This window comes from Medicago sativa, chromosome 7, assembly GCF_051527215.1.
Source record: "Medicago sativa cultivar Bolivia chromosome 7, Bolivia_mono, whole genome shotgun sequence".
Taxonomy (NCBI): domain Eukaryota; kingdom Viridiplantae; phylum Streptophyta; class Magnoliopsida; order Fabales; family Fabaceae; genus Medicago; species Medicago sativa.
The window spans coordinates 84,241,925-84,302,862 of record NC_140755.1 but is presented as its reverse complement, the minus strand read 5'-3'; the positions used below and the strand labels follow the sequence as shown (position 1 = coordinate 84,302,862).

The 60,938-nt window shown below is 33.4% G+C and overlaps 3 protein-coding genes and 3 long non-coding RNA genes across 12 annotated transcripts; 1 reads left to right on the top strand and 5 right to left on the bottom strand.

The window, feature by feature from the left end:
• Positions 1 to 1,553: 1,553 nt before the first annotated feature.
• Positions 1,554 to 6,272, bottom strand: LOC146909449 (uncharacterized). Of its 4 annotated transcripts, none has more exons than XR_015019119.1 (11): positions 5,927 to 6,254; positions 5,484 to 5,764; positions 5,044 to 5,230; positions 4,706 to 4,801; positions 4,592 to 4,625; positions 4,358 to 4,440; positions 3,008 to 3,144; positions 2,896 to 2,908; positions 2,709 to 2,764; positions 2,518 to 2,592; positions 1,554 to 1,827 (listed from the first exon to the last, which is right to left on the bottom strand). It is a non-coding gene; the product is annotated as an uncharacterized LOC146909449 (long non-coding RNA). The 4 variants fall into 4 exon arrangements; XR_015019118.1 differs by having other exon boundaries at positions 5,137 to 5,230; XR_015019117.1 differs by having other exon boundaries at positions 4,592 to 4,801; positions 5,137 to 5,230.
• Positions 6,273 to 6,391: 119 nt separating this feature from the next.
• On the top strand, positions 6,392 to 10,048 carry LOC146909448 (uncharacterized). 2 transcript variants are annotated; one of them, XR_015019116.1, is made up of 4 exons: positions 6,392 to 6,495; positions 8,079 to 8,285; positions 8,513 to 8,687; positions 9,787 to 10,048. It is a non-coding gene; the product is annotated as an uncharacterized LOC146909448 (long non-coding RNA). The 2 variants fall into 2 exon arrangements; XR_015019115.1 differs by having other exon boundaries at positions 6,400 to 8,285.
• Positions 10,049 to 20,555: 10,507 nt separating this feature from the next.
• On the bottom strand, positions 20,556 to 25,748 carry LOC146909447 (zinc finger protein VAR3, chloroplastic-like). The gene is made up of 5 exons (XM_085731206.1): positions 25,230 to 25,748; positions 25,025 to 25,142; positions 22,598 to 22,881; positions 22,324 to 22,422; positions 20,556 to 22,242 (listed from the first exon to the last, which is right to left on the bottom strand). Exons 1-5 carry the CDS (start codon positions 25,613 to 25,615, stop codon positions 20,727 to 20,729), a joined length of 2,403 nt encoding a protein of 800 aa, XP_085587332.1. The 5' UTR covers positions 25,616 to 25,748; the 3' UTR covers positions 20,556 to 20,726.
• Positions 25,749 to 34,714: 8,966 nt separating this feature from the next.
• Positions 34,715 to 35,660, bottom strand: LOC146909446 (uncharacterized). 2 transcript variants are annotated; one of them, XR_015018460.1, is made up of 2 exons: positions 35,114 to 35,660; positions 34,715 to 34,832 (listed from the first exon to the last, which is right to left on the bottom strand). It is a non-coding gene; the product is annotated as an uncharacterized LOC146909446 (long non-coding RNA). The 2 variants fall into 2 exon arrangements; XR_015018459.1 differs by lacking the exon at positions 34,715 to 34,832 and adding an exon at positions 34,871 to 35,027.
• Positions 35,661 to 40,287: 4,627 nt separating this feature from the next.
• On the bottom strand, positions 40,288 to 43,790 carry LOC146909445 (uncharacterized). The gene is made up of 4 exons (XM_085727334.1): positions 43,727 to 43,790; positions 42,071 to 43,329; positions 41,804 to 41,953; positions 40,288 to 40,734 (listed from the first exon to the last, which is right to left on the bottom strand). Exons 2-4 carry the CDS (start codon positions 43,322 to 43,324, stop codon positions 40,399 to 40,401), a joined length of 1,740 nt encoding a protein of 579 aa, XP_085583460.1. The 5' UTR covers positions 43,325 to 43,329; positions 43,727 to 43,790; the 3' UTR covers positions 40,288 to 40,398.
• Positions 43,791 to 45,521: 1,731 nt separating this feature from the next.
• FH (frataxin-like protein) lies at positions 45,522 to 50,030 on the bottom strand. Of its 2 annotated transcripts, none has more exons than XM_085727335.1 (6): positions 49,865 to 50,030; positions 49,297 to 49,533; positions 48,919 to 48,991; positions 48,676 to 48,723; positions 48,260 to 48,354; positions 45,522 to 45,959 (listed from the first exon to the last, which is right to left on the bottom strand). In XM_085727335.1, the coding sequence occupies exons 2-6, from the start codon at positions 49,515 to 49,517 to the stop codon at positions 45,830 to 45,832; spliced, it is 567 nt and encodes a 188-aa protein (XP_085583461.1). In that variant the 5' UTR covers positions 49,518 to 49,533; positions 49,865 to 50,030; the 3' UTR covers positions 45,522 to 45,829. The 2 variants fall into 2 exon arrangements, with proteins under 2 accessions (XP_085583461.1, XP_085583462.1); XM_085727336.1 differs by having other exon boundaries at positions 49,785 to 50,015.
• Positions 50,031 to 60,938: the final 10,908 nt, after the last annotated feature.

Here is a 60,938-nt window from a genome sequence, read left to right as displayed (position 1 = left end):
TCAACTTACTTACTCTTCAAAAACTCACAAATCAAAAAAGTAAATTTCTTTAAAAATATCACAAAAACACTCATAAATTTTCTCTTTTTCAATTAATTTTACATCCTAAATATCATCAAGCATTATCAATCTTTTCATATTTAAGATTTTAAAACTGATATCAACCTCATATTTTATCACCATTCAAATCCACACATCTGTAGAATCATACTCAGTAGAACAGATTTTAATTGAAAGTCTATTTTTTAACTTGATTTTAATTTTTGAACTTAATTGTTAACAACAAATTTAATTTAATCTTTTAAAAACAACAAGAAAATAGAGCAATTATAATTAGTTTAAGGGCTAAAGTACAATTAAATTGAAGGTACAAGGTAAATATCATGCAACCGTCAGTATGACATGGCATCGTTTAAAAACGTGACGCATTATTATTGGTTGTAGGGTTTCTTAACCCAAAAAGTCAATTGAATGAATATTAGTAGAAATACCTTAAGAAAGGATTTTTATCTTTTCTAGTTCCATATCAGCAATCAGGGACGGATCTATTTAGAGACGATGTGTGGCTAAAGTCACACATCCAACTTTCCTATTTTTTTATCATGAATAAGGGTAATAGTTATTTTGTCCCTGAATATGTAACGAGTAGTCACAATAGTCTCTCAATGTATTAAAATTCTAAAATAGTCTCTGATTTTGCACTTTGTTAGTCAAAATAGTCCTTGAAGTATATTGAAGTACTAATATAACAATATTAACGAAGTATTTTAATGTTATGGACTATTTTGATTAACGAAGTGCACAATCACATACTATTTTAAAATTTTGATACTATTCACTACTAAAAAAACAGCGTTTTCGGACGGAATTTTCGGACGGATACAATTTTGTCTGAATTTTTCGGACGGATTTGAGACGGTTTTAACGGAGCGAAATTTCCGTCCCAAATCCATCCCAAAATCGTGTGAAAATTCCATGACATGTTCAAACAGGGTTTTTTCCCACGAATTTCGGACGGATTTCTTTAAAAAAACAATTTCGTCCCAAAACCGTGTGAAATATTGAGACGGATTTCGGACGGCTAATATTTTTGAGGGTTTTAATTGGGAAAGTTTCATCTCCCGCTTATCTCAAAATTTCCCTCGCGTGTTCTGTTATCATTACCCTAAAATTTCATCTCCCTCTCTCATAACCCTAAAACCAATTTTAAACCAACTAGACTTTCTACCCGTGCTACCGCACGGGTCATATACAATGCAAATGTAGTAAGGAGAAGCAAAAATTCATTGTATAGTTCGAACTTAATATTCAAATGTTATTTAAAATCAATAGTAATTGAAGTTTTTCGAGTTTACACATTTTGGAAAATATATTTAAACACTACATTTGAAGTATCAATGCAAACACCATCTTCATGAAGTAGGTGAAGAAAAGTATCCCACAGTGAAGAAATTAAATTCATGAAGTCCACCCTATTTCCTTTCAAACTCAGCAAATTCAAAGTATCCCACAGTGAGACTTTTTATCATAAATTGGCAAGATACATAATGACATTCATAATACAATAGAACATGAGATGTTGCATTTTTAATCTATATTCTTGATAACTGTCGTTTTTACATAAAATATGGATTAGGACATGAAAAGAATATATGGATTTTAACATCTACAGAATATATGGATTGGAACATCTGCAGCAGAACACAAACTCTAGCTGCCTCACACCAAAGCGGGCTTCGAAATTATCTTCCGAGACCAGAAAAATGTGAGTTGAATCGGCAATAGAACAACACCGGAAGCAGAAAAAATGGCCCAAAAACTCTACAACTGCAAGTCAGCAAAACATGACATAGCATTAGTAGCAGACCTCTCAAATGGAAAAAGTGCAGATATACTACAGGAAAATTCTCCAATTCCTAAAAAAGAGTAGGACTCTCTTAATGTGCACTTTTGAGTATTCATAACAAAGAGAATAAAAATATCCAAAGTACTAAAAAGAAATTAGTAATGTTGCAATATTGTACAATTTTAAGTGATCATCTTTCAAATGTTTTAGATGGACTTTTTCTTTTCAAAATTGGTTTCTGAGCGAATTTGAAGTGACAGATTTTGAATTTCAACACGTTCACGCTGAAGCTCCAATTTGTAGCTTCGTTCCTACCGTGTGGTGAGAGCATTCCCACCGCGGTTCCAAACACTCTTTGAATTGTTTTAAATAGAACATAACCATGTTTCAGCCAGTATGTTTTCAAACATCAGAAAACAACGTTTTGAGCTTTGAAATTGTGGTTTGAGTGCAACAAACATTATTCCAAAAAAGCTATTAATATGATGATACTACTGAAACACATATATTTGTGCACTTCATGGGTACATTCCAACCTTAACGTAATAAGTTTCAATTCTTTATAGTGGTTTGAATTAAAAAGGAATTAGACAACGAATTATTCAATATTGGATTCTGTCTAACACTCTGAAAATTTCATTATTCGTGTGATCAATGTAAAAACAACTTACCCTCCAGAGAGCAAGCACCATTTAGGATCATCTGTATGGTTGTGCGAGGCTGATGAATCAGTAGGTGTCTTGTTCCTGTGATTTTACATAATTTATAAGTACGATATCAGGACAGGAACGGCTAGAGAAAATTTGACATTGAAAGTAAACAGTTTTACAGTATAACTAATAACTTTGTATAAATCAAGTACCTTTTCTTTTTTGTTAATGGAGTCAATGATGAGTGCTTTTGCATCTCCTTAGAAGCCTGCAATTTGTAAATTTGACTCATTTTAGTATTTTTGACAGCAATTGCAACTTGGAAGATCAGTCCAAAACTGAAGTTCCACAATAAGTATCACAGTCAAGCTATGCATTCCTCACTAAACACAATCATACCAAAAAGGAAAACCTGCAAAAGTGAAGAAAAAATGGGGAGAAAAAAAAATCAGAAACAGAATTTGATGAGACCGATACATCCAATCCAACCAATGAATATTATGAAGAATACCTATCTACATCATCAACAATCATGACAATCACCTTCCGGTGAATTTTGTAAAATCCCTCACCAAATGCTTTTATTGGTTGAATAATCACCCTCCGCCACTATCTTCGAACCATTGCTCTCGATCTCCTTAGCCTCAGCTTCGTCAGAAAGAGATGCGATCGCAGGATAAGAGTTATTAAAGAATAATAAAAGAGAAAGTGGCAATTTCGTTTTCTTCTTGTGTGCACTATCCGATTTCTCAATATCTGTTCTTTCTTTTACTATTTACTTTTCGGATTTTTCTTAATTAGTCTGAACCGAGTTTTGTCTTGACTGTAACATGTTGATGCATTTATCTGTATTGGTGTGGGGAAAACATTCTCAATGATTTCCTTATTTCTGTTACTCACTGACATCATTGAACTAAGGTTCTGTTTTAGCTTCCACGATATTGAGAAATCATTGTTCTATTTGTCTAGAGTGTTCATTATTCATTACTTTCATATTTACTATTTAATAAATCAAATTAAAGTAGCTATCTGAATTTTGGATGAATTGTTGGACTAAGTATAAATGATGAAATATAACCATGTTTCTTTCAGGCTTCCTAGCTGCTATTTAGTGCACTGAAGCGTAAAAATATATAATTTATAATGAAACATAAATAAATATACCAACCTTATAAACATGTAGCATTTTTTTAATGAGAATAAACATAGAAAAGAGGAAAAATAAAAGGACTACGAAGGTCCTTATGAATTAGTGCAAAACAAATCTTGAAGTCAGATTGCAAAACACCAAGTAAAACTAAAATCTGGAATGATAGATTATATTTCAAATTAAGATAGCATCAACTATTACAAATGTGCAAAACAGTATAGATGCTATATACTTAGCTGTTCTAGTTTTGTTTATGCATGCAGATTAAACAAATTCCAAATCCCCTAGTTTCGTTCAGCTATTTTATAGTATATAGCATATTTTAAATGTGTTTTTATCTGCTGGAACTTATATTTTGCATGATTTTTAATGATATGTTAAATGTTTCATGTACTTGACTCGTAGGAAACAAAAGGAGACAACACAATGAAGAAAAGCAGGAAAAGGAAGAAGTCGCGGAGAGGACAAAAATCAACAGAAACAGACAGATAGTTCACGTTTAAATTTGGAGCACAATTAGTCACTTATTTTTTATACTAAAATTGAGTTTCTTGTTAAAATAGGTGTGTGTGCTTCTATTCTAATCTAAATAGAAAAGCATAGAAACCAAGTGTGTTCATTGTAATCATAAATTCAAAGCATGCATACTCTGCTATATACTTATGTATAACAAACAAAAGAATGAAGGCCACACAAAGTTCATGGATATACCTTCAAAATGTACTTTTTATTGAATTCTTATTTAAACTTCAAGCATTGGAGCATATAAGTTGTGCAGACTCTGTTCAGATTATCTATGCAAAAAAAATGTGCTTAGATTATTACGACTTTGAACCAAACATACATTCAGTTGTAAAAAAGAACAAACGCTATCATATTACCTATATAGCAAAAAAATATTGAAGATATGAAAGAAATGATATCAAGTGTATCATTGTAAACTACCTTTTTCATGAGCATGAAGTTTGGGAAAAGCCAGCTATTACCAACCTCAGTCAAATAGATGTGGTGTAAATTGCGACCAGAAAGGCATGTCAAAAATCAACATCATGATATTACCTATAATGTCAACATGGTTCCGTTATTCTCGGCATTTATTTGCCTATTTTCATTTTATTTGTCTCCTCTACTTTGCTTTCTCATGATTTCTTCTTCCTATTCAAACCAAAGCAAAAAATCAGAAATCAAAATCATACATATTTAGAAAGAGCCAGACTTGTTCTTCACAGAATTCGAATAATATTTTATCCAAAAATGAAAAATACAAAAATTGAAGGAGTTTAACGTTAATTCAAATGAAACAAAAACAAACCAAACCCATGATTTCAATTTCGAAACTTATAAAAAAAAAAAAAAAAGATAGCATACGATTGCAAATAAAACATATTAAACATAACCTTCTCATAGAATGTTTATGCGGTTGAACAAACAAATTTTCTCCTTCTATTGATGATATTAGCAGATGAGTGGTGCATAAAAACTCAATTCACCTGATGCCAAAAGGAGAGGACGTTGGTTTAACCATAAACAATGGTGAAATATGAGATCAAAACATAACTTCGCAAATCAATTCAAGTTAATCTCCTGCAAAAACAACTTACCCAAATGAGTACCAATCTGATTTTGTCCATAAAAATATTCCCAAATCTTTGAAAATAGCATAAAAGGAAATATGAAATGTGAATCAAAAATGAAAAATCAAAACAAAATTCTTAAACAGCGACAAAAGTTTGTTTACCATATTAACAAATCAAAGATGATAGTTTGAAACAAAAGAAAACATACAAAAAAAACTGAAAAACAAAACACATCAAAATCCCTAATATACTATAAATACCTTGATTGGTTGAAGATGCCATCCTTGAATGCAAAACAGAACCCAATCATAGTCAAAATCCTCCATGTGCGCTCAATCCCAACTCACATATCACAACACACAGATCACAAAAGGAAAGCAAGAAGCTTAGTAGAATTGTGATAATATGATGATGATGAGAACAAATTTGAAGAAAAAGCCGTATATAATCATGCTTGTTAGCCATAAATTAAAATGAATCTTACATTCATATTTCTTCTCAAATTCTCCAGTAAGATGCCTCTTCACAAATGTTGTCTCTCCTGCAAAAAAAACGATCATTATTCATTACACCAAAGTTCACTTCCAAATCAATATGCCAGATTGTAACGAATCACTGATTCTATGTTACATATTTCACGCAAATTAACTAAAAATAAGAGAATAAAGAAACGATGAAGGAAAAGGAAAAAAGCAATTGGTACCTGTGCCACCATCGCCGACGATGAGAAGCTTGAAGCTTGGGTAATCAACGGTTTGCTGATTGGGCAATGCCTGCAGAAGAAAAACGGTGGCGATGTTGATAAGAGGAAGAAAAAGAAACTATTTTGTTTGATTTGCGGCTTTATTTGTTATAGGAGCAGATAGTTTAGGCTGGAAACAAAATAGGAAACAACTTTGAGCTATCCTTTCTGATTTGCGGCCTATTTTGTTGTTTGCGTTTTTTTTTTGTGATGTTTATCCGTTCAATTGTTAGTATGTTTATCCGTCCAATTTGTTTCCGTGATTTCCTTTTATTACGTTTTTATGTTTATCCTGTGAGGCTCCTTTTCTTTTTGTTTTCATAATTAACGATTTAATTAGGGTAAAACAGGAATTTTAGTCATTAGGTTTAGGAAAAATTAGGGCTTCAAAATTGGCATGGGTTAACTTTTATATATATAGATAATTTCTCTGTGTGCTGCTATTCAATCAACTTCTTGTGTCCTGCTCTTCAATCAATTTCTTCCAAAATCTTCTCAAGCTCGTCAATCAATTTCTCAAGCTCACCAAGGTTAGCTTCTCTTCTCTTCTCTTCAGATCTGAGGATTCTCTGTAGTTTTTTTTTAATTTCTCAGTGTTTTCTTCAACAAATCAAGCATGTTACCATAAACTTGTAATTTTAGGATTTATTTTGTTTTACTTATTAGGGTTTTTAATGTGCTTAACTACCTAATAGAAATGAAAGGTGCTGGCATTTTTGGACCTGCTACAGAGGCTTGAGTGGCTCGGTTTTATGCTACTGGTTTTTTATTGTTTAGGCCACAGATTATGTATTTGTTTTGTGTGTTCTTTTTGGCATTTATACCTTTCCCTGTACCTTTTTTGGGCTGTGCTTGTTTTGTATTTCTTCTGGTTTCTGTCGAACAATAGGCTTTCTGCTGTTGTTGCTGTAGCTTTTTGCACTTCTGGTGCGTGTGGTGTTATAATATATATGTTGTTTCAAAAAAAAAAAAAACTACCTAGACTTTGATTCATGTTTGGTGTTGAAAATAATTGTGAGCTTTGTGCTTAATTGTGGGTTTTGTGTTGAAAATAATTGTGGGTTTATTTCTTTGTTCACTTTTTGCTGTTGAAAGACTTTGATTCACTTTTAAGTTCTAAATTGTGGTTATAGACTTACAGTTACGGTTTCAATTACTTTTTGATCATTGATAATGCTAATAAATGCAGCCAATTTTTTAAGATGGTAGTAAGAAATAAACTGTTTGTGGTTGCGATCACAGAGCAATTATTGATATCACGGTTAAATGTCATTGCAATGCAATTTTTATTAGTTGTGTTTTAAGTATAGAGAATTGAGAGAAATCTCATATTGCATAGACTGCTGAAAAAATACAAGTGTTTGAGCTATATACGCGGCTCACAAATCACAATAGCTAGCTAACTAACTACTAACTAATAACAGTTACATCTACTGCTAACAGATGGAAAACTGTCCTAATTGACTTTAGATGAAGTTAGTTGAATCTGACTCGCTTCTACATCCTTAACAGTACCAGGGTACTCCTAAACCTTTACTTCCTTAATAGTTTTAAAGTACACCTAAACCTTTAAATTTTTATCGCCATTGTAATCACTTTCAAAAATTTTTTGTTCAATTTCATTAAATAGAGTAAAAAGTTTTAGTGCTTTACGGCTGAGTTGTTTAATTTCTTATATGTGTAGTTAAACAACTTGAAACCATACATTAAATAGAGTAAAAGTTGAAACCACCTGGTCTATATGTGTAGTTTCTTTGTTTAACAACTTTGGATCATAAACCACATGCTTAATCAGTTTTTCTGTTTTGTTAAAGATTCAATTATATGTGTGTCTATCTCATTTTATATAATTCTAGTATTTTGTAGACAGAAGCTTATGCTTTAATTAATACTGGAGCTTTAAATTTAAGATATAATTTTAGTATTTTTTTAGATAGAAGCTTAGTATTTTGTAAACAAAAGCTTAAGCTTTAATTCAAATAGGTTATGACATATAATCTCATATGATAAATGCTTATTGAATAAGTGCTTACTAGGTAGTGGTTTTGTTTAGATAAACAACTTAATTGAGTGCTTATTGTATTGGTGCTTATTGTATTGGTCTTGTTTTGAGGATTGTTGGAGCGCTGCTGTTTTGCTTGGCCTGCTTCTGCTGCAAATCTGAGTTGCTGTTGGCGTGTTGGGTGTTTTTCAGCTGGGAGTGTCGTGCTGTTTTCTGTTGTTCAGCAGGGGTGCGGCTGTTTTGCTGGGTTTTTTTGGGGTGTGAGGGAGGGATAGGCTTGTTTTGACACAAGTACATATCAGCCACTTTGCTTACTAGGTATTGTTGATAATTTTTTCTGTTAAATAAAAACTATAGAACTTTTGCTCATAAAGTGAACATTTATGTTTCATGTTTCTCCTTTTTTGATTCTGTTAAGTTATTACAATTTTTATTCCAGAGTTTGGTTTAGATTTAGATTAATTAGTGGTGATTGATTGACAAGTATGTAATTATATACTCTATTGAGTTTTGGTCATTTCCACTACTATTGTTTTTGTAACCAGCACTTAAGAGGTGGAAGGACTTTATCCTCCCGAGGTCGACACTTAACTGGTAGAGGGAGAATTGTTGTAGATGTTACACCTACTATACCATCTCCACATGTATCTCCAAATCAATCATTATCAGATGTACAACCTGCACCATCACTTCTCCAGCTCTCCTCTTTCGTGAAACCTTGTAAGCCCCTAACTCATCTTCTATTTTATTTCTTTTCCAATTCTAGTTGATAATTCTCTATGTTAATGTTCTCTCTGTTAATCTTTCGTTCATACTTGAATCATACCATAATATTATTGATTTTTGTTATGTCATCAAATTGGAACTTGAGCATATTCATAAATTTGGGGAATTTAATGTTTTGATTCAGACATACTTATGGATATTTGCACAGCTATCCCCCTTTTGGGATTGACTCTCTTCCTTTATTTGTTCATTCAGTTTTGCTGAAAATTGTTAATGAATTTGGTTTCACCTTCACCTTCAATTTTCACATAACCTTAATCAAACCCTTCTGAAATCACTAAACCATGTTTCACATCACTCTGAATTCATTAACTATTTTATAAATATGTATATATCATAAGTGATATTGAGGGTGTGAAGGTTTCTCTCCATAATTTAACAGTCTCTCTTTTGGATCCACTATTTAATTGAATGAAGGCTTGCCTATCTGTCTATCATCTATGCGTTTTGGTTCACTTGTATATATATAGGAAGGATTCATATATTTTCTCTTCTTGTATTTTGTTCATCAGAGCATTGAATTTCATTTTTTGAAATTGTTTAGCACAATGAAGAGTCTTTGGACATAATTAGCATATTGAGAAGTATCTTAATTACTTCTTACTGATGAAAATTGCTTTACCTAATAAAAATTCATCATCATCATTGTCTCTATTTGTAATTATTTTCTAAATTACTTCTTCATTCAGATATTGACCTGTCACTATATAGTATCTTCTAGTTCTACCTACTGTGTCTTTGTATTCAATCATCAATTTGTACCTCAGTCCTTGTAACAATGTTGGTTCTCTGATTTTATTTGAATTTGTTGTTACAAGATACAACATACTATAATTATGAGTATCATTTTATTTGAATTTGTTGTTACAGATTTTATTTATCTATAATTTATCTATAATTTTAATTTACCTATAATTTAAGTTATGATAATAGAGCTAAAAAAGGATAAGTTTTAATTTATATATGATTTTACTGACATTGCAGCTTTATAATTGGTTGTTATTTAAATGACTAATAAAATTCAAAATTGTAGGGAAATTTTAAGAAGAGAAAAGCAGAGCTTTTGGAAATATCTATGTCTCAAAATCAAGAGGAAGAAGGATTGTTTTCTGAAAGTCATCATAATATGCTAGATGACTTGACTATTTGGTCATGTTATTGTTTTCTCAAAATCTAGTGCAATTGATTGTTACTTTTATTGTTGAGCACTGACTAATGAACAATTTAGCCATGTTATTGTGTTAGAACATTGAGCACTTATATGATTCTAGTTTATATAATTTTGTTTCAGGCAATGGGCTTTTGTTTACTCTTGAGTTACTATTTATTTTTATTTGATTTAGTATGTATTATTGATTATAAATTATGGCAATCCTGTAAAATAAAAAAAAATTATAACCACGTCCGAAAAGCATGGAAATTTTTTAAAGCAAATTAAATCCGTCCGAAATTCGTTGGAAAATTTAAATTAAATCCGTCCGAAATTCGTAGGAAATTTAATTAAATTCCGTCCCAAATCCGTTTGAAGTATAGTCCAACGTGTTGGTGTGAAAACCGTCTGAAATCCGTCTGAAATATATTTCGGACGGAATTTGGGACGAAAATACGATTTGCGACGCGGTTGTTTCGGACAGCGCCCTATCCGTCCGAAAACGGATTTTCGTCCGAAATCCGTGGGAAATGTCCGTAAATTCCGTCCCAAAACCGTCTGAAATTCCGTTTGAAAATGACTTTTTTTTAGTAGTGATTATGGTTACTCCTTACACATTCACAACCAAAATGACTATCGCCCCTTATAATTTTTTTTACACATTCACAACCAAAATGACTATCGCCCCTTATAATTTTTTTTCGAAGAAGCTAAATTAGCTCACCTTGTCCCTGAATATGTAACGAGTAGTCACAATAGTCTCTCAATGTATTAAAATTCTAAAATAGGCCCTGATTTTGCACTTTGTTAGTCAAAATAGTCCTTGAAGTATATTGAAGTACTAATATAACAATATTAACGAAGTATTTTAATGTTATGGACTATTTTGATTAACGAAGTGCACAATCACGTACTATTTTAAAATTTTGATACTATTATGGTTACTCCTTACACATTCACAACCAAAATGACTATCGCCCCTTATAATTTTTTTTCGAAGAAGCTAAATTAGCTCACCCAAATTGGAATTGGCATCGGTTTTGATACTATTATGGTTACTCCTTACACATTCACAACCAAAATGACTATCGCCCCTTATAATTTTTTTTACACATTCACAACCAAAATGACTATCGCCCCTTATAATTTTTTTTCGAAGAAGCTAAATTAGCTCACCCAAATTGGAATTGGCATCGGGAGGAATCGAACCTGAGACCTCGAGGAGGAACACACTCCCAGCTCCCAAGCCAACACCACCAGGCCAACCCAAGTGGGTTTATCGCCCATTATAAATAAAACACAATATGTTAAGAATAAGAACAACAAGTCAACAACCTTGTGTAAAACTTGTGAAAAGAAATAAGTGCAACACATTTGATATGAAATTTTAACCCCACATATACCACATGTCTAGATCCGTCCCAGCAATCTTCTCTAGCACCATTGGCATCCATTATCGGGATGTCTTGATTCATTTCAAGGTTATCAAATCTTGCCCTATGTTAATTATTATACACACGAAATATCTATTCTACAATTTAATGAAAGGCCTAAAAATAAAGTATATCTTAATTCGACAAGGCCATTCAAAGAGGCTCAAAGAATGGGTCTCAATGGGGTTTGTTACTCATAACAGCTACTCCATTACCCTAGTGCAAAATTTCATTCCTGACAGCATCAGAGAGCAGATTGCAGGTTGTCAAGCTGCAGTTCCGGATGCCTCAGCGGACTGCTCTTATTGGCCATTTTTTTCGAATGACCTATTCACAATATAATCCACTTATGACTTTTTGATCCATAATGATTCTTCAGAGGCTAGCAGCTGCTGGAAGAACATATGGTAATGGGAAGGCACACAAAAAATCAAATGTTTCCTAGGTCTGTAAAATGATGGTTTGAAACCAATGAGAAGCAAGTCCATTGTGGTATAGGTTTGACAAAATAATAATTTGATCTTTTTTTGGTGGCGGCCGGGGTGGTTTGAACCCCGGACCTTGCATATGTTATGCATTGTCCTAACCAACTGAGCTTATGTTAATTATTTTTCAATTAAAAAAATTGATTTGATGACATGGTAATGACATTTTTCATGTGGAAATTGCCACATATGAACTATTTTGGCCACATCACTAAAAAATTGGACACATTATCGTTTTTGGAGTAAAAAACGGGGGTTAGGACGAAAATTGCAAAAAACATGATAGTATAGGAACAACTTTGTTCGATTTGAAAAATGTATGACCAATTTCGTGAGTTGGTTAAAATACAAGGACCAAAAGTGCAATTAAGTCAATAAATTATTGTTGCATAAAAAAGTCAAAACAATATTTTATTTTAAAACATTTTTTATATGTTAAAACTACATTTAGATAACCTGATTATACAAATAAGCAATGACACTATGTTAATAAATGAAACGTGTCCTAAGAAATACGCAGTGTAAAACCCCATGCTTTAATAATTTTTGTTTAAGAGGTTAAAATGAAATATACTACTTGAAGTCTGGAAATTTCAGCACAAGAAGTGCCAAAACCCCAGCTGTAAAGGGTATCAAATTACACGCTCGTAACAAAGGGTAACAAAATGAAAAGGACCAAGGGACATAGTCACCCCATTACAGATAAATACCCAAACAAGGTAAATGATTCATCCACACCACAAATGGTAAGAGAAAGCAAGGCTAGGATGGTTCGCTTTCAACCACCAGTATGATTGAAGTTTAATTTTATTTAGTAATTGATGAAACGAGTCCCCTTTTTGGTGAAAGACAACATTTCTTTCGATCCAAATCACCCACACGCAAGAAAGCCACATGAGATTAAAAGTTGAGCGGTTGCTTTTGGAAAACCCGCCTAAGGTGCCAAATTGATACAAATGATCTGACATATGTTCAGGAAACACTATGTGGAACCTAAGCCAGTGAGAAATACCGTACCAAAGTTTACCAATAAAATCACAAGAGAAGAATAAGCGATCTGCATCTTCCAGCATGCCACATCCACCCATGCATAACTGAACATTTGGTTGCAAAATTTGTCTTTTAACTAGATTGTCCGTTGTTGGTAACCTATTACGCAGTAGACGCAAAGCAAAAAGACTGACATTTAAAGGCACTTACTTATTCCAAATTTCAGTTATGTGAGCAGTTGTCAAGTTGTTGTTGACCGATGACAAGAAATGATTATAAGCACTTGTGACATTATATTTGTTGGACGCATGTAAATGTCAAATCCACTTGTCATAATGATTAGGCTGCAAAACAATATTAATTAAAAAATCACAACACTTCCACACTTTCTCTTCCTCCCAAGCTAACAAACGACACCGCCACTTCCAAGCGTCACCCTCCTCCCCCCACCCAAGCGAATACATTTCAGCCACCATTGTCATTTTATTAGTAGCAATATCAAAAAGGCGACTAAAATTATTCTGCAAAACCATGCCATCAATTCAAGGATCCCACCAAAATAAGGTTTGGGCACCATCTCCTACCTCCCACCCAACATTATCATCGAACCACCGACCACCTCCCACACCAGCCCCATTTTTAATATTAATCAAATTATTCCACCAAACTGAGTTAAACCGCCCTCCTCTGCGATTATATTTATACCTCCTACATCCATGTATCTTGTTGCTAAAACTCTATACCACAAACTCCTATTTTCAACTCTCATCCGCCAACACCATTTACCAAGTAACGCCAAATTAAACTCTCTTATCCTCTGCACCCCCAATCCTTCATTCTTTTTTTTTTTTGAAACAAATAGTGTCTCAGTCAATCCAAGATATTTTCCTAACCTCCTCACATAAAAAAACAATTAAAAATATATTCAATAGAGGAAATGATACCTACGGGAGCTTTGAAGAAGGAAAGAAAGTGGACCGGAAGAGAGGACAAGACATACTTCAAAAGTACTAAACGACCACCCAATGATAGAGTTTTACTCTATCATTTAAAGGTTTGTTTGGGAGGAGGTTTTGAGAGGGCTCCAAATTTGGTGGGTTAAGTCTATATTTTAAAATATAATTCCTCTTTTCAAAAAATTGAAATTACAACATGGTAAATGAACATATAAAATAGTTCTTTCACAAATTATTCATTTTAAAAAACATTTTATAGTGGCAATTGTTTAAAAAAAGTACATTCTTCTTTGTCTTTTTCTTTTAAACCCTCTATCCAAACATATCCTAAAGTAAAAGGTTTTGCTAATTTGTGTTCTGAAGATACATATTAAGAGTAAAAATTATGCATTGAAAATGTATTTTTTTGTACTTTTTTAAGAATTGGCATACATGATTTTTGAAACATAATTACTATATTTAGTTTCTTAACATATGTTCTAATAGCACATGTTAGCATTTTTCATAATTTAAAGTTTATATGTTTACACTTGGAGTGATAGCTGAGTGGTAAGAGCCTAACTTTGTAATTTTAAAGTCTTGAATTTGAATCCTTTCAAACACAGTTATAAAATGATGGTCATTAGTTTCACTTTTTTTTGTTGATAAAATCATTAGGGTCACTGTAATTAATAAAATTCTTTCGATCCTCATTTTTTTTTAGCCAAAGTGTCTTGCTTTCTTTAGGCTCTCTCGTATGTTTCCTTTTATCACATGCAACGATAATGAGTCACAAAATTGATGCCTATTATAATACTATCTAAATATTTGACAATTTACTGGAATATATAAATTAGGGTTAAATGTGTTTTTGGTCCTTATAAATATGTCAAATTTTCGTTTTAGTTTCTCTAAAAAATTTCTTCAACTTTAAGTGTCGGGTGTTTCCAATTAACAAACTATCTGTGTTAAGTAAACTCTATTTATCTACTATCTATTTACATCTACTATCTATTTACATTGTTATAGAAATTATAAGGGCATATGAAAGTATATGTTAGAGATCTAAGGTGAGATCAGAAAAACATTCGATCAACTTGGAATGGTCAAAATTGGAATTAACTTTGAAACTATGTAAGTTTTTGGTACATTAATTTAAATTTTTGATGTAAATTGTAGAAACCCTGTGCCAATTGAAGCTCATCCCTATGAGTCTCTGGACTACCGTGTAAGAAAGCAGATTTAAAAGATATGTCGGATGACCCCTCAAATCCATGGGATCAGTAGGGCGGGTTGTTCTGTTGTTTACGGCATATCTGTTTTCCTTGTTTTAGTTGGCATTGGCCAAACTATTCAGTTGCAGTTGGTATTTCTTGATGTTTTGTTATCTTTTTTCTTTGTCTTGGTTGGCATTTGGCCAAACTCTTCAGTTGTTATTTCTGGATGTATTATTATCCGTTTTCCTCGTTTTAGTTGGCATTGGCCAAACTCTTTAGTTGGTATTTCTGGATGTTTTATTTCACTGATTATAGTTTCACTGATTACTGTTTGCTTGTTTGGATCTCTTTAAATTTAGTTGAAATAACATTACCAAACTTGTAGGCCATTTTGAATGCACGAGTTTAGTAATGTTTGCGATACAGAGGAATACCTAAAAAAAACTGGTGAAATTCTATTAGAAAAGATTTGAAAACCAATCAGTTGGACTAAAATATAGTTTATCATAGAACGTTATGGTGTAATATGATCATGTAGTCGATCCTACTTTATTGTTGTTTGTTGTAGGGATTGTTTTTTTTAATTTATTTTTACTAGCGCTCAGACAAACATTTTGTGTCCGTCTGTCCACTATTTTATTGTGCTAATCTGTATAAATTATGAATAGTAATTTTTATGAAATTTTGATTAAAATTATTTTGATTTAGATTACCATTATAAGTATATATAAAAATAATAAACGTTTTTCGCTTTCATATTGTAACAAATTACACTTATATTTTTCAATGATACCAACAATATAATAAATATAATATATATTTTTATTTTACTTTTTTGAATGACACCAACAAAATAACATTTTTATAGCCAAATTTGTTTAATGGTATAATTAAAAGTGAACAACTAATCCAAAGTCATGTATTCCTTTTATATATATTATAGATGCATGTGTGAAAAATAAAATAAAAAAAGGGATTAAAAAAAATAAATGAAGATCACATTTGCAGATATAAAAGACACTTGTGTAGCCTCTTAAGACAAATTTACATAAGCCTCCAATCCAAAAAAACCTCAAATTTGGACCGTACAAAAGACCGCAAAGCACCTTGATGCAACCTTACAAATTTTTATGTGATTATTCAAAAAAAAAACTATTTATTTGATATAAAATAGATTAATAATACATAAATATAATATATTCATTCTCGCATGACATATATATAAGCTAGAGTTTGTAATCACTTTGAAATGTTAAAATATTTATTCATTCTCACATAACATACATGACTTCAAAAGTCATATTTAATACATGAACAGTGAGCAATAATGTTTTTTTTCATTTTTATTTTGCAAACTATATTGTTGGTGTTATCCATGTAGTTAGTGATATTTTTTGAGATTGAAATGCATGACTCCAACAATCATATTTAATTTATGAAAATGAGAGAAAATCAATTGTTTAATTTATCTAATATTCAGAATTGACTTTAATTTAAACTTAGGGCCCGTTTGGATTAGCTTATTTTAGAGCTTATGTAAAACAGCTTATGCAGATAAATAAGTTTTTATGCATTATTTATAAATTTTTAAGGTTGTTTATGAAAAAACAATTTATGAAGATACGGTTTTCGCCAGTGAGAGCTTATAAATTAAAATAAAAGTTTATTTATTTACATAAGCTATTTTTCATAAGCTCAAACCAAACGGGGATGATATATTAAATGTGTTTATATCTTTTCTTTAATTAATATTTGTAACAAATATATTTATAAATTAAAAGTTAATTTTTTAATTTTTTTTAAGGAAAGTAAATTTTTTAAAATCAAGTTCAAAATTGAATTATTGATCAGGAGTATCAAAGTTTTATCTCTAATTTTAACAATACTTCATACATTTTTCTTACCTCAACTAAATTTTAAATTATCAGAGTCTATTTCCCTTAACTATTAGAGGAACAAGACCGGATCTTAACTTTCTTTCAAACTTTCAAAATTTAAAAGTTATACACACACGAGAAAAGATAGAGAGAGACAAGGTGAACAAAAACAAATTTAAGGATAAGGAGATAAATGATAGAGAGACACAAAGTTTATATCGACTCATCCAACAACTTGGTAGCTACGTCCAGTACCTTCACACTTGAAGGATTTTCACTATAATTCCAACTGATCACAAACATTAATCGTTTGTTTGGATGATCAAAGAAAGTGAAAGGAAAGAAAGAGTAAGGAAAGATTATATGAGGAAAGAAAGAGAATAGAAAGTGAGAGGATTGTTTTGGTTGTTTGGTATAAAAGAAAGTGGTATAGAAAGTTGAAGGAAAGAAAGATTTATATATAGTAATTGACATAAATACCCTTGACCTCTTGAATATATATATATATATATATATATATATATATATATATATATATATATATATATATAAACATGTGTCTGGAAAAAATTGTGGCTATTTGTGTGAGTAGTTTAATTTCACGCCATAGAAATAGAGACCGGACAAAAAAATATTAGGCAATGAATAGAGAAAATATAAAGAGAGAGATTACCAATGAACAAGAAATAAAAAAATTATTAAAAAAAGTGAAATAAAGAAAAGTACCTAGAGCTGGGGTCTATTGGACTTTTTATACAACATAGTGTGTTTTCCAACCTTTCCACAACCTTTCCGTGCATACATGAGGAGAAAGATTTTTGATATGGGTCCCACAAAATTCTTTCTTTCCTTGGTCTTTTAAGTGAGTTCCAAACCAAGGAAATGCTTTCTTTCCCTAACCTTTCTCTCCTCATCACTTTCTTTCCCTTGAACCAAACACACCCTAAGGGTTTGTTTGGATGAGAAGAGAAAGTGAAAGGAAAGATTGGTAAAGGAATGAAAGTGGAGAGAAGATGAATAGAAAGTGAGATGATTTTTCTAGTTGTTTGGTTGAAGAGAAAGTGAGAGGAAAGAATGATTTGATTGACTAAAAATGACTTAACTACCCTTAGGTTAAATATAAGTATTTAATAACAAATATTGGAATATGTATTTTTACAATGTTATATAAAAAAATGTTCGATGAATATACATATTTATTTCTACTTATATTGTATATGTTTATTCATATTTATTTCTACTTATATTGTATATGTTTATTATAATATAATAAAAATATAATATTTTATTGAAAGAGAAACAAAATTTAAAACGTAGCTTTTGTATAAAAAAAATAAAAAATAAAAAAGCAACTCTCACACAACACCCAAAGCATGGGTGCTTTAGACCTTTCATCACAAACAGTGCTTTCTCATTGCTTTCTCTGCATCACTGAGTGGAAAGGATTTTGGCCATGGGTCCCACAGAAAACATTTCCTTCCTCCTTGACACATCATCCAAACTGTGGAAGCCCACATTCCAAGAAACTTTCCATCCTCTTTACTATCCATCCACTCTCTTTCCCTGGAAACAAACAATACCTAAGGAATAATCTTGTCTACCTCCAGTCACTATTATAAGTAAAAATAAAAATTTTAGGTTCATTTAATAAATGAATTTTTGCTTATAATAGTGACTGGATAATTATTGTCTTTCCTATTTTCCTAGTTTTGTACCAAAGTATAAATGGTTTTTCTTAAACCAAGGCATTTTTTATGCTTTTTTTTACTCAGGCATTCTTTATGCTGAGGGTAATTCTTTGACATAATTGAAATCTATGTAAGGGATCCACATCATATAGTATTTTTTTCATACACACCTATGATCAAATCTTGACCAAAAATTTTAAGAGACTGAGTTTGAAAACCCTAAACCAAGAACAAGAAAGAAAGAGTTTCGACTGAGTTTGAATCTCAAATCTACTTTTAAAGGAATAAATGTTTTGAGCTCGAAAGTCCTTTTTACTTTGGGTCGGGGCATCAACCTCTCACCAAAAAAAAAAAATTCACATAAAAACATTACTTAAGAGACTATTATTTATGGTACAATTATAAGACTATTACTAAAACACGTATGTTTAATTTAATTATTGAATACTTCAATAAGTTTGAGTGGGTTCAGTCAAAAATAGATCGAGTGTGTGGTTTTAAAATTTTCAATTCGTCAATTTTTTTAGCAATACTTCACATATCAACTCAATCATATTTTCTAATATTCTCTTATCCAAATAATAAATAAATACCGTTCAATTTTTCTCAACTTACTCTTCCAACTCACAAATCAAAACAGTAAGTAAATTTTGTTTAAAAATTTCACAAAAATATTCGTTAATTTTCTCTCTTTCAATTAATTTTACAGCATAAATGTCCTCGTGAGCTTAGCTCAGTTGGTATGGACAATGCATAATATATGCAAGGTTCGGGGTTCAAACCCTGACCACCACCAAAAAAAAAAAAAATTTACAGCATAACTATCCATCAAATATTATCGATCTTTTCATATTTAACATATTTAAGATTTTAAAATTGATATAAACCTTTCTTCAAAAAAAAATTGATATAAACCTCAAATTAACATATATAAACCTCAAATTAACATATTTAAGATTTTAAAATTGATATAAACCTTTCTTAAAAAAAAAAATTGATATAAACCTCAAATTAGTGTAAATTGTCAACAGTCAAATATTTATATATACATAGATAATAATTTTAGAAATTTTAGAGAGAAGTAAGCTGGGAGGGGTACAACATTGGACTAATTTTTTTTTAGGAAAAAATAACTCATTTCATTTCATCCAAAATAATAGAGTGAATACAATATGGAGAATGATAGAAAGTAGTGGGACTAGCATGTAATATAGACGCTCGAGCAAGATTATGAGCGACTCTATTAGCTTGTCTCCTAACATAAGCTAGAGCATAACTAGCATTAGAAAGAAGCAAAGTCCTACAATTAGAGAGTAAAATTCCTAATTCATTCACATAGGAGCTATTAACAAGGACTGCATTCACAACTAGCTGACAATCTGTTTCGATAAATACTCGATTGAGGCCAAGATCAAGAGAAATTTGGAGGGTTTGTTGTATAGCGGTAGCTTCACATTCAGCTGCAGTTGGAATAGAGGGAAAAACCTTTGCGTGAGCTTGGATAAGTTGTCCAAGACTGTCTCGAAAACAAATACCAACACCAAATTTTCTTTCAGCTTCAAAAATGGTGCAATCTACGTTAAACTTGATCCAATTTGATCCAATTTGTCGGCAACATGGGACTAATTTTAAAACTAAAGAGACTCAATTAATCCGAAAAGACTTGAAAAACTAAACTTGGTCCCCAAAAGTCTGTCCAAACTTAAAGGTTATAAGTGTAATTAAACCATGATCTTACATAGACAACATTGGCATATACTTAAAAAAGGAAATGCTAACAGGTGCTTTGGGACACTATTTAAAGAATTAAAAATAGAATGAAAAGATAAATTTTGTATTGAAAATAACTTTTTAATTTCTTAACAAGTGCACTTGCGCCACTTGTGAGCATGACCCTGCTTAACAAGTCGACCATAGAAACTAGATTATAATTCCATTTCTAGGATCAAGATAGAAAACATGAAAATATTGGTTTTAATGCATCACTTATTTATGAAATATGACAAGCTAGTCCCCATTCTCCAATATGAAATAAATCAAAGGGGCCTCAACAAAGATAGATAAATAATTGATGTCAAAATTCTCTTACAGATGTCACAATAGAATGTTTTAATATTCATGTTTTCCACATCTTCATTTTCCTTTTGTATAATTGCTGGTAAAATTTTAACATCGCCTTCAAAAATAAACATTACTCTTCAACTACCTTCATTTTCTCTCTTAACAGGATCTGAGCTCACAACTGGAAGATTTCTTCGGTACTGCTGAGATGTCAATCTCCTTTCCAGTGGTGTTTTCCGCTTGCTCACAACGAATCTGTTCACCCCTTTACGCATAGGCATTATTGAAGGAAAATCTTCGTCTGGAATCTGACTGAGCTCAGAAATATCCTTAATTTGGGCAACACGACGGAACCACCTCTCTGCCTTTGCCTCCTCAGACATATCCAAAGGATCCGGTTCCCTGACCGCTGATCCCTCTAAACTTTTCCCTGACCATTCTGTTCCAACACTCTGGTTCTCAGATGCTGAACCTGTGGATGAACTCTCGGTCAGATTTGGCACATGATCTTGATTGAAATCCTGACTTGAATTTCCACTGCATGAAGCCGCGTAAGTAGAACCAATATGATTGTTTTTACTTGAGATCTGATCAGAAGAAGGTCCTGAACTCTGTTCAGGTCTAGCTGTAGCATCACCTGACATCTCAGTCCCTTCAGATACTGAGGATGATTCAACACTGGACCTGTCTGTTGAATCTGTTCCATCTGCCTGTGGTTTTTCCTTTTTGGCAAAGTAATCTGGGGGAAAGGGTACAAAGGGGACAAAGTTAGTATTGCCAGATTGCTCCATGGCCAAACGTCTCTTATATGCTGGTGTTGTCAAGGACCGATCCTTTTTCTTGCTAACAACAAATCGATTTTCTCCTTTACGCATTGGCATTATTTCAGGGAAATCATCATCGGATATTGCACTTGTTATATCTGGAACATCATTCAGCTCCGCAATCTTTCTAAACCATCTATCGGATTTTTCAGCTTGCTCACTCTCTTTGTCCTTGATGACATTTTCACTTGAAAAGTTATTAGAAAGTTGTGTACTGTCGGTGTCACCAGAACTGGCATATGATGGAAAAGGGGAAAGAGTATTAGTGTTGTTCCCTTTCACATCTTGGAAATGTGATGTATTGCTAGCAATTGACGGTTGTCTTTCTCCACTGAAACTTTGTTCAGCACCCATGTTTTTGTAGTCAGATCGAGGAGGGCCAGTTGAACGACCTAGAATGTCGTCCAGAGTATCACGAGACTTGGCTGACTCCCCAGTTTTATAGTCCTCAACTTCGGGAGCGTCGTTATTTCCCAAGCTTCTCTTGTATTGAGCATTGGTCAACCTCCTCTCCAATGGAGTTTTCCTCGTGCTTACAACAAATCTATTAACTCCTTTCCTTAACGGCATTATTTCCGGAAAATCTTCATCATCTATCACACTGTTAATATCAGAGTTGCTGTCTAGTTGAGAAACCTTGTTAAACCAACGTCGTGCCTTCTCTTCACTAGCCACCAACCTAGCATCAATATCTGAAGTATTAGAATGGTTTACATTTCCATACCCTGGATGTGATGTGGTATTGGTGGAACCCAAAGATATTTGTCCAGGCCGCTTGCAATCACACCGTAAGCAAGCTACATTCCTCCCATAATTATGAAAATCACACCTTGAAAATGAAAATCCTGTTAATTGGATGTATGCATCAAAACTTCGAGGGAAAAAGATTCAGAGGGAGAAAAATACTTACTGAGGACATTCCCATTCTCCTCCAGTCAGTTGCCTTTTTGGCCTTGCTTCTTCACATTCAAGACATTTCATATTTCTTGCAAAATTCATGAAATTACACCTGCCAGTATTAGAAAAAGGGAATGCTAATTCATCAGTATGTTATATAAAACTTGTATAAACAACTACGACATTTTCTCTACGCTCACCTTGGTTTTCCAGTATTACACAATATAACATAGTTTATTATTTCACTGGGACTCAAAAGAAAAACTTGAAATGATTTTAGAAAATACCTTGGGCAAATCCAATCACCCCTTTTCATTTCAATGTTTTGTCCGGGAGGCATTGTACGCTCAAATCTACCACCAGGCATTTGATTTTGCACTGAATCAAAAGAGTTGGGTCCAGGTGTACTATAACTCAGCTTGAAAAGTTCACCAAATAGGTTTCTGACGGAGGATTCAACAAGATTTCTGTTATAAAGATTGTTCCTTTCTGAAGAGACCAAGCAGCTACTTGCATAACTCAGCATAAATTTCATCAGATCAACCATATTTGCTTTATCAGAGTCCAAGGCCTACATATCAAGCACAAATCATAAACCGCATAAAAAACTGGTCAAAATTTGAAATTGAGGGTTTGTTAAAACATGAAAGGAGTTGTGTTCCATACAATATGCTTATTGTTTCTCAAATAGTTTAGAACGAGAAGAAAAGATAAACATATATTCAGGATTTCAGGCAATTTCCACTTTTCTTCATTTCTTTAAACCCAATAGAAATATGAATTTAAGAAAAGGCCACATGATCAGAATTTCCAATCTCCAACTGATATTTTAAATTGCTTTCTATTTTCTGATTCCATATACACCAATATGCTTCTTATGCAGCTAAGGTGTTCACTGTTCAATAAACAATAACAATAATAGGAATGTAAAAAGACCAGTGACTAAATTTGAATGTTGTATCTTGTAATAACAACCACGTTTTGTTAGAAAAAAAAAGCCTACTGAACGTAAAAGAGCATAACATAAAAGAAAACTCATCGCTAAAGCCAAGTCTGATCCAGGAGATTTAAGATGAAAAGAAGTGACAGAAATTGACATATGTAACCTGTAGTCTAGATATGTTATAATTCATTAACCATCACTCAAAAATGTTTTTCATGCCAAAAATTGCATAAGATCTAATAATTAAAACAAATAAAACCAAAAAAAAAATTCCATATAATACTTCAGCTCAAACATAAGACAGAGGACTTAGAATAACAAATAGTTATACATATATCATAACAATTTTAAAAAATGATACCAGACTAAAATGAAATTTACAGAGTGGCAAAAATGAACTTTACTACATATGCATCTATTTATATCATGAACAAATATAGTAGGCAGGCAGTTTTCTATCTTTATTATTTTTTCCTGAAACTATCAAAAATACCTTCAAACAAGTCAAATAGTTTCCGAGGGGGGTTGGGTAACTCAACTGGTTTGAGCTAAAGGGAAAAGGAGTTAGAGGTCTTGGGTTCAAACCGAACGAAGGACTAAATATTAATCTAACAAACTAACTACCAACATTTGCCATTAAAAAAAAAAAACAAGTAGTTTCCAACTGAACTATAGAATTAACTATAAAAAAAGTAAAGTATAAAATAGACTAACTTAAAAAACTGAATAAATAATAATATTCTACATTCTCAACAAATTTCCCTTCTTTCTCTCCTATATAATCTTATCTCTAGAACTATTTCCAGTAAATATAGAAGAACTGAGAAACTGAACCATAAAACAATAACTAGAGAGACAAGCAGAGAACAAAAGTCACTCTGGTGGTATCCTCTAGCAGTTTTTTTTTTTTTTTTTGCAGAATTTCAAGATGGAAACTTGTGCAAATAAACAGCATCATAGTTTACATTTTAAAAGAAATTAATAGAAGCTTCAGGAAACCAATATGAAAGATCATACTTGTGAGCAGGAAGTTTAAGGTCAGTTGCTACATTACATAAATTTGAAAACCAAGAGCACCACCCTGGATCAATTCTATTTGTTTCAAACAAAAAAATAAATAGAAGGGGCCTAAAGCACCCCCTACTCACCCACTAGCCTACTAAGAATAATGATTTATGAAAATCTAAAGAACTTGAAGCTTCCAATCTAAGAAACGCTAACCACACTCGGAATGTCTAAGGTGCAAAACACCACAAATGGAGAGACGGCATGAAAGTACAAAGTGCTGCCTAGTTTCTCGTCTTATGATGTAATGTGTTATAGTGCTAGAAAGCTTACCACAACAAGTCAACAACCAAATTTAATCCCACTAAGTGGGCTCAGTTACATGGATCAAACTACGTCATAATGCTCTATCATAAATATATTAAAACCAGTAAGTTCGTACATATAAAAACGGATCATTTTGCAAAGGCACTAATGTAGTGTTACAAAGGGCACATTTTGATTGACTTTATTTAAGCTTATCTACTTAAATAAACACTTGCGAAACTATTTGGGAGAACTTATGACATGTTCATAAGTTGTTTTGAGCTTATTTATATGCTCTCCAAGATAGCTTATGAAAATAGCTTATAGCTTATACAAAACCAATTCAACTTTATTTTATATTTTACAATAGAAATAGCTTACACATAAGAGCTATAATCTGCAAATTAAGTTGTTTATCCAAACAAGGCCAGAATATAAAGCATGAAAAAGTATGACTAACAGTGGAGTCACCGTTGGATAGAAAAGACTTCATCTTCGAAACAGAATCCTGCGCGTCGGAGAACATAAACGGAGTACCATGTTCAACCACAACGGCAACGTCTCTCATCGAAAGCAACCTAAATTAAAATCAATTTGAATTAAATTGAATGGAAGAGAACAAAAAGGAATAAACAGAGGAATGGAATTTGGAAACAGAAACAAACCTGAGAAGGTTAGGTCTATCTCGAGCGAAAGACAAGCAAGCACTGACTTCAGCCTGCGACAATTCTCCGGTGGAAGGAAAACCATCGGCGGGGGGAGTGTAGCCGGCGGCGGAGATGTGTGAGAGAAATCTGGAAAACTCTGGCCATGGATGGTGGGTCCCAGTGAGGGGGGATTGTGAAGGTTGGGTGTGAATGTGTTGTTGTTGTTGTTGTTGTGAGGCTTTGAGTTTGAGTTTAGGTGTGAGAGAAGAAGAAGAAGAAGTAGGAGAGCGAGTGAATGAAGAAAAGAGAGTGCGGTGGTGGAAATGAGAGGAGAAAGAGGGAGAGAGGAGACGGATATTGTGGCGGAGGAAGAAGATGAACCTTGGGGAGGCGGCGCCGCCCATTTTTGCCAGAGGAGGATGAGATAGATCAGACTCTGCACATCTTTCTCACGACAATCGAACCATATTTTCCTAGGACCAATGAGATATTGAACTGAATCAATTTAAACCGGAGGAGGATGAGTGAAGAATGAATGAATTTGTTGAACATACAAACCTATTTATAGCCTAAAATAAGTCTTAGGTGGAAAACGTGATTGTCATTCAAAACCGTCCAAAAAAACGCATTAAAACTTCACTAACCGGCCAAACCTTTGGTGAAACGCTATGTTCAAACGAAATTGAGGGATGTTTGTCTGGGTGTCATATTAATCATCATGGTCTCTTGCTCCCTAGAGGCCCTTGTGCCTCCGCCAGCGTTGTTTTCTTCTTCCCCTCCCTCCTCTTTCCTCCCCCCTCTTTCCTCTCCACAAGTGGCTGGAGCCACTCGTTTAGTTTACCTCATCCCTCTTAGAAATAGTTTTAGTTTCTTATGTAATAAGATTAGAAATAGTTTCATGTTCTTATGTAAAAAGCTTCAACATTTGTAATGTATTATTCATATATTAATAAAATGACTTCTTTTTCTCTTTGTGTTCTTTTTATTTCTGTTTTATATTTCTATTTGCAGTTATTTTACGAATTTGAAAGCTTAAAAAGGAAAAGTTCGGGAAAAGGATCATTCCGGATATTAAAATCCGAAAAAATCTGGAAAATATTAACAATGAAGTTCGTAAAACTAAACCCGGACAGGGGTAATTTTGGGAAAAAAAAATAGGGCACGCGCGAATAACATAGGGTGGGAAAAGTAACACTCTTTTTTTACTATGTAGTTTTGGTCTAATGATGAGTGTCGCAGAGCCGTCGGAAGCAAATTAGAATATTTTTGTGGAAAAGACTCAAAAATGAAGAAATGGAATGGATAGACAGGGACGCCACACTTTCTAATCCAAGAAAGTGATAAGTCTATGGATGCGAGGATCGCCACAAGAAAAGAATTTCTTGATAAGATCAAGGATGGTTCAATCCAGAACCACAAGAGACAGAGCTCTCAATACACATATGTGTAAAATTCTATAAAATTCAACTTCTTTTATTTCATTGAAGAACTTACAATTTATAGAGTCTTTCTAAGTAACTCAATGGACCATAATAAATTAAAATGGCACCTAGAAAATAAAGAAATGGCATTTATGCCTTACAATAATTAGAAAAGGAGAACACTAAACGCATTCTTTGGGATCCAATGTGACTTTCACAATTTCTTCATTTCCAATTGATGCAAGCTGCTCCAAATGAATTCCAAAACTGATGCACAATCTTTGAATGGAATTAATTGTCATGTTAATGAATTGATCTGAATGGTGGAGGCCATAAAAAGTAAACGTGAATAGCCCCTAATCAACTTGTGATAATTAATTCCCTAACTCCATGTAGTCAAATTTTCCAATGAGCCTAAAGACAATAAAATTATAAGAAATAAATGTCCAAGGCTAGTAGAAAATTAACGTGAGCTGAACCATGGATACTAAAATTCACAAATAAAATTCATTTTATTTGTGATTTTTTTTATAGGTTTCCTTCCACATACTTAAAGAACTCATGATCTCATCATCTATAGTAAATGTAATTTTGGTCTATGGTGTTAAGAACATTGATTGTAAATAAAATTGTAATGTTTGATCAAATTTAAAATATTGCTGAAAATAAATTGTTTTTAACTTGATTTTAATGTTAAAAACAAACAATTATAGTGTATCACAAAAAACTACAACAACCGAACTAACCCAAATCAAACCACATATTTTAAAAACTAACATATAATAAATATGTAGTTTGTATTGTCGACATCAATCAAATTATCATCTTAGTCGTATATATGAAAATGGTCGTAAGTTCATTTCTAACTATTTTTTGAGTAATAAAAATGTATAAATATGTAGTTTGTTTTAGAATAAATATTAAGTATTGTACACTTCCTATTTAATAAATATACCCAACAAAATATTATTTAATAAAATAAAACAATTTAATAATATTTATATTGTTTGAAGGGAAATGCTAACTTTTCTCCTTGCAGCATACAAGTTAAGAGGCCAAATGTAAAAAAATATTCTTGAAAATTGTGCATTCAATTTCTTAAAAGTTTCTAAAGGTATATTTTCAATATAAAATTTATTTTATTTTTAATTTCCATTTTAAGCTCCTTAACTTGTGCCCTAATGTCACAAATTAGCATGACCTTTTTTTGAAATAACTTAGTAAAATACTTAATTATTATCATCTTTGATCGAAAAAAAAACAGTCTCCTCTACCTTCACCCCCGATCCAATCCCGTTATGTCACGATGTAGCTTTAGTAGGCAATAGTGCAACACCTCCGAGGCTACATCATCATTGAACCCTATTGAGATCGTAACACTTGGGGGTGGTCTTTAACCTACGATGTTGGCATTGATCGGTTATGCTGGTGTTCCTCCAAGAGGTGACCAGTCAGCACCATTTGGATTTGAGAAATGATATTTGTACAACTATTTTGTGACAATTTTTTTAACAATTTTATCTTTCATACTCACGTAATGTTATTATCTTCTCTCTTTATTTTTCTTTCTCCATTGTTTTTTGCATAAAATAACTCAATTTAGTTATAAATATATAATATGACATACTAATAATCAATACTTATCTAGCTGGCCAATTTTAAGGACTCAAAACCTTTTAGTCCTAATTTCAAATCTTGAATTCAACAAAACTTGATTGATTATGCTTTTAACAAGTATTTTTATTATTTTCTTTTTAATTCCAAAAGGCCTCCTAAAATTGCTTTGTCTTGACATGTTGGTCCCCGATCGAATTTATTCTTTTAAATGATGTGAATTGATTAATTGCCTTAACAAAGAGAAGCAATATCAAACCTTGGAGAGAGAGAGAGAGAGAGAGAGAGAGAGAGAGAGAGAATAATTAGCAATTGTTTGTCATGAGAGAAAGATAACACATCAAAATTATTGTAAAAAGAGAGTGCGCAAAAAATAAGAATTTATTGGTGGATTAAAATGAAGGTATAATAGAAAGAAAGAATTTTTGTGGACACAATTCATATTAGATAAATCACACACAATTCATTTTTGGACAAAATTTATGTGCATTTTCTTAGGTGTATTTGTATAGTAATTCACATAAAATTCAATTTTTGTGGTTATAACAAACTCTGAAAAAATTGTGGATTTGAGAAAGCATCGATGGCTATAAGCGCTATATTTGAAGAACCACACAAAAAAGCACATAAGAAATTGCATTTAAATTTTGTCCTTCATTTTTTTTATCATTCTTGTGAAATTAAACATGAGTCTTGAAGTCATGACTTTTGAGCACAAACAACAACACCAACTACATGCACAAACAAACACTATCTTTTGTAAAAAAAAAAAAAAGATGTGTATCTCCCTCATTATTTATATGTTAAATATGACTTTTGAAGTCATTCATTACCGTGATTGTAAAATTTAACCCTTCTTACATTCATGTACTATGTATCTATTATCTACTCTCTCAGTTTCTTTTTAAGTGTCTTTTAAGAATAGTACACTCAAATTAAGAAAGTAGATTTTTTATTTTTCTTTCTTTCTATTATACCTTCATTTTAATCCACCAATAAATTCTTATTTTTTGCGCACTCTCTTTTTACAATAATTTTGATGTGTTATCTTTCTCTCATGACAAACAATTGCTAATTATTCTCTCTCTCTCTCTCTCCAACAAATTTATGCTCCTTTTCACACACTACATTGTTTTTCATTTGAATTCTTCTTTTATTTTGCACTTGAAATTTTTACCAATGTTACTTATCTTGTTTATAGAATTTCAATTTTATGTGAAATCATTATTATAGGTGACTAGTGAAAATTATGAACGGTGTTTTTTATGAGATTTTGATTTTGATTAAAAGTAAAAAATATAAATGCTTTTTGCTTTCAAAAATTATAACAAATTAAACTAATCGTGATTATCTATTTCAACGACACCAACAACAATCTTTATTATAGAAAAAGTTGTTTAAGGGTATAATTGGGATAATGAAAAATTAAGCATAGATATACTCATCTAGTTTGTTACACTTTTTAAATGATAAAGGAAAAAAAAATTGAACATATGTACCAATATCTTGTTTCTTACACTTTTATTTTAATATTTAAATTTACTCTTATCTATTTGTTAATTGTTATATATGCTATTTGTATTGAAAGTTGATGGTAATTTTGGAAAGAGAAAAAATCAGCACAAAAGAGTCAAAACATTATTTTCTTTTATATAGCATAGATAAAATTTTGTTTCAAAGAAGTTCAAAATTTGCAAGTAACAAAAAACAAAATGATTTTTTTAAATTTTTTTTATAACATTAATTAGTTTTTATTAAAATATTGTATGAATGAGTCCCCGTGAGTTTAGCTCAGTTGGTAAGGACCATGCATAATATATGCAAGGTCCGGGGTTCGAATCCCGGCCATCACCAAAAAATATTGTATGAAAAAAATATTGTATGAATGAGTAATTGAAAAAGTGTATAATTGACAAATTGTACTTTTTGAACTACAAAATGACATATAAATAAAAATACAAAATTTGCACTCAAACGATTCTTTGGAATGAAAGATGTATCTAATAAATGATTTTTTTTTAAATAATATACCTCCCATAAAACTAAAAAATTCGATACTTGGGGGATAATATATACATATTTTATTTTTTCAAATAACTGAAATATTCATTTCACAGAAAGAAAAAATTAGAATAGAAACTTTTCACATTTTACCTCCAAAATATTTAGCTACTAATTGGGGTTAAACTAGGGAAGTAAATTGATGAATTAGTATGCTATTTTGTGAAATTTAACAATAATATATAAGTGTTTTCCTCAAAAATAATATATATATATAAGTGTCAATCCTCTTTGGAAATCAATCTTGTATTTATATTCAAATATAAAAATATAACAATAAATGTAAAGTAAAATTAACAGAAATAAAACATTACATATTCAAACGTACACCTCAACATATTAGATAATCATTCATCCTTTATCACCTAAATTGTATATACACACCAATTGCATTTCATTCTATTCCACTCAACTGTTATATATTCAAGCATAATATTTCACTCATTTACTAGAACAAATTAATTAGGTGTACACATCCAAACTACACAAATACCATATGCAAACTACCCAATACAATCCAAATTATTCAAAATCCATATTCTTTTTTTTTCTTTTTCAAAAAGTAAAACAAGTCATGAGTCATATACATCCATCCACTTGTAGAATCTCATATTCTCATACATGTAGCACCCCATATCATCACCTCATCACTTGAAAAAGCAAACTACTCATCAATGCACTAGCAAAATACATGTCTCGGTTTCAGACATGATTATATAAATCATTTCATCTAGAATAACACGATACAAATTATCAAATAACATCTAAGGAGTATGTGTGTATAGTGTTTTTTGCAATAAAAAAAATTTGAAAATGTCTTCAGTTCTGTCCGTTTAAATGTGAATTATAATAAAACATTGGGTATAAATATTCACCACCATAAGTTGTAACAAATGAGAATTATGAGAAAAAGAACCTATTATTATCGTGTAAGCTCCAATAAATAATATTGTACAAAACGAGCAAGCCAAATCTCAATCAGATATGAAAAATAAAACTCTTTTTTCTTGTTTTCTAATTTATTCATCATCTTAAAAAAATTAATTAATTTAATTTCCAAATAAATATCTTTCTTTAAGTCTGGATGTTTCTTGTGACCCATATCTATTTTCTCTCAACCTATGTAGAAGATGAAAGACAACCAACAAGTTAAACCTTTCACCCATCAGAAAACTACTCTTAAAGTCACTTTCATATGTTCGATCTTATTATAACAATATACTCTATCTCAGTAAGCATATCACTCATCAGAGGAATGAAGTCACCGTAAGCAAGCATATCACTCATCAGAAGAAATGAAGCCACCATAAGCATGTCATACATTAGATTTATGGAGTAGGGTGCTTCCGTGTTCATAATGAACTCCTCAATGATATTCTTGGCAACAAACAAATTGAAAACAACGTGGTCTTCAGAACCATCTATTTGAATGTGATTCAAGATGAAATTCTTGGTATCAAGCTTAACGCCACATGTAATTGAGAATTGGGAAGAAAAATAAGTTAATGTTCTTTGCAATCGGCTTCAATATTGCAATATTGGTTTAGTGTTAGATTGGATAAACATGTAAGAATGATAATCACAGATAGTATATCATTATCATCATAAAGAAAAATAAACACGGATAGGAGAAAAAAGCCATGTTGAGGCTCTTTAATGTAGCAGAAAAATAATCACGGATAATGATAATCTTAGAGGATTTATAACCATCATAGATTAAGAGTTAATTTAATGTATCAACAACCGCCAACATCTTATTGGATGAAAATTCTGACATTAGACAACTTGGACAGACCGAATAATCAGGAAAAGACTCTTTATTGCAAATAATATAAAGAAGAAAAGCAGTATGCGCAATTGCAATTTGCATGGTAAAATAACGTTGACGAAACCACCCTACAAAATGGGCATTGTTGATTAGGTTTCTCATTTTAAAAAGTGACTCAGTAGTATCGAGATTAAGATCAAAATTCATGCGAACAAAGTTTCATGGTAAACAACAGGCAGATTCAGCAATAATATATCCAGCAAAACGGACCAAACTTGATGATTAATTCAGATCAAGAAACAATTGGCGGGCATCCTCAAGAGTTTCCCTGTATCAACGAAGTTTCACTAAAATTTTGGAGAAATGTGTATAAAGGTGGTGATACACGGGACTCTCTATATTATTATGTTTAACGATGTAAATATTATGTTGGATCTTAATATAAACATTTAAATGTAACTGGAATAAATAAAAATAATTTAATATTATTACCAATTTTTTTAGTGGTCTATTACCAAAAACTTATTTTATACATTAATCTAATTAAAATAAAAATAATTTTAATCTTATAGAAATTAAATTCAAACTTGAAAAGAATATATATTATTAGTTTTAAATAAAATGTATTGGTGGACAATGTAATAAATATTTCTTGAATGAAGACCCATCTAAAAATGCATATTATTTTTTTCAGCTTGTTACAAATAACAACTTTTTTTTGGATAGACGAAATAACAAATAACCATTAAAACTAACAAACACAAATCGATGGGCTAGATGGGTCGGAGTTCGAATCCTGGTCATGATGTCTGACCTAACAAATTTGGCATTTTTATCAATTGAGTTAAGACTTGTGGACAATAAAAACTTTTTTTTAAGAAAAATAGCAACTCTGTTTTACATAATAATATTTAAAATTATATATGTTCATATTTCATCTCATTTTAAAAAGTTTATCTACATTTTATTCTCATTTTAAAAACTCTTATTTTATTCATTAATTTAATTAAAATAAAAATAATTTAGACTTATTTAAAAACTATTTGAATTAGAGGTCTTCCTTGCTTTAGAATAAGGAACCATCTCATCACCCTTAATTTATATTATTATTATCAAAATAATATTAATAATTTATTATATGTGTCTATCTCTCTTTAATAGAAATGTTTGTTAAATGGAAATGATCGCCATATGATGGTGGGTTGTGTGCAGGCCTAACCCTCAGCATGTGCAAGGTGCACTACGGCGTCGGGCTTCACAACTTTTATGGCCTCAAAATTTTATTTTTTCCCAAATAATTTTAATTTTAGTCAATTTAAAATAAAACATAGAAGTGGAAACTCTATTTTAAAGAAAAATAAGTGTTTTTATTGAGTGAAGACCCATCTTAAAAAAAAAATTCATCTCATTACAAATAGAAACTCTATTTTACAATTTATATTAGTCAATACTTTATCCTATTTTAAAAGCTCAATCTTCATTCAATAAAATCCCTTTATTTACCCTCTTTCCTAAATTTTAAAAAACCTATCTACATTAAAAAGAACTAGTCCTTGCACCCGTGCTGCCGCACGGGTCATACAAATTGCATATGTGTAAATCCTAAAAGCAAATTTTAATAGCAAGTATCAAACATTGAAAGTACATCTTAGTGATCACACCTCTCTCTGTTGTTATGGATAAAATATGAAAATAAAACTATATTAGTCTAAGAAAATAATGTGTTCTCTATGTATAATCTTATATTCTATATGTGTGGGATATATGAACTTCTTTTTGAGAAAACATATCAACCAATTTAACAAAGCAGAAAAGCATAAATGATCATGGTAGTAGAGTTGGGCAATCATGCATATATAAGATAAGTTGGGGCAAGATTTTATTGAAAAAATTAAAACGTTCATTTTTAGAGTTTCCAATCTAATGAATGGAACTTTTTTTGGATATCATAATCATTTTAATCTTCTTATCATGTTAGAACTGACTTTTCCTAAATTTTCTGACAATTTGATTAGTGTATACGTTTTTTTAATTATTTTATGTGGACATATGGATTTAATTATTTAATAATTGTAGCATACATATTTTTCTTTGAGGTATATAGTACTAACTGTCAAGTAAGTCTTTGTTTTTCTCCTTTCATTTTGTGTGACATGCAGAATGGGAAGTTCCTTTTTTTTTCAATAGTGGAGGAAACTATTCAATTTGATAATTAATTAATTCTTTAATTCTTCAAAGATAATTGGAAAGTCAAGTTGTTAATTAATAGTGTAAATTTTTTTTAGATGTACAAATTCAAAGATATATAAATATATAGAAGATAGAGAGATAGATGTGTAACTTGGATCATATCCTTTAACCTTCTCTATATATTGTTTTTAGAGGCACTATTCTTTATCCATCTCAATTTTATCTATCTTTATCTTAATTACACATACACAATGTTTATCTCTACCATTATACTTGGAGTAATATGTTTATTATTATTTTTATACGAAAAAAATGGTAGACACTTGTCTTCACCTTTATAAAAAAACAGTATTATTTATAAATATACCCCTTATTTATATTACCAATTTGTATTAATTAATAGCCAAAAAATAAAGAGTAAAAAAGAGAAGAAAAACTATAGCACCTAATTGAAGAGGAATCATCCAATAGTTTCATGGAGAAAGTGACAATAAACAACCATTTTTAATAAGCTTCTTCCTCACCATCAATGATGCAACAAAATAAAAAATAGAAGCATCATTTATCCTAATTCACAAAAAAAAAATCAAAAATCCACATACACATTAAGGAATAAAAAAATATATAAAAGAAAGTTCGAAAAATAGACTAATAAACATTTGAAGCTTAACTATTTGATCAATCTAAGAGTAACTTGACTCCCTATCAATTATCATATCATAGAAACCAGTTAATAATCAAGAGATAAGAGAAAAATTGTACCTACACTAATGAATAAATAGTCACATAATTAATACCAAGAAATATTGAAAAATGGATTCAAATCCAAATCCAACACCAAAACTCACTGGTTTCTAGCTTTCATCTTTTGCAGCGAATCAAGACTACTACCACCACATAGTATTATTAGAATTGTGAATATTGTTATTTCCTTTCATATTTGAAGCTCTATGTCTCCTCATGTAGCCACCTAAAGCTTGTCCTATTGCAAACTCCAATCCACAAATAGAACACTCTTGTTTTAGACTTTGATAATCAAAAGATGAAGAGTAAAAGTGAGTGGAAAAACAACAATACAAAATTGAAGATAAACTATCCAATTGTTACTTGAAAGTGATGATGAACAAAACCTAAAATATGATGCACAAAATCACATATTTATACACAATGTTTTCAATGTAGAAACTAAAAATATTGAGATCATATTAGTGGTTGTATATATAATGAGTGATTGTATGGTCATAATTAAAAAATGAGTTACGGAATAAAAAAAAAAAGCAGTTCAAAGGTTGTGATAGAAATGAATCCATCCATCCATAATCCATAATAAACATGTAAAGAATGTGTGAAGGAGGTATAACGTAAAATGAAACAAAAAGCATAACGTCAAATTAAAAGTTAACTGTGCCTTGTATTACTTGACCTTGTGTATTCTTTTCAATTGTTGATATCAACTGCTATATTAATTCATTGTTGGTTTGTTCATGGTATGCTATTCATTCATTTCAATCATAATGTATTAGTGGAAGCGATATTATAACACCAAAACAGCTACTGGTCAAGTGGTTAAAGTGCTTGGATGGAGGCTATGGGTTGCGAGTTCAACTCCCTGCAGAGACTTTTTTCAGAAAGATTTTTTATTAAACCTCTCAAAAAAGAAACACATTGAGCATGCATTGTGAACCTTAGTATTATATATTAAGATTATCGGGAACTCCAAGAATTTGGTTTAGTGGTAAAAAAAAATAGGTCTTAATAATGCAAGATATTTTGGGTTCGAGCCCCGCTCATGTCTTTAAAAGGAGATAAATGTAAATACGTGTATAAATGCTCGGAGGTCTCCCCCCTATAGAATGGGGTATCATCCCCTCACCCTTAATTTATATTGGCAAATAAAAATAATCATAGAAAGGATAGTCACAAAAGTTCTTAACAAAAAAATGGATGTAGAAATGATTTTGAGAGTCAAAGACAAAGTTGAATATTTATATTCTCATTGACCAAATTGAGAGCGCCCAATAAAATCAAAAAACATTTTATTTTGCCTACAATACACTAAATGGACATGTCATCACCACTCATGACATTTAACAACACACATTCACAAAATGATTCATTTGAAAAACATTTTAGAGAGTCGAGATCCAAATTAAAATATCCATAATTTTAAGGCTTAAATATACGTTTGATCATTTATCTTATTTATATTTTACAAGTTTAAATAAAATTTGAAGTGCCAATGTTTCTATAGAAGTTGAGAAACTTTGTGCGGCATGTTGACCCAAGACATTGAGAGCTCCATGTTGACTGTGTGGTGGTTAATTCGTTTGCTAGAGATGGAATAGGAGTCTAGAGTTTGTCACTGTTACGGTGAGAATCATAAGTGTATGGATGATGGCTAACATGGATTGTGATGCAGGTGAATTATTGAATACCCCTCAAGTTAGACATTTATTGTTAACCGACACTGTTCTTTTGTTTTTAGGTTTCTGCCATCTTGATTTCAAAAAATAAAAATAAAAATCCCTGCACTTTCAATGTTATTCAATTACGAAAAACTCCCCATATAGTAACAATTGACACGCAAACATTGCACTCAAACTTCTAATTGAAGATGTTTTCTGGTGTCCGCCACTGATAACACTTGGAAAATATGGTTGCATTGCATTATGTTATTTTCTCGAATTATCAATGTCGATGTGTCGGCTTCGTGTTCGTGCATCATAGTTTACACAAATGAAAAAGTGATATTAACTTCACCTAAAAGGATTACCATCTAATTTTGCAGACAATAAATTCTGCTCAACATAGTGTATTTTTAAGAGCAATGCTATATATCAAGAAAGATTTTATCAAGAAAGATTTAAGAATGACATGGCAGAATAATCACCCTTAGATTTTATCAAGAAATTGTCCCGAAATTAATGTTTTTTCGGTAAACCAGGGGAAAGGACAGGCATCAAGGAGAAGCAACGACATCCCAACTAGGTTGGCACCCCGATGAACTCCCATCCTATACCGCCAATCTCAAATTTTATTAAAAAAAGGGTGAAAAATACATGAGGGGGGACTAGGCCAAAACCCTCTAAAAAAAACGAAAAGAAAAAGAAAACAGACAAATAAAAACACAACAAAACAAAACAGCCACCTACGGATAACGAAACCGAGGTAATCCACAACAATCCTAAAAAAAAAAACTTGCTGAAACTCGGATGGCAAGGCTGTCAACCACACTTCCCCAACAACAGAATGACCGAAGTTAACTAACCTGTCAGCACACCTATTGCCTTCACAGTAGATGTGAGAAGAAATAACCTGAATATTAAGCTCGCGAGCATTGTGCCATCGGTTGCGGAGACGGATAGGAACCAACGACCCATTTTTAAAGACAAGAAGCGCACTAGAGGAGTCGCTTTCCAACCAAATATTAGTCCAACCATGAGAGTAAGAGATAAGGCAGGAGAGAAAGGGATAGATAGTAAAATCTTAAAAGAAAAAAACAATCTTAAGAAATCTCATGTTTTCATGAAAGACTTTTTCATGCTAAAATTTCACTATAAAATCTCACAAAATCCATCAAAATCTGATTTATTAAACAATCCTTTGAAATTTGAATGATTTTGAATACCACTAGACTTTTTTTAAGTGATTAAGAGTCTTGATTGAATACCACAAGATTTTTTTTTAAATGACAAAGAATCTTGATTGAATAACACAAGACTTTTTTTAAATTGGAAAGAGTCATAATTGAATACCACAAGACTTTTTCATGATAAAAAAGTCTTTTAAAATCCCTTAGAATCATGATCCAATACACCCACATAAGACTTTTGCAGACAATAAATTCTGCTCAACATAGTGTATTTTTAAGAGCAATGCTATATATCAAGAAAGATTTTATCAAGAAAGATTTAAGAATGACATGGCAGAATAATCACCCTTAGATTTTATCAAGAAATTGTCCCGAAATTAATGTTAACCAAAAAATCTTAGTCTGGCCGAAAATCATGGGGTGATGAGTGTTATGTATTTTTTTTTTATGAAAGGTTAATAAATAAGACTGAAATCTAAGGGTGATTATTCTGTCATGTCGTTCTTGAATCTTTCTTGATAAAATCATTCTTGATATCTAGCATTTTCCATTTTTTAAATCAATATAATTGTCGTCATGGTATATCAATATTCTGAAGAAATATTTCTCAAGTAATGTCTGTCGTGCTCCATCAACTATTCACCAACACCAAACATTCCCATCTTGTGTTCTTCATTATAGTTTGTAACCCACCAATGCCACCAAATTGCTTCAATATTTGTGGAGGGAGGGCTTTACCCATGTGCTGCACATTCACATTCATATCTCGGGATCATAGGGCACTCATGTTACCCTTTGGCATTTTAAACCTTTTCTTTCCATATCTTTGCAAGACGCTTGTACTCTTCCACCATCTCCAACACTTGCCTGACTTGATGACCGGAACCTCGAGCTATTCGCATTATACGTGATTCATTCATGAGACTTGGGTTTGAACTATCCAACTCTGAAGCATTAGCAATTAACGTTTAAGTAAAAATATATTATATTATTTCAAGGACAACATAAACACATGGCATGCATAAAGTTGGTATTTTCAACAATCAATTCATAATGCATGCGTTTATTTGTCATTGAATCCATCATTGTCATGTAACGCTTTGTCTGCTTTTCTTTCTCACGACCATTTGGCATTAGTTCACCACTAAATCCAAGAAGCATGGAAAACACCTACATACCCCCGTTTGAATCCAAGTGGGAGTATCAACGAATGAATCAAATAAAATAGCAGTCACTGTTAGATATACTAGTATATAGAAAGGCTTAATTACTCTTTTGGTCCCTTAACTTATTTTTTGGTTTCGTTTTGGTCCCTTAACTATTAAAAGTTTCGTTTTGGTCCCTTAACTTACTTTTTGATTTCGTTTTGGTCCCTTAACTTATTTTTTGGTTTCGTTTTGGTCCCTTTCCTTTATGTTAGGATGAATGTATTAGAGTTAACCAAAACGAAACCAAAAAAATAAGTTAAGTGACCAAACGAAACCAAAAAATAAGTTAAGGGACCAAAACGAAACGTTTAATAGTTAAGGGACCAAAAGAAAACCCAAAAATAAGTTAAGGGACCGAATCGAAACTTTTAATAGTTAAGAGACCAAAACGAAACCAAAAAATAAATTAAGGGACCAAAAAAGTAATTAAGCCTATATAGAAACTATAAAACAAGCGCTGATAAGTATCTTATGGCACATCAAATGTAAATAATACTCCCGTTTTTAATTCAGACCTATATTATAAAAATGAACGCTTTCATAGGGTATGGAGTGAAAAGGTTGAGACAAAATAAAAGCGCCCGTTTTATTAACGGTATGGACAAAAAAAATGACAACAAAAAAATTATAGGAATTAAATTCAAAAATGGAATATTTTATAAGGAGTAAAAACATATTTGACCTTATAATATATGGAGTAGCATTGTATTGATGAAGCGAAATAAGAAACATAATATACACCTAATAAACGACTGACAAATGGCTGGACTTCAAAAACTTCAAACTCATCCATATGTTTGTAGGTTTCGAGGAATATGATACGACTCTCCTTTGATGCAACACTGAACATATAACATTAATAAGACCAATGTACCCAAAGCAAAATAAAGAAAGATATACAAAATTAAAAATACAGGTTTGCCTCATCTAAAATGAACTCTCACTTTAAAAGGAAATCTCAATTGTTGATGAAACAATTGAAGGCATCTAGTACTAATTTTCCAAATTCTTTCAAATAACAGTTAAGATCTTACTCTATTGGAGCTGGATCCTAAAAACACAATCTTTTTAAAGGCATCGAATACTAATTTTCCAAATTCTTTCAAATAAAACAAATATATTTTCCCATATATTTTATGTGACCAAACAAACCCACAACCAAATAATAACTACATGTCTATTTCCAATGATTCCTTCGTATAAAATAAAAACACCCAAAAAATAGTAAATATTGTAATTCATAAATAAAGTAAATTATACAGAGTTTTTTTGAAAAGATTTATTACAAATAATAGTAGTAGTAAAAACTCATTATAAATAGAAAAAAATGACACTACAAAATTATAAGCTGACATTGTTCATTTACTTCATCCTTAAGCATCTCGTGAATAACATTCTTTCCTAACCAACAATCACCACCACCACAGGCATTAAAATAAGTTGTCCATCTACCACCTCCAATATAGACTCTGTCACTAGAATGGAAAGTCATTTTCTTAAGCGAATTTGCACTCCTCAATAGGTGAGTAGCTAACTCAAAAACATTCTTGGAGCAAACACAGCCGAGAAACTCCACATATTTCAAAACATTATGAGAAAAACCCTCATATTCACCTTTCTGCCTCTTAAATCCAACCATATGTGAATGTTCCGGATGAAGATTTTTAATCTGAAAATTAAAAATAACGATACATTTATGAGAATTTTAAAATTCCATTAGCATATAAAACTAACGCACGACTTATTCATTATTTTAATTGAAATAAGATGTTGTTTATTATGATAGATATTATGTTTGACAAGGTCAAACTATTAGCTTATAAGATACATGTAACAATTTGATTATGTGTACTATTCTTTCTTTCTTTTTTGACGTTGATAATATGTATTATTCACATTCATAATGTGTAACATATTTTTACCTAATATATAAACACTAATGTTAGTATATAAGATTTTGTTCAACTTGTCTCAATAAATATTTATAAAATATCTAATTGTTATAATTTTTTTAACATAGATAACTAAAGATATTGATTATCAAAGTTGTGTATTAGCATATGTGAAGTGATTGACTATGACGTGTACTTAGAAACAGATAAAGTATAACTTCCATACAAACACGCAAGACTAAAATAGAGTTGTTTGATAGTGGTTTTTGACTTAAATGCACTTTTGGTTGCCTTGTGTTAACTAGTGCCCCCGGGGCACTAGTTAAGAAAGTAAAAAATGGAAATGTTTACTTGAAAACAACAAACTTTTGACTTTTAAAAAGTTGAACATAACACTTTTTAACAATTTCCAATATAAAATTTCTAATTTAGTCTCTTTAACTAATGCCCCGAGTGCCCCCGGAGGCACTAGTTGGAGATAACTCACTATTAGTACTATTGGTTCTCCACTCTCAGTTATTCTTTCACGTACTCATTCCAGACTTACAAAAAAATTAAAATAAAGAGAAACATAGAGACCGAAAGGAGAACAACCGACATTAAAGACTAGCCATTACACTTCAAGTAAAAATATTTTAAACTCTTATATTTTTCTGTCATTATTACTGTTAGTATTTAAAAAGAGAAACAAAAATTATTCATCTTTATTTTTCTACTCTTACACGTGTCTAGTTTCAATTGGGAAATAGCAAAAACAATAGCTATCGTAGTGCAGCTAAGTTTTAAAATAAACTTCTAGTTCCATTCAAGACAAAAAAAAAAAAAAAAAGAGTTTGAATAACTTACACTCAGAATAAGTTTTTCGAGATGCTTAGAAGCCGTTGCAATATCTAAAAGCCAAAAGTAGTCCATACTAGGATCACATGCTCCATCAATATGTAAGTCCAATTGTCTAAGATTTTGAAACCGAACCAAGACTTTTGCTAATTCCTTTACCTGTTTACAACAATGATAATTAAGTGAATTAAAAGCAACTAGTGAAAAACGTAATGGAAAGAAACCTAGACACTGTTGGAATGCACTATAGTGTTGGAATATCGTTGAGTGACTCACTTGTAAAGTGCCGACGATCATAGCTAAATTCTCAATATGTGGTAAACTTGCAATTGGATCAAAAAGGTGTGGTCTATTCTCTCTCTCTGATGTATCCCAGAAAACCTTCGATAACTTTGGAGCCGTAAAAGAAATTATCCTTGTGGTGTACCCAGTATATTCAAAGGATGAAAGATTTAATGCATCAATAGATATATCAGAAGGAGAATCATCCACCCAAACACTATCAAGTATGATCAACTGACGTAACTTCGAACTAGTAAATTTTGTTGAACTTGTGAACAAGCAATTCTTAAAGGTGACATCTTCAAGGTGAGGACATTCAGAAAACAAATGAGGCAAGATGTTCGTGGATAGATCAAATAGTAATGCATCAAATATGATTGTTGTTACGTTCTTCAATCCAGATAACCCTATACGCTCTGAAAACGCAATACCTCTAAAGCCAAACTTGGATAACATAGGAGCTTGAATGTTCATTGGGTGTTCTGCAAAATGTGCAAGACAAGAATATTCCAAGGACAAGAGACTTGATGCAATGATAGTTATAGGATTTCGAAAGTAATGCCCAACATTAACAATGTTCAAACGAAGCAATGATGGGATGTTTATTACCAACTTGGAAGTGATTTTACAACCATCAAGGGTGAAGTCAACAAGGTGGTTGCAATTTGAACGAAAAGTCTTAAGGAGTGTCTTCTTCACAATAACTTGTTGTAACACCAGAGTTCTTAAATTTTTTAATCCAGAGAAGTGTCTGGGTTTGTCTATGAGGCAGTTTTGTAGGTGCAAATAGGTCACAGAATCATTCTCAAGTAAGAGAATAAGGGAAAATCTGTATGGCATAATAGAAATAGTAGTATCAGTTGTTTCAGAAGAGAAGAGAAGTTCAATATGTTCGGCACCCTTAGCAATTCCTTTGGAGATCAATCTATCAATAACATCCCTATGTTCATTACATAATGGAAATTTTACTCGAATGGAACGGATCATGGTACCTTTATAATGGGGCATAAATTGATCCAATCTTGTGGCAAATTCAGATTGAAAGTGAAACCTTTGAGAGAGAGGAAGGATTTGCGATAAGTCTTGATTTGTGTTATAGTCGGACATGGTATAGAGATCGAAGTTAAGGTCCATCCTTAATCCCCATTCGTGAATCCATTGTTTGGACAATGCACTGGTTTTCACCAAATCCTTCAAAGCTAACTTGGAAAAGATATAAGATATTATATGATCAGGCAACTCATTCATTGTTGCTGCAAGTACGCAATATGATAATTGTTACGTTAGTATTTTGGTCCATTGCCAAGACTAGACATTATTTCTGTGTGGCTAAATTATGAAAGAAACTATGAACTAATTATACAAAAAAATAAATAAAATTGGTGAGGCTAAATTAGTTTGATGGAATGCATTTACAATGAAAAGAAAAGCTAACAGTTTCTGTGTTGGGTCTCTAACAGTTACACACAAATTCAACAAAATAAAAGCTACTTAAATTAAGAAGCACAAGAGAATTTTCATAGAACAGAATTGTAACAAAGCAATAACAAATTCAAGAAGCAATTAATAAAAGTAAGAGGGTCAAACAAATAGCAGCGGTCAACCCCAAATAGAATCAGAGAGAGAGACAGTAGAAGAAACAACGGGTACCTGCGAGTTTCAATCGACTGAGGATTGAGATGAAGAAGATGACGACGGCTTCGATGAAAAGTTCGAGGGAATATTAGGATTACTTCAATTTATTGAAAAAATGCTCTTCCCTTAACAAAAATCACTCCCTCCCAACTCCAAGGACAAAAGTACCCTTAGGTTAGCTAAGTCACGCTATATATTTTTCGGCGTGAGTTAACTCATGTTATAAGTCAGCTTGACTTAACTCACGCTCCTTTGGCCGGTGGCGTGACTTAACTCACGCTGCTTTGGCCGGTGGTCTGAACACATTAAACATGTTTTTTTGGACGGTGATCAATTATTCAAACTTCATTTTACACGTTGTTACACATTTTTTTTACTGCATTTAGTGTAATTATAACCTATGTAAGTCATTCCCCACATCCAACCTTCACCATTTTATCACATCATTATCTCACACTCTCTCCTCCTCACTCTCTCCTCCTCTTCCTTCTCCGATATTTGCATTGTGTAGATATGTCTCAGAATCAGAATCAAGGTGATGTTCAGTTGAAAAAGGAGTGTGAGAAGAAGAAAGCAAAATCGACTGTGAAATGGCATGGAATCGAATGTGATGGTTCCGTAAAAAAAAGTAATTCGAAGATGCCGGTGTACAATTAGAGCGGAAGGACTCGTTATTTTGGTCCTCAACCAAAAGCAGATACCCCAAAGACTGTCGAGGACAACCCAATTAACTTAAAAGACTTGTTATGTTGCCCTAGATTAGTTCCACAAATATCTATTTGATTCGAGACAAAATTGTATCAGGTTGATTATAATGTATCTAGACTATTTTATAGAATATAAATAATATATGATTTATGCCCTGTTTGGTTTGAGCTTATGAAATTATGTAAATAAATAAGCTTTTATTTTAATTTATAAACTCTCACTAACTAAAAGTGTATCTTCATAAATGGTTTTTTCATAAACTATCTTAAAAACTTATTTACTTGCATAAGTTGTTTTTTATAAGCTCTAAAATAAGCTAATCCAAACGGACCTTTACATCATTATGTTTTTTTTGGAACATATTGAATTTTCGGTTTTGGAAACTATTGGTGTTACTATTTTTAATAACAATATATGATTTTTGTATACATAGTGAATGTTAAGTTTTGCTTTTTTTTTTTTTTAAAGAAGTAAATGTCAAGTTTTGTTGTAATTTTTCTTCTACTATTTTCTTTACCAAATTAAATAATTTTAAACGTAATTTAATTTAATACTATTTTTTTTTTTGAAGAAATTTAATACTAATTTTAACTAGGTACTTTTCTATAAAGTAATTTTATCCTTGAATGTGTAAAAACAATTATTTTATCTATATCTAAAACTTATTTTGAGTAGTTCAAACCTACAATTTGAGTCCGTTTATTACGGATTAAAATAAAAGTGATTTTGACAGAAAATAATTTAGAAATTATTTTGTAGAGATTTTATAAAAAAATCAAAATCTATTTTGCGTTTGTTTATTGTAATAAAAATCACTTATTTTAAACAAATAATTTAGTTTGTTTGGATACAACTATATAAAAGGGATTTTTTTTTGAAAGAATATAAAAGGGATTATTTTGTTACAAAATTAGTTTAATCTTTTGAATCATATTTTCTCTCTCCTCTAAAAACAATCTATGTTTTGAGAAGTTGCACCTAAGCACTTCTCATTTGTTGTTGTTGTGGTTCTAATATTAGTTTTTAGTGCTTTATCATTGGGAAAAAAAAAAAAATATGAGTTGTTTCAAGATGATTTAGTTAGAGGAACCGCAAAATAACATTTGGTAAAGATCACCATTTAAGTTGCTCTAGTCACCAGTAGTAACCAACAATGATGCCCATTACAATTGTAATTCTCCAGAAGAGTAAACTAATGTCAACCACATGAGTTCTATATAGAGCTGATTATTCAGAAGATACAATCACTTCATGAATGTGAAAGAACTGGTATAGTTTATAGAGTAAAAGGTGGCAAAGGAACAAAATCCGCTTACTGAGTACACCTGAATGCCAAAGGATCATCAACAATGCCAATGATTTCCCATTTTTAAATTTTAAATCAAGATTAAGTACCACATTTTCAACAGCTTAGGAAAGAACAATAGGTTTGCCACACAACTGCTCCAACTCATCTTCTAAAATTTTGTATAAATTTGCTTTGTTCCGCCTATATATCCAAGCTTTAGTAACCTGATCCCAATCAAACCTAGACGGACCACTGCAAAAGAAATGGGAGACTTTAAGACAGGTGTAAGAGATATAGAACTTTGTTTGAAAGAAAGAATGTAGAACTTGTAGAGAAATTGACAATATCAATATGCAAGTCACATTTTTATTAGTATACCTATTTCGTCCTATGTTTGATGTCAATGGCCATCTAGTTTAGGCAAAGCAGCTTAAAAAGACAAGCAGTAATAGAGTATAGTTTAGATCAACCCGAAGAGGTATGCATAAAAGTATTTGCCCCAAGGCAAAATCCGAGAATTCCTTCTATTTTCTGGGTTTGGAAAAGTGCTGATTTTCAAGAAAGGGAATCTTATGATATGTTAGGAATCTCTTATGATAATCATCCACGTCTGACATTATGCACTTGTTACACAACAACCCCTTAAAGGAAGGGCGAAACAAGGAGGACAACGGGTAGGCGAAATGGAGGTTTGGGCGCTCGAGGGGTTCGGTGTTGCTCATATTTTACAAGAGATGCTGACTTATAAATCTGATCATATTAAAGCTCGTCAAGAAGTACTCGGAACTACGATTATTGGAGGAACAATACCTAAACCTGTGGATGCTCCAGAAAACTATTTTCCTAAAAAAGATGCACGTCAAGAGGATCAAACTGTATTCTGCTTAAAATTTAAAATAAATAGAACTACACTTAAAGCCTCAAAACCATACAAAGGCCTCTGTTATGTGCATAAGGTCAAAATGAGAGCTACCACAACATGCTAATCCATTAAAAGGAGAACCTCCTGGACTTATCAGTCACACTTTTCAGGTGCAAGGTAGACAAACTTATGATCCTACCTAGGATCAGGAAGAAGTCCCAAGATCGTAAACTATGAGACCGTTACACGAATCGCATTATCCTATGAATTCACAAATTCTTATTTTTATATGCATACAAACTCATATGCATATACATTAAAATAATTTAACTTCAATTTTGAATCATAATAAGGAATTCATACAAAATTCAAAGTGTCACAATACAAGTAATAGCTACAGATAGCAAATACAAAAACACCAAACAGGAAAGAAATAGAACATAGCACAAACACACACAACACAAGCAGAGAGGAAGAATGGACTGTGTCACAAATGAAGAGCAGCTGCAGCAGCGCATGGAAAAAGGAAGATGAGTGGATATAAAGTAGGGGTGAAGAACGCGTAGTGACCTCTCCGTAGAATTGGAAAGGAAGCCTTCGCAAACGGCAAACGGAAAACAGATGGATCATATCGAACAGAGAACCCGCGAACAAAAATCAGGTGCGTCGAACTGCAGTTGCAAGAGGCTTAGGTTTACAGGGACGAACTTAAGTGACAAGGATTGGTTTTTGCACAGTTTGTGTGATTTTTCACATGTGTTTTACAACTTTACCCTCACAGAAGGATCACAAAAACACACCGTTCATATCGAATTCATGATTTCGCAAAGGGAGAGCTTAACTAAAAGACTAGACTATTTAAGATGGCAGTACTCCTTATAAGTTTCACTTATTAGGTGAGACTCTCCGACATGAGAGTCGTACCATCCTCCAAAATGATGAGAAAAATCACGTGGCTACAATCAATCACAATTAATGTCACTTAAGAGTCGAGGCTGAACGCGTCCTACTCCTTTATTGAGCAGATAATCAAAATAGCATTGAAGGGAGATACAACGAGAGTAAGATACCATATGTTATGGTGCAAACACACTAGATTGGTCTGCATAAGTTCTACTTCTTGCTACATAAAACAAGACAGGAACATCTCTCGATGCAAAGAACTAATCCTATATTTTAATAGAATTGCAAATATTAAAAAATACTACACTCATTTCCTCCATGATCTCAGATTCAGTTTACATAACAGGTGGTGGGTACTTTCCTCATAAAGAAAAACATGAAAAGTGAACCCTGCCATAAAGTATTGCATATATCCCCAATTTCCTCACACCAAAACTATAAGATAACACTTCAAACAAAGCAATTATACAGGAAAGACCAACAATTAGTGTTTCCCAATCCTTGCTTCTTTCTTCTCCACCAATAAGACAAGAAAGACCAACATGCGAAAATCTTCAATTACACAGTGTTGGCTTAATAAATACACAACTATTAACACATAAATTGCCTGTTTGATTAACGAAGAACGTTTACAATACCAATTTGACTCGTTATCTCCAGTTCATATTTAATAATGATGTCCTAGGAAATATCAAGTAAGCATGGCTATCATAGTATTCACATGCCATATTATGATTCACATGCCAAAATAAAAATAAGAAAATAACCCATATATACAATTAGATACCTCACTGGTGAAGACAGCCAAAGTTGTCTGTTTGGTGTTTGTTTGTTCAATACATAGGTGCCCAGCTCCCCAAGTTTGACAGTCAAAACATCATTCTGAAAAGGAATGCCATGTTAACAATTAGTGTATCTCCCACACAGGGACGAAGCTTCTTAAAACTAATAGGAATAAATTATTTAAAGTCTTAATAGGGAAAAGAAAGCATTTAATTTTCAAAAGATCAAACTACTTTACCGAGTTTAACCGATAAAAAAGGTTATCAAGTTATCAATGTGATTGTTTTAAATAATCACATACAACAAGATAACTTCCGTGTTGTCTTCTAAAACACATAAGTTGTGGGATATTCTTTAACAAATAATTTTATCTACTTGCTACCTATCTTCTATAATATACTCCCCAAAGATGTTTCTCACCGCATAGTCTATGTCAAATCCATCAAGGTCAATAGAGTCTCCATAGTCCTGCCAAGTAACAAGTAAACCAAAATAATAACCAATACAGTTTAAACCCTTAAATAATATGAAAAGTGTACATTGTCACTGTCAAGTTTCCATCACAGCCAATACTATTTTGAACATTCTATGGAACCAAGATTACCATATCATACAAATTTAAGTTTGTGTAAAACACAAAACAGCGCTAGAGAATATAGATACCTCAAATTTTTCTTGAAGGCTATGTATTGTGGACTCGGCCAGTCTATGGAATTCACCCTCCTGCAGTAGAGAACTGCATCCACATTAATCATTAGCAAATCGCAAAAGCATCCCAGCCATTTGAAAGGAATAAACAAAACACAACATATATTACAATCAACATTAAGAATTGCAAGGCATTAGCAATGGGCACTAACATTTGGATTTTCAGTAATATTATTTGAACATTTTTTATTTTAAAAAAAGCAAATCAAATTCGAAGGGTCAAAAAGTTCATTTTTTGCTTTTTAAAAACAGTATCTAAAAATTCAAATTTGCAGAGTTTTCACGAATCAAATGAGATCAAAGGAACGAAAAACACAAAAGGACATGTCATACGTGTAATCAATAGGCGCGGGGGCATTAGATTCATCAACAAGACTGGACTTTCGAGAGCAGAAGCTTCTAGAAGAAGTTGAGAAACCCAATATTTGTGTTTGTTTCGCAGAATGGAATGAGGAGCGTTGAATGGAAGATGAAGAAGAAAAGGAGTATAAGGATTCTTGTGAGTGTCGCAAGAACCTGAAGAGCCTTCTCTGCAAAAGCAGCTTGGAGGCCATGTCTTGGTTCCTGCAGCTGTAAATATTATCACACAAGTCAAGTAAAGGAGTAAATAAATACAAAAATTAATACTCTCTATTAGACCATACAACAAACACTTTGAAGGGACACAAATCAGAAGCAAAAATGGAATCAATGTTGAGATTCAAAAAGCAATTCTATAATGTTCACATTCCACTATTGGATAAGTCGAAATTCATTCTAGTTAAAATTTGAGCATGCAGAGTTATTGTAAAAGGAGAATCCACAGAGGACATTTGACAAACATGTTATGTGCGCGAATATGAAAGAGTAGAAAAGTAAGAGTGCTCTCAGTGAAAAAAGTAGAGAAGAATAAAGATGAAACCCTAGTTCTTAATTGAGAGGGAGGGTCGGTGACGATGACAGAGAACAAAGTTGAATGTGTTGTGACTGTGGTGGCGGTGGTGGTGATCGTGAGAGAAGAAGATTGAAGTTGAGAGAGATCGTTTGAAATTGAAAGATAACAAAGGGTTACTGTGTAATTACTTATTGGGATTTGCTAGAACACACCCACTAGTTTTTATGTGGGAGTGTTTTAGCAAGCTACACCTTCAGGTGCATTTAACTACTTTTTAGTTATAACTTGCTAAAACACACCTTCTAAAAAATAAGTGGGTGTATCCTAGCAAATGTCTGTAGGAGTTGCTAACATACACCCACTTATTTTTTAGAATGTGTGTTTTAGCAACATTCATCTTAAGGTGTATTTAACAACTTTTTAATTATATCTTTGCTAAAACACATCTTAATAAAAACTAGTGGGTGTATCCTAGCAAACCCCTTGCTTATTTATCCCTTATTAAAAGCGAAACTTTGGGATATCGTGTGGAGTTGATTCAAGCTTATCAAAAATAAAACTATCAAACACTCATCCTTCACTTCTTCCTGCTTTTGGTGTCGAGGGCTCCTATGGTATGAAGGTGCATTAAGCATGATTGTTTCTGAATTCAGGAGCACATACTATATGTGGAGGTGGTAGAGGCTTTATCTGAAGATCAAATAGTTTGGAGAAAAGATTGTGTTACTCTCATTACAAGCAAAGAAAAGTCAAAAGAGTTTCACTAATCATTGAAATGGTCTAAAGTTTCACTAATCATCGCAAATATTATTTCAATGCATTATAGTAAAAAGATGAAAGTGAATCATCTCATAAGTAGGCTTTCAGGTCAGTCCAAGCTTTTAAATAGGTCAGGTCAGACCAAGAAAAACAGCATATGATAGACCATAGGCCAGACTCAAGCTTGTAAATTTTTTCGTAGGTCAGGTTCAGGCCTATCAAAGTCTGGCCTGGTCTGGCCTATTCCCATCCCTAATTGTCATGTTAGTCCATCAAAGAAGGAAAACTTTGAAAACCTTATTTTATGGTTCTATTTAGTCTTTTTTAGTCTCACTATCTTAATGTTAACATGTTGGTTGATGTGGCACACTTCTTGTTGGATGCTCATGCCAAAATAAAAGTTACACCTTTCTCCATTAAGGACTAAAATGACAACATACACTAAGATATATCGGAAGATACTTGCGTACCATAGGAGATAGGTGTTATACCCTAATTTTGGACCTAAAAATACTAACTCAATTCTTCTTTTCTTGCATTATAAGTCATTTGAACTGTCTCTGATCAATTGCATCTTTCTCTGCATTTTATTTCAATTTTATTTGCAAAATCCATGAAAAAGGGTATTTTAGTCATTTCCTGCATTCAACTCATTTTAATCTTTGAAAATTGTTTGGGTTTTTTAAATTGGGTTGTATAAGTCCTTGTTTCAACCTCATGTCAAAATTCATTTCAGAAAACATCAGTTGAGTCATTTTTTAGTCAGTTTAGCCCCTAGGGGCATTTTAGTCATTTCATGTGACAAAATTTCTTTTCAGTCTTTTAAAAATTTGTTTGAGTCTTTTCATTTGGTTAGAATAAGTCTCTGTTTCATTCCATGTCAAAATCCATTTTAAAATTGCATTTGAAGTCATTTTGAGTCAGTTTTGCCCCTAGGGGCATTTTAGTCTTTTCATGTGTTAAAACCCTGTTTAAAATTCTAAAAATTGTCTCTGAGTTTTTTAATTTTGCTTGTATGAGTTCTTGCTTTAATCCCTTGTTAAAAAATCATTTTAAAATTGCATTTGAGTCGTTTTTAGTCGTTTTAGTCCCTAGGGGCGTTTTGGTCATTTCACATAATATTTCTGATTCGTTTTAATCTGCTTTGTTGTTTTTAATCGTCTCATTTTTACGTTAATTTTCAATTTACTTTTTCAATTCAATTTTAGTTTTAATTTTCATTTTAGTCCGCGCACTTTTGTTATTTACGTTTTAATCCCTTTTAAGTTTGTTAGAGTCCAAGTGCCATGTGTCCAAATGCTATTGGTCCTTAAGAGTTTGTTACAAGTCTAGTGCCACATGTCTCTATCCTATTGGTCCAAGGTCAAAGACTTAGCCTATAAATTGGTCAAAGGGTCAATTCATTCATTCACCAAACATTTTTTTCACAAAAATCACAAAAACCCTTTTCTCTTTTCCTCCTTCTTTCTCTTCTCACGTGGCAATTCTCCACCACTCCTCCTCCATAACCAACTCTCTCTCCACCCTAACTAACCACCCTAACTAACTCTTCTCACCTTCAACCACCACCCTAACTAACCTAAACCACCACAAAACTACCAATATTCATCACTTTCCACCACAAAAACCACCACAACAGCTTCCTTCTTTCACATTCCACCACCAATTTCCAAAACCTTCATCACCATTCCATCAATATCCATCATCATCAACCTCCAATCCATTGATTCACTCACAATCAATTCGCAAAACAACAAATTCGTCCCAAATTCTTTTCACCGCCGCCACAATCGTTGTCTTCGAACGGTGATTTGTTCCGACCGTAAACCATAACGCGACAAGCAGCAACAAACTGGAATCAAGTCCAATGCTATGAAGAACAAAAACTGATCCAGGGGAGGAAGAGAAGCTGTGAATCGAAGAAGAGGAACGGATTCGAACGTGAATTCGCAAATTCACCGTAAACAAAGCTGCGATCTGCGAATTCAAAGTGGAGAAGAGTTTGAGGTAATTTCTTTCCCCTTTCTTCCATTGAATGCGTGAATTGAAGCTATTTGTGGGAAAAATCTGAACTGAAAATGATTGAGGAAGAGCAGAGAAACATCGTTCCTTTTTTTGCATTTCTTGATGTTAATTTGTTAGATCCTTTGGAATTTGGGGCTTTAATTTTGAAAATTATGATTAAGAGAATGAAGAAAGGAGAAGAAATAAGGAGTAGGTGGTGTGTTGTTTTGGCTGGAACGAAGAAGAAGATAGGAAGAAGAAGGAGTTGTGTTTGACTTACGTTTTCTGTGTGTTAAAGCTTATAGTCCATTTTAATCCTATGTGCTCATGCCTACGACCTTACCATGCTCCTCCGTGTGTTTTGATGGTTGGATCTTGGATCTGATCCAACTGGATCGATCCAACGATCCCTGTACCTCCTGTTGACCCATCTTTTCATTTTTGACTGGGCTTGGGCCTTATCTGCCTACTGTTTTCGTTTTTTAGTAAGTTTCGCGCTATTTCCACACTGTAAATTGATTCTTACACCCTTGTGCACTCAAAATTGTTTTAAAAAATTCCTAAAAAAATTTCCTAGTGCTTTTCTTGATATTTTTGTTGATTCTTGGTGATTTTTTACCTGTTAATATTGGCTAGAAAAATATTGGTGAAAATGTTGATTTCTTGATTAGTTTAGTACTTTTAATTTTGTTAAAGCCTTGTTAAAACCTCCAAAAAATTGTGAACTCTCTTGCAATTATTTTTTATGCTTGAAATTGGTTTCTCATGATATTTTGGTATGTTGAAAATTGATAAGAATATATAGGGAGATTTCTTGTGGCTTTGTGTCACTTTTTGATAATTTCTTATGGAAATTTTGCATATTCTTGATCCCAAAGTCTTGCTATGGTATATTGATCCTTGGCATGAGAGTTTGCAATGCGTATACCCCTGATTTAGAGTTGCTCTTTACTGTTTTGGAGTGTGATTTGTTAGTATCTTGTGTTATAAGTCATGTAAATAAATTGTTTGTGGAAATTAAGTGGAAAATATGCCTAAAAATATGTTAGGAGGCTTGGCTTGATAGGTCCTCTTAATTCTTGTGTTGGGACTGAAATAAAACTTTTTGGGAACTTGTTAAAATATGAGGATTATAGGTCTTGTTCAAGCCTTGCATTATTGATGAATCTTTAGGCCTATTTTACATTGTTTTTGCTTGTTTTTTTATGTTAATTTTCTTACTTTTGTTATGATAGCTTTGACTTGTTTTATATCTTGTGCTACTGAATTTTTGTTTCATGTTTCATACATCATAAGCATTCCCACTTCATCTTCCTCTCCATTCAATTTCTTGCACTTTAAGTTTCAATTTCATGCAAAAATTAGAATGTAAAGATTTAGGAGTTCTTGTAATATTTTACTTCCATGCTTTTAATTTCTTGGCAAAGAGGCCATAGAATGTATCTAGGGTATGATGTAAAGGACAATGGACTCTAATGATGTACACCGACACAAGCACCGACACACGCACACACACCACTTTAGCTATATAGTTAGAATATGCATGTTTAGATGTATGTTTAGGATTGTATGTTTAAATGAATGTTTAGGCTCTATACTTAGAAAAATCATTTTCCCAAAAAAAACTTGAACAAACTTCACTCAAACATTTTTCATAATAAACCTTGGGGTCAAAACCCCATTGAATTTTCCTTTTATTTTCTTAATCAAAATCTTAATGAATCTTAATAATACTTAGACCCCATTTTGCAAATGACTAATTCAACCTCACAATTTCATAATCTCATGCCCTTGAGGCCTCTTTCTATTCTTCAAAATTTCATTTTCAAACTTAAAATCAACCAACAAAAACAAAAACATTTTTTGAGAGAGAACTACGGTGGATTTGATCCCTTAATCGGGTACGTAGGCAAGGAACAAAATTCCTTCAATTCAACTAAAATAAAAATCCAAAAACATTCTTCTCCCTCAAATTCTTCACTTAGAACACTCTTAGGTTTAAATAAACATTTCAAATAGCATTTAAAAATAAAGCGCGCGCGTAGAAATTAAAGACGGTTCCTATAGAATACTATAGTCGTTATGGGTGCCTAACACCTTCCCGTAGCGAAAACAACTCCCGGACCTCGATTCTCAAGGGTTTTGCTTACTTTTTCCCTTCCCAAGAAAAAATAAGATATCACCGGTTTAAAAGGTTCAAACGTAATCAATGTTTGACACCCAAAAACCAAGATAAAACAGCTGGCGACTTCACTGGGGAAATTCGAGAGTTACGCCTAGTCTTTATTTCCACGCTTGCGCTTGTATTTTTACTTGCTTCTTTTACTTACTTTCCTATGTGAATAAATGTTTAATTTCTTGCAAACGTGTGGGGTGAGAATATCAAAAGTCCTGCACCCGGGCTGAGTGAACTTAGGATTTAGGAGGGATATAGTCGACAATTCATTCCGGGGGTTGCCTCGTGTTTTGGATTATGCGATCAATCCCACATAGCTGAGGCATTTTGGGGGTGATGTTGTCGGCGCGTGTTGTCGCGTTTAGGCACTTTACTTCTAATTGTTCTATGACGCTATGAACCGTAGATAACCAAACCCATCCATGGCCATTTTTCTAGGACGTAGTGCGGAGGCTAAACCGAGTGATGTCTCGAGTTTTAGTCGTCACGCGATACTACACTCAAGTTAGACCTTCCACGGATAATCATGGAGCGAGAGTTGTCTCGTGACACCATGATATACGTCGGAGAGGTTGCAACTTGGGAACCCTTTTTAGAACCCGGTTACTATTTCCTAAAGCCCTAGTTTCACCGGACACCGTGTCCACCCATGACTCCTCGACTTTGAACTTTAACCCACCATGTTTTCTCCGAACTTGAACATAATCATGCATTCATGCATACATGCATACATGCATAAACTTTTTTCCATGCATTGTTATCGAAGGGCTTAGACAAGTTGAATTTGTAAACATTGTAGGAATGAAGAGGACTAATTCCTACAAGTTCAAGGAAGTGGATTTGGCTAGTTTGAGAGATTTGGCACTCAAGATTGAGGATCCGACTGGTTTCCGACGTCGATACGGGGCTTTACTTCCTATTCTTCATACTAATGTGGATGAGAAGCTTGTGCACACTCTAGTGCAATTCTATGATCCGAAGTATCGGTGCTTTACTTTTCCGGACTTTCAGCTGGTGCCTACTCTAGAGGCTTATTCTCATTTGATGGGTCTATCTATTGCTAAGGGGGTACCTTTCTCAGGACTTGAGCCTCCTCTTACTCCATTGGTTATTGCTAAGGATCTCTATCTCAGGACCACCGATGTCTCCAAGAATCTTGTCACTAAGGCACGTATCCGAGGGTTCACTTCAGAGTACCTTCTTGGGAAAGCCAACCTCAATACCACTTGTCAGGACACTCTCGAGGCTATTCTTGCACTTCTCATCTATGGGCTTATTCTCTTTCCGAATCTTGATGGCTTCGTGGACATGAATGCTATTATGATCTTCCACTCCAGGAATCCGGTTCCTACTCTGCTAGCTGACACATACCATGCTATTCATGATCGTACTGGCAAGGGTCGTGGATATATTCTTTGTTGTGTGCCTCTCCTCTATAGGTGGTTTATTTCGCACCTTCCGGAGTCTTTCCATGACAATCCGGAGAATTGGTCTATTTCACAGAGGATTATGGCTCTCACTCCTAATGAAGTGGTTTGGCTCACTCCCGCTTCTAGGGTTAGGGAAATTATCTTTGGTGGTGGTAAGTTTCTTAATGTACCTCTTCTTGGTACCCGGGGTGGAATCAACTACAACCTGGAGCTTGCTTTGCGACAATTTGGTTTTCCGATGAAAGATAAGCCCATCAATCTTGCTACAGCTCCTTACTTCTTTCACTACTCCAATGCTCCCACCGGCATAAGAGAGGATTTCATGGAAGCTTGGACTAAGCTTCGGAAGAAAGAGGTAAAGCATATGGGTGTAAGGTTCGGTATTGCTCATGAGGCCTATACACAGTGGGTGATAAACCAAGCTGAGGAGATTGGTATGCCTTACCCCCTATGAGATATGTGTCTGCATCAGTTCCTACCATGCCTTTGCCTCTACTCCCACCTACCCAGGAGATGTATCAGGAGCATCTAGCTATGGAGAGTCGGGAGAAACATCAGTGGATGGCTAGATACTATGAGGCTGAGAACTTGATCATGACTTTGGATGGAAAGGATGAGCAGAAGACTCATGAGGTCTTGACACTGAAGAAAGAGTTAGCTAAGGCTAAGAGGGAGATTGAAGAGAAAGATAGGTTGCTTATGAGAGACTCCAAGAGGGCTAGGGGTGCCCGTGACTTCTATGCACGATATTGCAGCTATGAGTCTGAGTCTGAGGATGATGCTTCCACTTCCTATGCTTGAGGATCTCCATTTCCTGTTGTTATTTCCATTTTGTGTTGATTTACATTTTAAAGTCTATCCCTTGGCTTAGCATTTCAAAGGGAATCGTCTTGTAAAAACTATATGTTGGTTATTTGTTTCCCGTTCATGTTAATCGTTGTTTAGTAATGTTTACAAGTTTCTAATTTGTCTAAAAACCCTTCGATAACACATAAAAAGAATCTTTTTGCATATGCATTTACACATTTCATGCATCATATGCATTCATTGGTCACAAAAAGCTTCTCTCGTGCTCATTGCCTCCTGGTTTTGTCCGCCGCAGTCTGAAAAGTGGCTCGTGCTCGCAAAGTCTACCAACCAGATAGAATTCACCAAACAAGATTTCACAAGAGAAGGGTTATGGCTAACTTTGAAGAAGAAAACGCTCGGCTCCGTGCCGAATTGGCTGCTATGAAAGAAGACTTGGCTAAGGCTCATGACACTATGTCTGCTTTGCTGGCTGCACAAGAACAACCAGCCACATCTGTCCCAGTTTCTACTGAAGCAATTCCGTCTATCCCACTATCTACTGTGGCTACTGATGCTCGTTTTGTTATGCCCAATGGGCGTCCTTATGGTCTCTCAGCTTACTATTCTCCTAATACTGCTGCTGGTGTCTCTAGTTTTGCTGGTCAAGGACAGATTCCTGTATCTACTGCTATGCCTCAGGTGACTACTGTTGTTACCGACCCTGTTGTACACACTGTACAACAGGTGATTGATGTTGACACTCCGCGTGGACAAGATCCTGCAATGGAAGCTATGAGAAGACAGTTGATGGAGTTAGCTGGAGAACTCCGTGGGGTCAAGGCTAGCCGAGGAAACAATGGTGCTCCTGCTAAAGCTCGTGATCTATGCTTGGTGTCCCGATTTGAGGTTCCTAAGAAATTCAAAGAGCCAGAATTTGACAAATACAATGGGACTTCTTGTCCACACAACCATGTTATCCGGTATGTCCGAAAGATGGCTAACTACGCCGACAATGATGCACTAATGATCCATTGCTTCCAGAGTAGCTTGACAGATGATGCAGCAGATTGGTACACTAGTTTGAGTAAAGACAACATCCATACTTTTGAGGATCTGGCTGCTGCTTTTGAGAGTCAATATGAATTCAATACCAGTCTGAGGCCAAATAGAGACTCTCTTAAAGCCTTGTCTCAGAAATCAGATGAAACCTTCCGAGAATATGCTCAGAGGTGGAGAGGGGCAGCTGCCCGTGTTTCTCCTCGACTTGATGAGGAAGAGTTAACACAGACATTCCTGAAGACTCTGAAGAAGGAATATAAGGAGAGAATGATAGTCTCTGCCCCAAACAACTTCTCTGATATGGTTACAATGGGAACGTGTCTAGAGGAGGCCGTCCGAGATGGTATTATTGTCCTAGAGAAAGGTGAATCTTCAAATAGTGCATCAAAGAAGTATGGTAATGGTCATCATAAGAAGAAAGAATCTGATGTGGGGATGGTGTCTGGTAACCCATCTGCAGCTGCCACACAATTACCTATGCCTTATCATTACATGCAGTACTCTCAGCATCCTTTCTTCCCGCCATTCTACCAGCAATATCCTCTGCCACCGGGCCAACCACCAGTGCCCGTCAATGCCATCGCCCAGCAAGTGCAACAACAGCCTCCTGCTCGACAGCAGCAACAACAGGGTCCCCGACCCAAACCTTCCTTTCCACCAATACCAATGCGGTATGGTGAGCTGCTCCCAACTCTACTGGCCAAAGGACACTGTGTCACTAGACCAGGCAGGCCTCCGCCTAATCCATTGCCTCCCAGGTTCCGACAGGATCTAACATGTGAATTTCATCAGGGTGCTCAAGGCCATGATGTTGAGGGTTGCCTTGCTCTGAAGTATATTGTGAAAGACCTAATAGAAAAGGGACGGTTGACTTTTGAGAATAATGCTCCTCATGTCCTCGGCAATCCACTTCCAGACCATGCTGCTGTCAATATGATTGAGGCTTTTGAAAGGATTCCCGCTCCTCAAGAGGATCCCATGTTGGATGTCCGCAATGTCGTTACTCCTTTGGTGCCATTACATGTCAAGCTCTGCCAGGCCTCTTTGTTCAAACATGATCATGATTCTTGTTCAGAATGTCTGCAAAATCCCATGGGCTGTTGTGTGGTGCAAGGTGATATCCAGAGCCTGATGGATGACAAGCACTTGATTGCCAGTGATGTATGTGTGATTGTGCCAGTGTTCCATGAATCCCCTGTTGAAAGTGTATCTCAGATGAGAAATGTTGAGCCTTTGGTGATCAGGTTACCTGGTCCGGTATCTTATACCTCTACCAAAGCAATTCCTTACAAGTACAGTGCAACCATGATTGAGAATGGAGTAGAAGTGCCTCTGGTATCCCCAGCTACAGTTGACAATGTTGCCGGTGAAGTTACAACTCTGAGAAGCGGAAAGGTCCGTCCACCCTTGTTTCAAAAGAAGGTAGTTACACCCATTGCCACGGTAACTCCACCAGTTGTTCCTCCTGTTGACAAGAACACCGGCCCAGCAGGCCAATCTATTGAAGAGTCCAATCTGGACGAAATCCTGAGGCTTATCAAGAAAAGTGACTATAAGATTGTTGACCAACTGCTACAAACCCCATCAAAGATATTCATCCTGTCTCTGCTCATGAGCTCAGAGGCTCATAGGAAAGTGTTAATGAAGATACTTGAGCAAGCTTACGTTGATCACGAAGTCTCTGTGGAGCAATTCAATGGAATAGTGGGTAATATCACTGCTTGCAACAGTTTGGGATTCGGTGATGATGAACTCCCCGCAGCAGGGAAACATCACAACTTGGCTCTACATATCTCGGTGCACTGTGGATCTGATATGATATCCAACGTGTTGGTGGACACTGGATCATCGTTGAATGTAATGCCTGAGTCCACACTAAGGCAATTAAGTCATCACGGAATTTCCCTGAGGGGTAGCAGCTATCTGGTTAAAGCTTTTGATGGATCCCGCAAGGATGTTCTCGGAGAGGTAGACTTGCCAATTACCATTGGTCCCGAAACATTTCAGATTACCTTCCAAGTCATGGACATCAATGCTTCCTACAGTTGTCTCCTCGGAAGACCATGGATCCATGACGCTGGAGCAGTAACTTCCACTTTGCATCAGAAGCTCAAGTTCATGAGGAATGGTAAGATTGTCACTGTGCATGGTGAGGAAGCATATTTAGTTAGCCAAGTATCATCGTTCTCTTGTGTTGAAGCAGGGTCCGCTGAAGGGACATCATTTCAAGGATTGACTGTTGAGGGTGCGGAACCCCGGAGGGCTGGTGCTAGCATAACTTCATTGAAAGACGCCCAGAAGGCTGTTCAAGCAGGACAAGCTGCTGGCTGGGGCAAGGTAATTCAGATTCTGGAAAACAAGCGTAAAGAGGGCCTTGGATTCTCCCCGACATCTGCTGTTTCAAAGGGAACCTTCTACAGTGCTGGGTTCATCAATGCTATTACTGAAGATGCTGCTGAAAGAAGCCATGTGCCTACGTTTGTTACACCAGGAGGCACTGTGAGAAATTGGGAAGCCGTTGATGTTCCCTTAGTCATGCATGCTTCCATGTAATGTGTTTTGTTGCTCATGTTTTTTGTTTTCAAAATAACAATCCTTTCGCTCTGTCCAAGGCGAAAGTGATATCATTGTAAGGGCATGTTTGTTTCGGCATTGCCGTTATCAATAAAAGTTGTCGTTTTTCTCACGACTCTTTGTTTTTTTTACTTTTTAGTGCCTTTTTCTTGGAAATAATGGTAATGCCAGAAAAAACCAAAACATCTGTATTTTCTTATTAATTTCAAAAATCTGCATGAAAAACTTTTTCTAAAATCATCCCAATCATATTATGCAGATTGAACCATAATAAACCCGTTGAACACAGTGACCCTATGGTTCCTCCAAA

Coding starts and splice junctions, on each gene's coding strand:
- LOC146909447 (XM_085731206.1), bottom strand. CDS start 25,615: ATGGGCGGCGCCGCCTCCCCAAGGTTCATCTTCTTCCTCCGCCACAAT. Junction 22,423..22,597: donor GGTGATTGGATTTGCCCAAG/GTATTTTCTAAA, acceptor TAATACTGGCAG/GTGTAATTTCATGAATTTTG. Junction 22,243..22,323: donor GGAGAATGGGAATGTCCTCA/GTAAGTATTTTT, acceptor TTCATTTTCAAG/GTGTGATTTTCATAATTATG.
- LOC146909445 (XM_085727334.1), bottom strand. CDS start 43,324: ATGAATGAGTTGCCTGATCATATAATATCTTATATCTTTTCCAAGTTA. Junction 41,954..42,070: donor TGATCGTCGGCACTTTACAA/GTGAGTCACTCA, acceptor TGTTGTAAACAG/GTAAAGGAATTAGCAAAAGT. Junction 40,735..41,803: donor TCGAAAAACTTATTCTGAGT/GTAAGTTATTCA, acceptor TTTAATTTTCAG/ATTAAAAATCTTCATCCGGA.
- FH (XM_085727335.1), bottom strand. CDS start 49,517: ATGGCCTCCAAGCTGCTTTTGCAGAGAAGGCTCTTCAGGTTCTTGCGA. Junction 48,724..48,918: donor GCCTTCAAGAAAAATTTGAG/GTATCTATATTC, acceptor GTTACTTGGCAG/GACTATGGAGACTCTATTGA. Junction 45,960..48,259: donor TGGCTGTCTTCACCAGTGAG/GTATCTAATTGT, acceptor TTTCTTTTGCAG/TGGTCCGTCTAGGTTTGATT.